Source organism: Carassius gibelio, chromosome B7 (genome assembly GCF_023724105.1).
Source record: "Carassius gibelio isolate Cgi1373 ecotype wild population from Czech Republic chromosome B7, carGib1.2-hapl.c, whole genome shotgun sequence".
In the NCBI taxonomy this organism is placed as follows: Eukaryota; Metazoa; Chordata; class Actinopteri; order Cypriniformes; family Cyprinidae; genus Carassius; species Carassius gibelio.
The window spans coordinates 33,842,175-33,893,424 of record NC_068402.1 but is presented as its reverse complement, the minus strand read 5'-3'; the positions used below and the strand labels follow the sequence as shown (position 1 = coordinate 33,893,424).

The following is a 51,250-nucleotide window of genomic DNA, read 5'->3' as shown; positions in this document are numbered from 1 at the left end:
AAAACATATTTTACATATTTTTTTAAATAAAAATCATAATAAATAACTTTTTTGTTTGTTTGTTTGTTTGTTTGTTTAAAAGCTTTTGATATTTTGTTACATGGGGTTGGTTCTGAATTTTATACCAAATGTTTAATACATTTTAAATAAAAGCAAACCTATTTATATCACAAATACATTAACACACATAAATAAGTGTACAAAAAAATTTGAGTAAAAAAAAAACCTGAACATTAAAAGGAATAGTTTAAAAGTTTAAAAGGATTAGATTTTTGCTTAGCTCTAAATTTTATTCAAAATTCAAAATAAATTGTACATTAATGCAAATGTATTGCATTAACTAGTGAAAAGATAAATTTGAGTAATAAAATGTCTGAAATATTGCTGTTGTCATAAGGTTGCATAAGACTATTTCAACAGCATAGCACATAAAAAAGTATATATATATATATATATATATATATATATATATTTATATATATATATATATATATTTAATATGCCAAAATGCCCAGCAATGACTTAAACAGTCCCAGATCCCCCACCCAATTCATTTAGCCCACTAAATGCTATTCAGCCATTCCATTTTTTGCTGACTGAATGTTAAACATAGTGAGTCCGTGCGCAGATCACAACCTCATTCAAAATCAGAGCTCTAAGGTTTGAGGGTTTCTGTCTTCATCTCCACATACCTTCTTATTGTATTTCTTCTTTATATGTTTGTTTGTTTACATGCACCTGCTCTCATCCATCCATTCATCCATCCATCCATTCAGATGTGATGTCTGGCATCTACTTTTTTGTTTGTCAATTTAGGAAGTAAAAATGTACATTTTAAGGTTAGAAAAGCTAGTTCATGCATTGATGACCTCTAGACTGGACTATTGTAATGCACTTCTAGGTGGTTGTCCTGCATCTTCTATAAACAAACTACAGGTAGTCCAAAATGCAGCTCATGGTTTAAAAAGGCTCAATATAATGATTTAATAGTCTTTCTAAGGAATCACATCGATTAATTACATATCAATTCATGTGGTCAGTCAGATCACTGAATGCTATTTGACCTGATAAGACGTCTGGCAATGACCCTCTTCAAGCATGTCATTATGGAAGCATGTCTTACCTGTAAGTCAATTAAGGTTTATTTTAAACAAAACTAATCCTGCATGAGTAAATATTTAAATCATCTTGAGCAATTAAGTAAAGTGGTGTCAGAGGTTGGATTTCGAGTTATATATGAAGCGTATAGTGAAAAGGAACAGTAGAGCGTAGACGGATAACTGTGTATTTGGAAAAGCTGAGGACATTGCAGTCAGAATGAATTTGTTTTATCACCAGAGATCAGGGACAGGTTTATTTTGGTTCAGCAAGCTAATAGGAATGAATTATTCAAGTCAGCTAACCTTTGTACCAACTCTAATTTATTTTATTCAGGCTGCAGGTTTTCTCAATTATATTTGCATTCTAAGGATTTCTTTCTATCCCTTTTTAGTATGCTTCGCTAATAGATTTGTCTGAGCATTGAATTTAAATCACAACTGCCGAACATCTGCTGTTATCCGTGTGTTTCGTGCGCTTGTGCATACATATGCATGAATGTATAAGTGTGAGTATGTTATTTGAATCATCAGTTAGCAATGTTAGCTTGCAGTTTCGATACCTTACATCCTAATTTGATGAAATCCAGCATGAATTCACTTCAGGTGTATGACGGCCCATTACTGCACAGATAGATGGCCCATTGCTCCCAGGGTATGCTGTCAGTCAGACTGTCCGTCAGTCAGATGTCAGACAGGCACAATCCTGGTTTGAAATGTATTAGTCCCTCCTCGCTCTATCTGGGCTCGCTGGATTCAGCATGGCTCAGTGCACAAAAACATCCTGCAGGTACATACTCACAAGAGATTTGTTTATTTCTGTACGGATAGCTCGCTTGCCTCAATATTTTTTCTTCTTGCATTACTCTTGTATATATTCTCTGGATTTCTCACAGGAAGATTTGACAGGCTTTGGAAAACTGTTGCTTAGGATATCAAACTGTGGTGCACGTGTGCTGTGTGTCATTACACAGAGGATGAAATTAAATGAAATTAAATTGTTATAGCTAATTCGTTTTCTACATCAGTACCTAAGTGACATATAACTTTTTTTTTTAAGAAAAACTGTGAAAGGTTTAATATCTTACAGCAGCTTTGTAGTTCTTGATTGTTTCATTAAACTCTATAAAGCCTACTGTATAATGTTTAATACTTTTATTAATAATTTGTAAGCTCTCTAAATTATAAGCATGATCAAAACTTGATACAAAATGCCTTCTCTTGTTTTACTGACTTTTTTAGGAAGTAAAAAGGCTTTTATACATCTTTGGTACTTTTAAATTGTTAGTAATACTTCAATATGGACACTTATTGGACAAAAGCAGCTTAAGTTTATCACTTTTTAGATAAAGCTCTCGGGCTTTTGGGGAATGTTTATTTGTTTATTTCTCAGTCATCATTGTATTGCGTTGCATTAAATATTTTTCTTCCCATAATAACAACTACAGAGCTTTGATCAAAAAAATATTAGCATATTAATATCATCTTAGTAAAACAGATGGATGATTGGGAGATATAGAGTGGCAAATGATATGCATATGCAAGTAGTCTGTTTTACTGTTATAAGTATCCCAAAGATTTACATTACAAGCTTTCAGAATTCATCTTCATCAGAGTTAAATCAACATTTTGCTCATATATTATCAGAAACTGCACCAAAAAATGTTTTTTCTTTTTTTTCCTCAGCTTAGTTCTCTTAATAAAAGTGTTTTTGTTTCCTTCTCAATCTACATATTCTCACTATAGCTGTTTGAGCCACAAAAGCAAATGTATCAAATGATAAAAAAAACAACAACTTTGATTTATTATTTAAAATTATTTTTTATATTTTCTCTAAAGGTCCAATAACTTTTCCATTTAAAGTAAATAAATAAATAAATAAATATTGTATTTGTTATTTCATATGTCTGGCTTTAAATGTTTATGCATCATCTTTGTCTCAAAATTGTCTTATACAAATTCTTAACAATATGAGAAGGACAATTGTTGACAAATGGTAAGAGTACAGAGTTATGCAATCATTTTGGACAGCAGATAAAATGATTTGGTATAGGGAGAATTTGATGAGAGATGTTTAAGTATTGTAATCTCTGACATTTGATTGCAGAAATCTCAGTTTGATCACCAGAAGGAGACTTTAACAGAATAGTCTCACTTGTAGTCTCACTTACAATTTTTCTTTTCTATATATAGTCTTCCAGTTCACCCATCCTTTTTTTAACCTCTTAAACTAAAGAAGTTAAAGCACTGTTAAGAATAATATTTGACTAAATATAAGAAATCAAAGCTGTGATAGTATAACTGGCTGGAAGGCAATATATGATTGATCATTGTGTGGCACATGAGCAGCAGTTAAATAACCATCAGTCTGGAATATAGAGCTTTAAAGAGCTAAAGTGACATCTTTTGGAAGGAAGATGAAGCTACACCATTTGGGAAAACAGTGTGAGATGTCTTCAACTTACTTTGAGGAAAAGGCTGTTTTATGAGGCTATCAAAGTCACATTTCAAACGCCTGGTTTACTGATCTGGTGTCCTCTCCCACGTTATCAGCCGTCCTGAAATTACCTCTGCAAAGATTCTTATCTTATCTTGACTCACTCTGAGATGAACTATAATTAACATTTTTTATATGTATAATAAAAGCAACTATAATTGTTCATTTGACTTTTCCTCCAAAATGATACATTGTACATATTCACACAAAGATACACTGCTTTTAAAGGAAGTGTTCATCCAAAAATTTGATTAACACACCATCATGCTGTCCAAGATGAGGATATAATTTTTAGTTAAATCCGTATTGATTTGTTTATTACAAACACAGCTTCACTTTAAGCGATATTAACCGATAGATTGGAGTGTTGTGTATTACTTGTGGATTACTGTGGTTTTCACCATTCTGACGGCACCCATTCACTGCACTTTAGTGAGCAAATTATGTAATTCAATGTAAATTCTAATAAATGTAAATTCTCAAATAATGAGAAAATCTGTTCCAGTGAAGAAACAAACTTATCTACATTTTATATTGCTTGATGATAAGTAAAATGAAAGTAAATTTTAATTAAACAATTTCTTTAATATACCATGCAGACCACCGGACAACCCTGGAGATGGTTTAACCTGCAAAACAATTTCTTCTCTTCTAGATGCTCCATAAAAAAATTGAAATTTCCATTAGAACTGCGAGATTAATGGTGTTATCTTGAGTGTGGGAAGGTATTTACACCAGTATGATGTAGTACAACACATAAGGTGCTGATTAAGGAGGCCTGTCACATCAGACTGCAGCATGGAAACTTCACAAGATCTGTGAGGAGGAGTAACCTCACACTCCCTTGTTAACACCCACTCAGTGGCACTCACAGTCTGGGCCGTCAGTATAAGAAGTGTTATATTTATTTTCTTTTTTAGACAAAAGTTAACCTATAAATATCCTGAAATACTTGATTTCTGTTAAAGTGGAAAATGAAAATAAGGAACTAACAGGTTCTGTGGACTGAATGAAGCAATAATATTGATCTAAAGCCCCTTCAGTGTGCGTTTCCTGGTTTGTGACAGAAATCACACTGAATTTGATTAAATGAGCGAATGATGGAACATGCCGTTCTGGTGCCATGGTGATGATTAGGCAGTGATACAAGACAGTCAGGACGCTTTGAGATGCTTGCAAATACTGACACCCCCAGAGAGGAAATTAGAGGTCATGTACTGCACGAAATCTGGTGTTGATTTGCACAAACTGAAGCAGAAACAGCCATTTGAGTTTCCACAGGAGGCTGGGTTCATGTAGGGACAAAGTATTTCTCTGAATTCTTCATTAATATCATCTGTGTGCTTTAATTTAAAGTGTGACAGCAATAAAACTTTAACATTTGGTGACTATGTTTGTTCAGTTTAATCTAATTTAACCTATCAATCAAAATGTCTGGGATATAAAAGCATGCTTGACAGTGAATAAGATCGATTGAAAGACTGAGTGTATACTGTATGTCTATTAAGTTTGAACCACTTAAGACATCTTAAACTTTAACAACTTAAACATTCAGTCCTCCACCTGATGGGAAACCTAACTGGGTTATGAAATGGGAGAAAGCTACTTTTTAAAATCTTGTTTAGAGAGAGTTTATTCTTCATGCATGCTGAAAGGTTTGTTTGAGCTACACCCTTTATAGTACAGACATTCATTTATATTTCCTTCAGCTTCACTTTTGGTGTGAAATGGCTTTTTCAATCTTATTTGCCAAAAACCCTATTATGTATATATACATAAAAAAAAGCAAGCCCAGTAAAAGTAACGCATTACTTTTCATAAAAAGTAACTGTTATAAAATGCAATAAGTTACTTTTTTAAGGAGTAACGTGATAGTGTAATACATTACTAGGGGTCATATGATGCAATTTCAAGTTTTCCTTTCTCTTTGGAGTGTTACAAGCTCTTGGTTCATGAAGAAGATCTGTAAAGTTACAAAGACTAAAGTCTCAAATCCAAAGAGATATTCTTTATCAAAGTTAAGAGTCAACTACACCCTCCTAAAACGTCTCGTTCAAACATGCCCACATATGTCACTATGTGGGAAGATTTGCATAATACCGCCCAAATGTTCACACAAAGAAAGGAGGCGTAACTTTTATTTATGGAGACGCTGGAGGACACAACTAAAAATCAGTGGTTACGTTGTGTTTATAACACTGCTCCAGAACAGTTCAACCCAAATATTCAGATGTGTGCAACACATTTAACGGAGGACGAGAACTGTTTTCTGAACCATAGCCTTCAATGCTTCTGTGCATAAATTTAGTTTCCATAAAGTGGGGCAGTTCCAACTTTGCAAGGACAGTCTGGCACTTCTGACTCAGGGTCTGTAAGTACGTTTTCATATTTAGATAATTTACCATTGATGATTCAAACGTGAGTTTTGAGCTGTGTAGAGTAGCGCTGGTTGTTTGTCATTTGTCATATCACAAAAGCAGATATGGTTTTATGTTTACGCAGCATGATACACACTGCAACATGTAAAAAGACAGTATGAGTCATTATAATCAGTAATTCTGTCCCCACTGGATACAACAAATGCCTTGTTCATAATGGGTTTCATTGGTTATGCATCAACGTGCCGGGACACATGGCATTACAGTGTGGTACGGGGCACAACATTACCGTCACATGCTTGAGGCATTCGGTGGAAAAACTTTTTTTGTTGTTGTTGTTGTTTTTTTTTTTTGTTTTTTTTTTTTTTTACTTTAAACCGCATAAACACATTGCATTACACCAAATACACAAAATAATATTATTTTTAGCAACGTCATATGATCCCTTTAAACAGTAACTTTCCACAATACACTGCTTATGTAGCACAAAATAATATATTTTCATAACAACCCTCTTCTGTGCACCACACAGAAGATAGAAAGTCATACATGATTGGAACAGCATGGAATAGCAGGGTGAGTAAATGATGACAAAATGCTTTATATATATATATATATATATATATATATATATATATATATATATATATATATATATATATATATATATATATATATATATATATATATATATATATATAGCAATGTAATAAAAAAAAAGTGTTTAAAAGTATTCAAACTGTCCCTAGTCTCTCCTACCAGAGATTATCTAATAAATTTAGTCTCCATATTTTCCCTATAATCCATTTAATTTCTGCACGTAGCATCATGGCATTGCACACTACATTAATTGCTCACTGCAGGTTGCCAGGTAATGATCGTCCCATCACCCTAATCTCATATAATGTAAGTGAAAGCAATTCCTCTCTTTAAAGGTTTCCTGCAGGCTAAGAAACATAATGTTTGATGAGTCAGTTTGCTTCTTAATCTCTTTCCAGAATTACTGTCTATAACAATAATAAATTAGCGTCATGCACTGATTCAAACACTCTACCTGTGGCTATGAGGTCCTCATGGAGCTAAATTTATGGGTATAGTTCACTTCATGTGGTCCTTCCATAATGGATTTTATATCTTTTACACTCCACTTAATCTCAAATTCTTTCAACCAACAATCTGGCTCACATAGTTAAAAACATTTTCTGTTACTGTTATTGAATTATAAGAAAACAAGAAGTTAAAAAAAGTTTAGATAATTTATTTTATTTCAGATGTTTCTCCAAAATACTGTACACAAGTTGGAACAAATGTGACAATTGTTGATGTGAATTATATAAATTGGTTCTGTAAGAATCTAATGAGAAATGTTTGAGTTCATATTGAATTCTCTGACTTTTCTATTGGGGTCTTATTATTTCATGAGAAAAAATCTGAAAAGCCGGAGACTTTGATACAAAAGTGTCCACTTAACCTTCTTGCTGTCTAGGAGAAACAAGTGAGATATTTAGAGACCTATGTGATTTTGCTGATAAAATAAGTGAAAATAAGAGCTTAGTGTGATCAAGCATGAATGACATAATTGCTTCAAAGGAATGAAAAGGAAGAGTTTTCCCCACAGTTAAAACCTCTCAACTGTGAAAGCGAATGAAATAGTGGTTTGTTGCTGTCAATGTGGCCACAATATTGGCTCATTACACACACATTCTTTTGTTTCTTTTTTGAGTCACTTTAAATCTAATACAACATAATCTCTTCAAGTGATTACAACCCAAGACCAAAAAATGAAATGCTAATGAGAACTGGTTCTTGGATGATTATACTAATACATGAGTGAATATGGGACTACTGTCAAAGGGCTTGTTATTTTCATTGTAATTAATCGCAGATCTCATCAAATCATAGCGCTGGATTCTTACCGAGGATGTAATTAAGAATAAGACAGCAGGGTATACAAATAGCATGCACACACCAACAAAAACAAGCAGTCTGCACGTGAAAAATGAGCATTAACAGAACGAAAAACACTGCGAACAGCTGTAATGAATAGACGGGAGCTCTGTCTAATTGGTAATGTATATGTATGACCTGTGTCTAATATACAAGGGACATGAGTTTTTTTCTCTCCCTTCATTATAGCTGCTCTGTCTTGATATGAGTGGCAGCGTTGAATATAATCCAATTACAGTGGCCACGAATCACATTTTTTAAGTAAAAAGGCATGCGTCAGTTGCTCATTATGTGAAATCCAGGCATTAAGTTGCAGGCTTTGATAGAGTGTAGACTGGATTAGCAGACTTGGTGTCAGAGTGCTTCTCTACTGCCTCAGGAATCTGTTTAATACCCTATGCATGGACACAGCCCAGCTCTGTGGAGCAGAACAGGTCATGCTCACTCGCCGGAAAAATGCAACTGGAAGACTTTGTGATACAGAGTCTGACAGAATTCTGGGAAGAAAGTGGACTTAAATTTTTGACTTGACCCTTTGTCTGTCACTCTATTCAAAACAGGCATACGTTCAAATAATGCTAAAATAAAATAAAACCATAGCTAAATTGTATCCTTGTGAAAAAGTACAAGTTATTATATTTCAGCATACCAAATAATAATATATTACATACATTAAAACAGATTAAGTGTGAACTGAATGTAAATAGTTTCAGACACTTAATTGCATGTTAATAGCAATTAAATGGAAATGTATCAATGTATAATTAATTAATTAACTGCATCAAATATAAATGTAAATATTTTGTATAAACAAAATATATATGTACTGTATGAGTGTGTATTTATATATGCATAATAGATATACATAGTAAACATATATAATGTAAATAAAAACTTAACTTAGATTAATCACTAATATTAAATACAATTATCTGGACTTACTTGAGTACATCCCTACATTAAGTAACACATTTCATAATGACTTTGACTACCTTTGAGATATAGATAAAGTGTATCATGAATGTCCTGACAAGCATTTGTGTTAACTTAAATATGACTTTAATAGTTATAAAATGATGATTTCAATAGTTTATGTTTGCTGTAGTTAATCAAGACATAATTGTTTAAAGCAAAACAAAAGATTATCAGCATACAATGACTTAAAGTTCACTTTAAAGTTAAACTTGTAATTAAATTATAAAGCACAATTTTTTAAAGTGTACTTAAGTATGTTAACATATACATTAAAATGTACTTTTATGGTAAATTATCTGCAAGTACAGTTTTTAAAAATATACCTTTTAGATTTGAAGTACGCTAATGCACATTCAATACAATTAAGCACACTTCTGTTCCACATAGACATCACTAGAACACTAGAAAAAAAAGATTATCACTTCATTGCTTACATCAGCACTGCATTCATTGGAATACATATGACTAATTGTTAACAGCTTGACTTGTTTCTCTAATCCATTAATTAATATGTGGCATTCTTTTGAGGATTAGTATTTTAACATATAATCATATACTGACACCTTGTGGACATTTTGAATGTCATTTATTTTTAGCAAGGCATCTTAATATATTCTGAAATAGTGTGGCATAAAAGTAAAAACAAAAGGTTTCACTTATATTTGCAGTATAGATGCAGTTATACATGACCAATCCGTGAAAAAAAATAAAATAAAATTTAAACCTTAACCATTATGCCAATATAAATGCTTACCATAATAGTCAGTGTGGTAAGTGACGCAGAACAGTGAATTGATATCAAAATGCATTTTGTGATCATTGTAACATTTGCCATTCAAGGTAGGGTTATAGTTTTTGTAGGAGGTGGAACAAGCGTTATATACCAGTAGCTTGTGTTAAAGTCGTTTTTGAGTAAAATTTCATTTGAATACATACACACATTCGTTATCTATGATTTATTTATTCTATGTTTACAGTCCAAGGATATTTTTGTCATATGCAATTCTATTCAGTTAATAATTACAATTGCCTTTGTGGACTTGTACTTTTTTATGTTTTTTTTTTTCTTTTTAGGTTTTTTTTAGTTTAGTTTAGTTTTGTAATTGTTTTCTTTTTTGATTGTTAGTTTTTTTTTTCTTTTTTCACCTTTTTACTGTAAAAAAAAAGAAAAAAGAAAAGAAAAAAAAAACGTTCTTGTTTAAGAATTCCAAATACATTCTTTTTGGTTTGTTAGTTTTTTTCCCTTTTTTGTTTGTTTGTTTGTATGTTTGTTTGTTTCAGTTCCACCTTTTTACTGTAAATTTTTTTTTAAAAAAAATTAAAAAAATTAAAACAAAGAAAAGAAAAGAAAAGAGAAAAAAAACATTCTTGTTTAAGAATTCCAAATACAGATTTACTGGAAGTCAGGTTTTGTCTTCTTCTTCTAATCTTTAAATAGTATTTCCACATAATAATAATAATAATAATAATAATAATAATAATAATAATAATAATAATAATAATAATAATAATAATACAAATCTTTGTTTATTTCCCCCAAACTGGTGTCCAAAGACAGGCTTCCATTATGACAACATATCCTTAAGTATGCATCAACATGCCCTGCTATTGAGACATGCACAACAAATTAAAATATCCTCATTGCACTGCACATTTATTTACTTTGACTTAAGTGTGATACATTCTGTACAGGACATACATACTGAACAGCAAGCCCTCAAAAAAAAAAAAAAAAAACATTATATATATATATATATATATATATATATATATATATATATATATATATATATATATATATATATATATATTGAAAAAAAAAGGCACAAGAAGGGGGCAAATTTATCACACCAATTTAATCAACAACAACATATCTAAACATCCTCAGTCTTCTAAAAATGTCTTACAAAGAAATACATGCAGGGTTGCACATTCATAATTTCAATTTCTCACAAATGCCCAGCTAAAAATAACTTGTCAGTTATTGACAGGCTCCTACAAAGGACTGGCTTCAGCCAAAGGTTAAAAAGCTCTATGTCTAAAGCCCATTTTAAAGAAGACCTGCGTGATTTTCATGTGGCATTTCTGACATTGTTACATGGGGGTGACCCCTGTAAATGGTTTGTAAGCAATTCTTCACCTTAATCCTAAGCGGTTCCCCCACACACTACTGCTGCTAAATGCCATTAGTGAGATGACAAACATTGTGACCGCATGAGGTAATGAGAACAGCTTGCTTGGGTTGACTCAACATGTGCAGCGCTGTACTCTATACCAAACCCTTCTCAGGTGCACAAACACATATAAGTTATTAATGTATGTCATGAGGTAAGTTGTCTATGCTTGTTGCAACTTTAATTGGAGCATATGCATTTACATATGCATTATGCCTAATTAGCATTAAGGAAGTAGAAATAGTATGCTTGTTAATATATGTGCTGCTGATATTTCTTATTTATTTATTTATTATTATAATTTTATTTTTTATTTAATTTTTTATTATTGTTTTTTATGTAAAATCTGGCAACAACATATATTTGTGTTTATTTTTGTAACTCAACATGGCTTACATATATTTTATTTGTTGGACTGCACATCCAAAAAATATCATGGGAGTCTGTGTGTGATATATTGCACTCAACCTCCTCGGCTCATCTGACACTGCAATAACTACAATACTTCATGACACTCATCACACCCTTTAAAAGAGATCCTGGACCTTGTCTGAGCAGTGCCTGGCTTCAACAACAACATGTGGTTTTGTGGGAAACGTCATGACTTATCCCAAATCTGTAATTTTGTATGCAATAAAAGACTCATTATTAATTATTGAATATTTAACAAATATTGAAGAGTAAGTGCAAAATAATAGATATTTATAAAAATCACAGTGGTATTAACCGAAGAGATATGTACTGTATCTGTACTGTGAACTGTTTCACCAGTCACTTGTGGTGTTCCTCAAGGCTCTGTGTTAGGATCAGTATTGTTTTCTATACAACCACTACGTGATTCAGCACCATGATGTAAATTTTCATCACTATAATTATTACTTACATTTGTATCTGTCTTTTTTTTTTGTCTTTAAAAATAAAGTCTTGCATTTATTTTAGTAGTTGTTGGGGGAAAAAAATCAGTTTGCATTGTTTTATTATATAATTTACCATGAGTTTATAATATATCTAGATATCTTTCTACATTTCTGTACATCTTTATGTTTAGTGAAGCAGTTTATGCTGTAAGTTATGTTAAATATTATTTACTATTCTAAAGAATTTATTAACATTGGCATCTTAATGATCAATTTAAAATCAGATTATGAGTAGTGCTGACAAGTGTCAATTTTGATATAATAGACATTTGTTTTGGTTCTTTCAGTTTGGTTGTTTGCTAGGACTTACTGCATGTGTCATGACACAGTCATTCCTCTTCCACATTTAGAAAACTTCTCTCATGGTTACCTAATGTGTCCCATGAGAGTATTACAAGGTTATACACCTCCCATATATCACTTAAACTTCAGGTGGACCTCACTTGCACAATGATGTCTGACACAAAACTGTTGTTTTATTTTATCAAGTCTGACCTAGTAAACCGCAAGAAAAAAATAAAAATAAAAATAAAACAATAATCATATGCTCCAATCCAAAATGTGTTATGAACAACACAAAAAATTAGTTACAGAATTTACTCTGCATTCTAAATAAAACAGGGAATCATGCTGAAAAAATAAGTATCTGGGTAAAAATTTTTACTATATAAACAAAAATATCATCCTTGCCAAAGTAATTTTTTATTTGTATATTTTTATTTGTCGTTTCTCAATAGTGCCACTTATACATTTGTTTCAATGTGTGAATTTCTAAAAGTAACGTTTGCAGTCACCATTAATAATAATACAGAAAACAATTAAATCAGATTCAATCCTTTATTGTCAATGCAGCATTCTATTCAAAAATAAAAACTAACAAATAAAATAATTATATAAAACATGTATTTGGCCTGATAATTAAGAATACTCAATTCAAATAAGTAAAAATTATCACTTTTTATTTTTTAAGAGTGTTTGAGACTGTTTTTTGAGTCTCTCAACATAATATAATAAAATATGTACTTACTTGTGGAAGGTGGCACCCTGCCTGACCATCATAGCCGTACATGGCACTAGTTCTCCAGCACTGTGGTCACGGGGGTCTTGACCAAGGTGTTGAAAACAGAATTAGTGGGGGTGTTGGTAGCCATGTGTCGTCATGTGCATGCCAGTCTCCATCAAAGCATGGATGACATCACCATCAATAATGGAGATAGCTCATCAATGACCAACAGGAGGGGGCTTGTATGTATAAAAAGAGGAAGAGTAGCCCCAACGCACAAATACGACAGCGAACAACAGATGGACCCTCTCAACACAGTAGCTACAAAATACAGAAGCAGTCGAATAAAAGAAAACAAGACTTGGTAAGTTTAGAGGCCAATGTCTCTTTATCATGGACACTTTATCTCGTAAGTCAAAAAACATATCCCTAACTTTTTTTTTTCTTTTTTTTTTTTACAGGTATCATTATGCTACCCAAACGTTCTTTGGAGAAAATCATGCTTTTTATTGTGCTGTGGAGTCTTTGCGGTTTGCCATATCTGGAGGGATTACCACTCAGGTAAGAGAGAATAGCATACAACATATTGGTCCAAAATGTTGTTGTTGTTTTTTTTTTTCTTTTTTTTTTTTTTTGTGATTTCAATTCAAATCTGATCAATCCGTATTTCCATATGCAACAGCAAGAGGTCAATCAGTGAAGTTCAACTCATGCACAATGTTCGGGAGCACAAGGAAATGATAGAAAGGCAGGACTGGCTTCAGTTGAAGCTCAACAATATCATCATCCCCTCAATAAATGACTCGCAAAAGGAGCAGAAAGGGAAAACCAACGGACCATCTATCAGACGTTTAAGAAAGGGAGAAGGTGCAGCGTGGATCTTGAACTGACATTGTCAAAACTGATGTTTCTGAAAAGCTAATGAACTCTAAATAATAAAAAGTGTTTTCTCAGTAATGTCAGTGCAGGAGGAGAACAGAGTAAGAGTCAATTAAAATATACTATTGTACTCGGAGAAAGAATGTGCACTGCTTTACTTATGTCTTTTTAAATTTATTTTCAGATATTTGTATTTATTTATTTGTAAACAAATGTTGTTGTTTAGATTTTTAGGCATATTTTTCAGAAACTGTGTAGGACATACAAAGGACAATGTCTTAACCTTGTAGTAGGCCTCTGTGTTTTCACTAGTGTGTTTTCATAGTACCATTCTGACTTTTTAAATGTACTTTCAACAAATATTTGTACTATTTTTTAGACATCCAACAATTGCACTAAAATGTGGACCAACTGGATGTGTTTAATTATACATTACATTACATAAAACAAACTAAGCAAGACTTATTTTGTGTTTCTTTCTTTCTTTCTTTCTTTCTTTCTTTCTTTCTTTCTTTCTTTCTTTCTTTCTTTCTTTCTTTCTTTCGTGTTTAATTTCTTGTAATCTGATACATTTTATAAATACATTTTATAAAGCCCATTGACTTTATGACGCAATTCTCGCGATACTTCAGCGAAGTCGCGTTTCCTGTCAGCCGTTGTTGGAGATCAAATTCGCTTTTTCAGAAAAAGCTGATGGTCCTCTCCAAATTTTGGTTATTCTTTTCTGTTTGCCTCACGGAAGAACAACAGTAATTAGCTGCTTTTCAAACTATGCTCACGACACCGTAAAAAGGTAAGAATTTATTTAATTCATAATCCAAACGTATGTTGTTTTGTAGATTAGCTTCCGTGGCTAACGTTAGCTAATAGATCTGTATCGTCCGCTGAGGTTTGTGTGAAGATGAGTCCGCTGCTTAACAATGCATCAGACATATAATCACACATTTAATTACAAATCCCTGTTTAATGAACGAGTATAGCTTGTCGAATAGCGTTTGTTTTTTATGTTCTTTCTTTATTGTCCTATATCGACTCTGGCAGGATGACACACCAACAGTCATTGATCAGTAGGACGGATGTCAGTCCTGTTGCTTTTGACTCCGCTCGGATCACAAGAGCTTTAAAAATATTTGAGATGAAATGGTGAATGTTATGAAATCTCAGTATTTACATATTTTCTCATCTGGCTTTAAAATTGTATGTACAATTTCCCATCTGATGCATGAACTAAGTTTAACGTTACATAGAACAACATCGTTTCTTTTTACTTCAAAACAACTATGTATAAACTTTTTTATATATATATAAACATTATATATTACATTTACATTTCATGTTATGTGGTAAGGCACATTTTATTTAATAAGGTTATCATGTTTTTAACTGTATGTATATATTCATGTCAAAATTACTAAACCTCTACAGTAAATAATATTAAAATTTTCCATTCTCTTTGCACTAAATGGTGTGTTTGTAATATAATATATTGTTCTATATATTACTTGGGGAACTTTCATCAGAAATGCTGAATTTGTAGTTAATTAAAGGTCATAAAGAGTACAGCTATGTGAAAATTTTGGGAATGGGTCAAAAGGAAGTCATGTCATGTCGGTTTGGTTGTAACATCAGATGCTGAATGGATAAAAAGTTGCTTTTTCTTGAATGAGTTTGACCACATGTATCGAGGATTAAGCCACACTTTAAAATTCTGAAAATATTTAAATATTAAACTTGATGTATTACATTTATAAATGTTAAATTGTGACTTAATTTGAATGCCCAAACATTTCAGTAAGCAAATGAACAAAGCGATTGCTCTGATAAAAGCAGCACATTGGTTGTTAATTAGTGACATTATCTTGAATGAATGGTCTGCTTGTACTTTTGAGGCTCAGCCATTATCTCGTGAATCACGTAAAAGTGTGTAAACACTGAAGATTACTCACTACATGATGATAAATGTAGCAGTTCACTTCCTTGTAAGTGGTAACCAAAACTACTGGTTTATCTACTTGTGAGTCACTTAACCTACTGACTTCAAAGGTTAACAGTTTGTGGTTATAGAGACTTTATAAGACCTTTGATTTATAATTTTGTGCAGCAACAATGTTTTTTTTATTTACTTAAGTGACTCTTTTGTTATATAGAGTGGATTATATGGTATTTGGCACTGTATGTAGTAGTAGGAGTGAGAAACTAGCCAAGGGTTTATCAGAAGCCTCAGCTATGTTTTTGCTCACTGCATTGGTGAGGATTGGACGAAAGGGGTGGTCTCTGCCTCTCTCTATTCGTTGTTTTATTTTAAGGGACTGGCTTAAATGGACAACTATCTTTGGAATTTCCTGAACTTTCAAAAAAAAAAAAACAGAAGCTCTGTGCACAAGGGAGTGGTGCTGTACACAAATGTCTGATTCATATCCCATCTTAATGGTTATTTTTCCAATAAGTTTTAGGATTAGATATGTTTGGATTTTCAAAGTGTCCTTACCATGGTACAGTGATGTATCAGATGGTAATACAATGTCACTTTGATATTTACCATGGTACTGTATGATTACTTGGACAACCAAAATGGACAACCAAAAGCCGTGGTAGTACAATAGTGCTGTTTTGTTCATTTATATGGTACAGGTGTGAATGCACACGTTGATTCAATAGTGTGACTAACACCCGGGCCCAGGCCCCATTTCTCCTGTGTGTTACACTCAAGTTCACCCCAGGCACTTCCTGATCAACTGGAACAGAAGCCATTCAAACACACCCTTTCTCAATCCTGTGTGACTGCTCTCATCTGTTGCCTTATTCACTTTGTTTATTTGCATATTAGTAGTCACTGTAAATATGCTACATTTCTATCTAAGCATCTGGCATAAACAAGTATCATAAGTGGTGTTGTGAATTACATTAAAGGGTGTTGTTTTTTTCCTCCTCTTCAGTGAATATGTTCTTGTTGTACAGCACGCTTGGATAGGCCTAGTTGTTGTATATGGCAAAGGGTGGTATTTATGGTTACAATGCTTCCAGTTCTGAACTGTCTTATGTGAAAGGTTACGGCAGTACTGTTTTAGTACTGTTTTGTTTTTCTGGATTCTGTGTTGTATGATTTATTACACATTTATAAACTAAAACCATGATAATGAAAACCAATGCAGCAGCATTTTACTGAAATGAAAAATATTTTGATGGTGACTAGATTAATAGATTATCATATTTTGTCATCGTGAAATATTTTGACTGGACATTCTCAAATGAAATGGTGAAATGAGAAGCTCTGGAGATGGAGTTTTATGTTTTTGTTCAAATGCAAGATGATTTTGCCCCTACACTACAATGTCACAATCTTAGTAAGATTTTTAATGTTTTTAAAAAAGTATCTTCTGCTCACCAAGCAAAAAAAAAAAAAAAAGCTCTGTGGTGTTGTGGGAGCCATTTCACCTTAAATTACTCTGGGAGCTTGTTCCTCTTGAGAGTCGCTGAATTATGTCTCTGGATCTTGTCTTCAGAGGTGTTTTCTAAGGTCTCTCGCTCTTTTTCGCTTCCCGCAGTGTCCAGATGTGTTAGACTATCCAGGTGAAAATGAACATGCATGGTGCCAGTGGAGGCTGTGACCGATCCAGAGATCGACGTCGCTCCAGCGATCGCTCTCGGGACTCCTCACACGAGCGTGGCGAAGGCCAGCTCACACCCTGTATTCGCAACGTGACCTCACCCACACGCCAACACAACAGCGGTGAGAAAAGGCTATTTGTTGTTTGGATCCGATGTGGCTCTTCATTTAAGTTCCATGGTTTGTCATCATGTCATGTCATATGTGTCACGTGAGCAGATCGCGAGGGCGGCTCCTCGCGGCCCAGCAGCCCCAGGCCTCAGAGGATCTCTCCCAGCAGCAGCAGCAGCAGTGGGGTGGCCAGCAGCCGCAACAGCAGCTTGTCCAGCTCGGAGGGCACATACAAGAGCATGGTTCCCAGTGAGATGGTCTTCGTCTATGAGAATGTCAAAGATGGAGCCCGCAGCGTCCGCACATCAGAGAAGGTCACGCTTATTGTGGACAACACTCGCTTCGTGGTGGACCCCTCGATCTTCACAGCACAGCCCAACACCATGCTGGGCAGGTTAGGAGCAGACCGATCGTCTGTCTTGACCTTCACATCAATTAAAAAGTGTGACCACATTTACACCTAATATGAAGATTAATTTTGTCTGATCTGAGTGACGTTTCAAAGATGGCTGCTGAATTAAATGGCTCGCCTCAAAGTATCTTTAGAATAACTGTTTGAATAAGGATTCTAGGCAAGATAATATTTGGGGCAGTTACATACACGGTGGCACCAAATAAAAAAATATCTTGACTTGTGTTTTGAATATTAAGTCTAAGAACATGATGGTGAAAAATTGTTAGAATTTTCCTTTATGGCTGTACTATCCCTTTCTCAATATGATACTTTTTTTTTTTTTGGTAGAATGTTTGGCTCTGGACGGGAACACAATTTCACCCGGCCCAATGAGAAAGGAGAATATGATGTGGCAGAGGGCATCAGCTCCACTGTGTTTAGAGCCATTCTGGTAGGTCTCTCAACATCTCACCTTTACTTTCTCACTGCACACATGAAAGCTTGTCAATGCTGCAGGCAGACAGAATACATTTACAGAATGATTCATTTTATGTATGATACCTGTTCTTTGTCCTATCTGTGGTGGGGCACAGCATGGTGGTTCCTGTCCGATATGCGACCAACTTAAGCTCCAGTCTGTCACAAATCCTTAGCTTTGGTTTCAGAAAGAAATATTTTATTAAGGTAATCCCTAATAGACGCTTGTGTTTAGGTAGCAGGACAAATGACAACATTTTAAATGTATTAATTTGGAGACCGTGCACTGATAAAGTCTAGTTGTTGATTTGAATGGGTAAGTTAGTTTTTGAGACAGATCTGTGGTTTAGTCACAGGCTTTTACTGTGGGCTGTTTCGGCTCTGGGAACATCTCCTAATGAGCTTCCTGCAACAGCTTTTAAATAATGACTTTAAGCGCTGCATAAGCCTGTCATCAGCTTTGCTGTGTATCCTGCTGTACTGATCTTTCACTGCAGTGTCTGTTACGTGTGTCAGGACACCATGTTGGATATTCATCATGATATTTGCTAAATATTATATTTAATTTTTTAATTATTGGCGTTTTTAAATATACATTTTAAGAGAGTTTATTGCTTGAAGTGAGTGATTAAGAAAATATAAGTGTAAAAATGAGCATGAACGATTACAATACATTTTCTGTCAAATTAAAACATCTGTGAAGCCAACCAATAACTGATAGAGTATTGACATATTGTGCACCCGTAGTGTTTGGTTAAAAATGATTAGCTCCAGTTAGCAGCAGTCCATGTTTGTCTTTAAGCGGTGCAGCTTCTGTAATGGCATCTTTCGTATTGTCTGTCCTTTCTGTAACTTGCAGGATTTCTATAAATCTGGGATAATCCGTTGTCCTGATGGAATCTCCATTCCCGAGCTGAGGGAAGCATGCGACTATCTGTGCATCTCTTTTGACTACAGTACTATCAAGTGCCGAGACCTGAGTGAGTTATTCTTGAAATACTCCTCCTGATAATGCGAGACTCACATTGAGGGAATAGTTCCCCCAAAAATAAAAACGAGCTGAAAATGTACACATCCTTAGGCCATCCAAGATGTAGCATTTGGTTCTTCATCGGAACAGATTTGAAGAAAAATAGCATTACATCACTTGCTCACCAATGGATCCTCTGCAGTGAATGGGTGCCGTCGGAATAAGACTCCAAACGGCTGATTAAAAAAACATTGCAGTTTCATAAGTAATCCATGTGATTCTAGTCTATCAATTAATGTATTGTGCAAACTTTGTGTTTGTCCATCATTAAGGAATTTTAGAGAATCGAGGACTATTTTTCAGTTTCAGATGAACTATTCCTTTAATCTTCTTTAAGCTCTGTGATCTGACAGCTGTGGTATTTTAACAATGTTTTCTTCCTCATATTTCACAAGATGCCAGATTTGATTGCTTTGGTTTTCCTCAGGTTTTTGTTTATTGACCATGTTTGTCTGTTCAGGTGCCCTGATGCATGAACTGTCCAATGACGGCGCTCGGCGGCAGTTTGAGTTTTATCTGGAGGAGATGGTGCTTCCTCTGATGGTGGCAAGCGCTCAGAGCGGAGAGAGGGAGTGTCACATAGTTGTGCTCACAGACGATGACGTGGTGGACTGGGACGAGGAGTACCCCCCTCAGATGGGAGAGGAGTATTCACAAAGTAATCACACACTTCTTTGTGTTATCTTGAAAACATTTCAGAAGTGCCTAGTGATGCATCAAAATGATTATTTTTATTTTTTTTTACCGAAACTGAAAGGTTTTTTTTTTATTTAGCCAAAAACTGTAAATTTAGTTCATTTAGTAATCAAATAAGTAATAAAATGTATTTCAATTTCAGGACTATTTTAATGATATAGTTATGTACTCCAATTCATGGTTGAAATCTACACTTATAAATAAAAAAAATATATTAAAAGATTTATTTGAACATACATTAATGAAGACAACATGTTAAGTAAAACATGATGAATATAAAGTATAGTACCGTATTTTTCGGACTATAAGTTGCATCAGTCCAAAAAATACGTCATGATGAGGAAAAAAACATATATGTCGCACTGGACTAGAAGTCGCATTTATTTAGACCCAAGAACCAAGAGAAAACATTACCATCTACAGCCGCGAGAGGGCGCTCTGTGCTGCTTAGTGTAGACTACAGGAGAACTGAGGCGGCATAGAGCGCCCTCTCGCGGCTGGAGACGGTAATGTTTTCTCTTGGTTCATGTCAAATTAATTTAGATAAATAAGTCGCACCTGACTATAAGTCGCGGGACCAGCCAAACTATGAAAAAAGTGCGACTTATAGTCAGGAAAATACGGTACATCTGTTTAGCAAAATACTCCTTTTTAGAGTAATTTGAGGAATGGCATTCCTTTATTTAAATGTAACATTACATGACATTGTTTTCCAACTGTTTTAGTGACATCTCGTGGTTGAAAACTTATTGTGGTTATAGACCTCAGCCAGGTTGGCAGCTTATTTAATTTTTTATATGCATAAAACCAAGGTTGTGAGGGACAGAAGTACAGTGTTCAATAAACTGTACTGCCGTTTAACAGCAGACTGAAATATCTTTACGAAAAATACTTTGTTGACAAAAACAGTTTAGCAAAGTGTGAGTTGGCAAAAAGAATGTGATCTATTTTTGGTTGCCAAAATTGTATTATTTCTTTTCTCTCTTTTTAGTTATCTACAGTACAAAACTGTATCGTTTCTTCAAGTACATTGAAAACCGTGATGTAGCCAAATCAGTTTTAAAAGATAGAGGACTGAAGAAAATCCGACTTGGTATCGAAGGTAAGAATCATTTATTATTTTTACAACGTTATACATTCGAATGAATAGCTACAATCTAATTTTAACGGGATGTTTTACCCTCCAAAAATATTCTCTGAAGTAGCAATGAATCAAATATGGCAACAGTTATCAGGTTTGACATTTGGTCATGACAAATCTGAGAACCAAGATTTTTGTTATAGCATTCAAATCTAATATTATATTGACATATATTTAAAAACATATTATTTGTATATGTACAAAGCAGGATAGCTGATGGCCGAAATTTACTAATAGCCAATATAAGATGCACACAAATTTGATAAAAAGAAATTATCACTATTTACACAATATTTATTTTAAATGCCCTACAAATTTGAAGTCAGAAATGCTCTGCTATACATTAACAAAGCAGAGTCAGTAGAACTGGGTCTAGATGTTATGGCCAAGTATTTGCAGATCAGTCTTCCTCTAGACAAAAGCTGCCATATTGAATTAAAAGCTACAAGTAAGGGCGAGGTTTAGCATGAGGGTAAATATAATGACAGAATTTGAATCAACTTTTATGTGATGGTTATGACCCACATCAGAGGATCACAACTTTTGAATATCAAATCTCTATCTGTAGGTTATCCAACATACAAAGAGAAAGTGAAAAAGCGCCCCGGCGGCCGACCTGAAGTCATTTACAACTACGTGCAGAGACCCTTCATCCGCATGTCCTGGGAGAAGGAGGAAGGCAAGAGTAGACACGTGGACTTCCAGTGCGTGAAGAGCAAGTCCATCACGAACCTGGCAGCGGCCGCGGCAGACATTCCCCAGGACCAGCTTGTGGTGATGAACCCTGGACCACAAGTAGATGAACTGGACATTCTTCCCAACCGACCTCCTCCCGGCCACCACTACAGCAACAACTTCAACAACGAGCCTGACCCCGACGCCCCCTCGCCTGCCGTCTGAGAGCAGACGCCCCTTCACAGCATGCTGGAGCATGAACCAGAGTGACACTATAACCAGATTGCCTTCTGCACCTCCTCCACAGCCTTAGAGCCTCAACTGTCTAGTTACTGTTTTTAAAAAGAAAAAAAAACATCATCATGGACTTGGGATACTGGCGTGGGCAGTGCTCTCCTGTTCCATCTTCGCGGTTTTTTTTTGTGTTTTTTTTTTACTTGACCAAAGGAAATTTATTTTTGTTTGTTTGAAGTTAGCAACCCTGCTTATTTTGTAATTGGGCCTGTGATTATAATTATAACTATTGTTCTTTTCCATTTCACTGTATTATTACTACAGTGAGTTTAATTATTGTAATTTTGATGCATTTGGGTTTGGTGCCACTTCTTTTAAAAAAAAAGCTCTCCCCTTGATCTCAAACTCCTGTGTCTCCTCAGGAGGTCCATTTGCCTGGTGAATGAATGCGTTTTTTCTTTGAAAAACATTTATTCATCTGCTCAAGATCTGTCTGTTCAAGCGCTTGAAAATCATTGTATTAATAAAGATATATATAATGTAATGTACAGTGTTTGACATGAGAAGTTTGAGTTTTGGTGTTTCACCGATGCCAAAGATTATAATAGAAACTCTTTATGATTGTGTAACACATGGGGCAAATTTTTTTTACAGAATAGATGCAGAGGATTTGATAACTAAAATACAGAGCCTGTACACTTTTGCACAACACTTCAAAATTAAGTTTGGGAATACTTGGTATTCAGCTTAAACCGATTTTAGATGTTTGTAGAGAACAATGTGAAAACCAGTTCATTGGTGGTTGGTGCCAGACCGCCTGGTCTGAGTATTACAGAAACTCCTGATCTACTGGGATTTTCATGCACAGCCATCTTTAAGGCTTACAGAGTATAATCCAAAAAAGTGAACACATCCAATAACCTGCAGTTCTGTGCCTTGTTGATGCCAGACATCATGTCAAACTGGCTTCTTGAACACGACAATGAGTTCATTGTTCTCAAATGGCTTCACCAGTCACCAGACCTCAATCCAGTAGAGCACCCGAATGGGAGATCCACATGATCGATGTGCAGGCAACAAATCTGCATCAACTGTGTGATGATATCATGTCAATAGAAATCTAAAATCTTAGTGGAACGTTTGTGGCACCTTAAATCTATGCCAGGACGAATGGAGGCATAGGTGTAGGTGTACCTTATAAAGTAGCCAGTGAGTGTAATTTCATGCTTTACCAATGGAGACAATGGGGGAATCAGTACCTGTATGGCCAAACACAAAAAAAAACAATAGCATACACAAGGTGAAATGTTTTATGTTGGAGAAAATCCTTAGTAATCATCCCCAGTGTGTCTGTTTTGGTTGGACAGGTAAAGGAATTAATTATTGTGCAGATATAACTCACTAAAAGTCATTGAAACACAAAAACATAAATAAATGGTAAAATACCTGTTACATAAAACTCGAGACAATTAGGCTGAGCCAAGTTACTGTAATGTGCCAGTGCAGTGTAGCACCTGACACCATGGTGCACTTAGTACACAACAAACAGTGATCGAACACTATAGTTAAAATACTTGCTAAACCTTAAATGTAGCATTTACTATATACTGTACTGAAGTTCATTTAATAATCAACTGCTAGATCAGCATTTTTTTAAAGTTATGCAAATATGATAAGCTGGGCCTCAACTTCAAACCTTTTCAGTTGGAAGGACTAAAAAAACTTCAATTTCTACGCGAATCATGGGTACGAAGAAAAAAACAACGTAAAGTGAAAGAAATGTGTGTATATATATATATATATATATATATATATATATATATATATATATATATACTTTTTTTTTTTTTTTAAGTATATTGTCTCCTTTTCGGTTCAGTCCAATCATTCAGATAAAATACTTGTACATGTTAGAATACACATATCTATGATACACATTTGATTTTTATTAAGCAAACATGCAGAAACACAATAAAGATTAGAAATGCTGAGGTGGATATATCTAAAAATAAAAATAAGCCCAACAGGGTTTGTGGTATTTAGTTGACATTCTGTGAACTGAAACAATGCCCTTATACACCATACCAGTACTAATAATGACTAATGTTGACGGATCTAATATTGTGTCCCGACCAGGTGCTATAAAATCTTTTGTCCTCAATGAAACTGAAACTGGACACGGTTGTAGAATGAGGCTGTGGACCAATGAGATTATGCTGTGGGTGGAGCTACCTGAGGCACCGGGTCAAAAACAAATGTAATGTCACCAACAAATAATAAAAAAAAAAAATGTCCACATGCGTTGACTGTCAGGGTCATGGCTGGTTTGAACAGGACTGAGATGGATTGATGTTGTACTCTGATAGGACTGGGTGAAGGTTTCCTTCAAGGCCCTCACAGCGGCCAGGGCAGGTCACTGAAGTCCACGGGACCTCCCAGACCTGCGTCCGCCTCCAGCAGACTCATGACGATGGCCATGGCAGCCTCATCGCTGCTGGAGCCCGGCTCGTCCATGATGTCACCAATGCAGATGTGTGATTGATCACCTGCAGATCAGAGAAGAAAAGTGTTGTGAACTGCTCAAAAGCAACACTGACCAATCGGTGATCAGACCACCTTTAAAACTTACTTAAAATCGAGCTGTTAGAGTAAGGATATCCTATGCTGTCCTGACCCGACACCATCCCTGCTGAAGGAATGTCTAGACTTCCACCATTTGAAATCTGAGCAGTTCGGGGGGAAAATCAGATGCTGTGAGATTAATAGATTATCACATTAATGTAACGTTATATGAACAAACGTTACCTTCCTGCCCGCCGGTGAGGATGTGTCAGGAGGGGGTGTGCTGTTGGAGATGCTGAGGGGACTTGAGCCAAAACTAGAGGGAGATGAGCCTCTCATCCTGTCAATCATATCAATAACGGATAAAACCAACTGCAATGTCACCAAGATCATGACTCGATTTCAGATTATTCCGACTTGAACTGTGTAAACCGATCAGCTCACCTTTGTATCTCCATCACTTCCTCAGCGATCATGCGGCCGATCTTTCCTGCCCCGGGTCTTGTGCCTCCAGGGATTCCAGGGACAGTTTTCCCTGAGCCTGTAGAAGAACATTTAAAAAGGACACCAAAATAGTATTAAAGGATTGTTAATGTTATTGAAAGCGGTCTCTTATGCTCTACAAGGCTGCATTCATTCTATCAAGAATACAGTAAATACTGCCAAACAGTATTGTTTTTGGTAACACTTGCCTATTATTAACATATTGGCTGTTTATTAATATTATAAAGCACATATTCTGCATGACCATATTGCACATGCCTAATCCTACTCAACACCTAAACTTAACAACTACCTTACTTACTATTAATAAGCAGCAAATTAAAGCATAGTTCACCCAAAAATGAAAATGTTATGTTTATCTGATTACCCACTAGGGCATGCAATATGTAGGTGACTTTGTTCCTTCAGTAGAAAACAAACAGAGATTTTTAAATCAAAACGTAGCAGTCTGTCAGTCATATAATGTAAGTGGATTGGAAACACGGGTTTGAGAGTCATAAAACATATACAAACAAAACCAAATTAAACCCTGTGGCTCGTGACTATACACTGATGTGTAAAGACACAAAACAGTCGGTTTGTGCAAGAAACTGAACAGTATTTGTATCGTTTTTTACCTCTGATTCACCTCAATGTCCGAACTGTCCTGAGTGCATTCTCAACAGCCAGCGCATGACAACTCTTCTACTTCTTCTTGCTTTATGGCAGATTGCAGACTTATAAGTGCATTAGGGATGCAACAATAATTATTCTGATAATCGATTAATCTAAAGATTATTAGAAAGATTAATCGACTAATTGATTATTTTGCTGATTAATAAGTAGAGATTCATTGAAAATTAAATTATTTGCGGGACTCCTGCAAAGTGGAAATATCTAACAAAATAAATTAACTAGAAACAAATAAACCTTTATTTATAATAAAATAAAATAGTCTTTGAGGAATGGGAGGATGTGGATGATACCATAGACAGCGATGTATAATTCGATTCCGAAATAGTGAGATATTTAAAGGTCAAGTTGGATGGATTAGAAGCACAAAAGCACACACGCCATGTACTTTGCATTCCAGCTAGCACACCATCGGAGAGGGCTTTCAGTATTTGCGGTCACATACTGGAGCAGAGACAGATTAAACTGAAGCTCTCAACAGTGAATGACATGCTATTCCTGCATGGGCACATTAAAGGGTTTGTTCACCCAAAATCAAAATTATGTCATTAATAACTCACCCTCATGTCGTTCCAAACCTTTGAGACCTACGTTTATCTTCGGAACACAGTTTAAGATATTTTAGAGGGTCAGTTAGAATTTTTTTAAGCATCGAAAATACATTTTGGTCCAAAAATAGCAAAAACTACGACTTTATACAAGTAAATTGTCTTCTCTTCCATGTCTGTTGTGAGTTCAAAACACAGCAGTTTGTGATATCCGGTTCGCGAATGAATAACTCGATGTAACTGGATCTTTTTAACCAGTTCACCAAATCGAACTGAATCGTTTTAAACGGTTTGTGTCTCCAATACGCATTAATCTACAAATGACTGAGGGGCCGTTCACATATTGCGTCTTTTGCGTGCTCAAGTATGTTATTTCCAATCTAGGCACGCGGTATGCGCCCTCATAATGGAAGCAACGCAGTGCGACGCGGTCGTTTTTTTCCAAGCGTCCGCGCCGCATCGAGTTAAAAAGATCTCAACTTTTCAGAGAGCCTCAAGCGTACCGCAGGTCATGTGATGAGGACTAACCAATCAGTTTCATCCTTTCCCGTAACAACGTTGAAAGCTCAGCCAAGATGAAGGAACAGCTGATCATAGCTGTATATGGATTGTAATTTTGAAATAAATTTACTGCAAGTGATTCTTAAAAATCTGCCAAAAAAAAATACTTATACGTTTACCCGCGGGATTTTGCAGGTGGGAGCAGGACGATACTTGATTGTTTACGGGTGGGAGTGGGTGAAAATCTTTTGGGAGCGGGTGGGATCAAACTTTGTCTCTAGATCAAACTTTGATCTCTGCGAACCAAACTATAACTATAAAGAAATATTTTTTTTCCCCCACTAATATAAATATTTTATTTCCACACTTGAGAGCTGCTTTATAACAGAAAATCAAGTTATAGTTCTAACTGAAAGTGACACTGACTCTGGTTTTTCAAGTTTAATAATACTGTAAAGCTGCTTGATTTAAAGCTTTCTATTGCATAAAGTACTAAATAAATAAACATGGTGTGATTGAAGTCCACTAGAGTACTGAACTTATGTTACAGAGCTTGTGCAAACATCCACATCTCTTTAATCAGATGCGTTTCAAACTGCTGCCTTCTCACCGCTGTCAGTTTTTGATGTGTTTATTTTGTTATTAAGAGGAAAGCATGCAGTATACTTTTACATATTCATCCAAACGCCGCTCAGCACCATCAGATTTGGCTGCCTTTGCTCTGAAGGGCTGCCACTGCGTCTTCTTCTCTTGAATTGCATTAGGAGAGCTGAATTACAGTCTTGCCATACAGTGCCACACTGGTCAAACCGCGTTATTGCAAGCTCTTACATTAGGTCATATGACATAAAACGACTACTCGACAACAAAAATATTTGTCGACAATTATTTATTGTCGCGTTGTCGATAATGTTGACTAATCGTTTCAGCCCTAAAGTGCATTACCACCACCTATCTCTCAAATGGACCATCCATTTAAGAGATACCTGGCGGTTTCTTGCACAGACCTATCGTTTCGTGTCTTTACAAATCAATGTATCATCATGAGCCTAATGAGTTTAATTTGGTTTGTTTGTGTAAGGTTTTTTGACTCTCAAACCCGTGATTCCCATCCACTTCCATTATATGACTGACAGACTGCAACAGTTTGAGATAAAAATCTTTGTGTTCTACTGAAGAAACAAAGTCACCTACATCTTACCGCGCTTTTCCACTGCATGGTAGTACTCGGCTCAGTACGGCACAGTTTGCATTTCCACTGAAGTTTAGTACTGCTTTAGAGTGGGGGCAGGATTATTCACATGTCGTTATTGTTGCGCCGCCTCTAGTGCCGCGACTTTTTCAATCTGTGTCGCCCCATCAAGCTCTCGCTGGATCTGCTCCTCTGCTATACGAGAGGAATGTCTGTACTTCCGCAACAGACAAAAAAACTTTTGGGTTGTCACAAGTTCAGTGACGAAGGTATTGACGATTCCTTCCAGTCAATCAGCAGAGTTTACAAGTCACGTTTTGGTAATGGTACCGTCCTGTGCAGTACCATGCAGAGGAAAAATGCCACTGGATGCCCTTGGGGTAAGCAGATAAACACTAAATTTTCAACTATCCCTTTAAAAGTTTATTTAGGTAAAAGTTTTAGTAAATGTATATTATATATTCTTTTCAAGAATCGTTTATGATTATTATTGTTGAACAAAAAAATAAATTTTACGTTGCAGAAATTGTGATACATATATCATTCAAATGTTTGGGGTGAGAAAGAAATTAATAATATTTAAATTCGAATTTAAAGCAATAATATTACGATTATAATTTAATTTTGTGCTTAACTGTGCCCCGTAGTTCCATATGGTGCTTAATTTTGTACTTAATAGTGCCCCATATTTCCAAAGGCTGTTTTTGCAATTTTCCTTCACTTCATGTAAACATACATGAAGGTAGTATTTGCTGAACCAGTGAATCAAAAACTCAAATGTATGATGAAAACATGAATTTCTTCAATATATATATTTTTTAAGAATTAAGAATTTAGAGGAAATATGTGCTTTAAATGTCATAAACATAATGACACCCCGTTTAGGCAATTTCTTTATGCTTAATATAATTTTTAATAATGCCAAAAAAAAAAAAAGTGGGGTTTTAGGGAAAAAATGTCATTCTTTTTATTATTTTGTCCTGTATTATCTGGGTAAACCCAAACAGTGAAATCCTATTGGTTCAAAATCCCAAAATCCCAAAATCTACAATTAAATAGGTCTTCTGATTGGCTGTGATGTTGAACTGAAAAATTACTTGTCACAGGTAATTTCTTGTGTCTGGTTAGGACATGCATTAACAGTCACTAGTTTATCTGTTGTTTTAGGATGTGAAGAGTAAATGAGATCTGCCTACCGTCACCAGCTGTAAGGACACTGTCCATGCTATGAGGGGAGGCAGTGAGCTGAGGATAACCAGGCTCTGCTCCATCAAGAGAACTGCCTCTGATAACACAGCCATTCAAGTTACTAAACCAAACCAACAACGCATTGTATCACTAGAGATTTTGTGCACTTACGAGACAACTGTATTAGTTGAAACAATGTATTCTACTTCTTTGGTCCAAGGGTTCATGAAACTGAACCAGCGACTTCTTAAAGTTATAACAGAGCCATCTTTAATCTTGAACTTGTAACAGTTGGTGTTGATCTTCTCTCTCATCTGCAGCACTGTAAACGGAGAAATACAGATTGTGAGGTCAGCCACAGAAATCTGGCCATGCATGCTACACTTTATGGAGAGCATTTCTCTAAAGTACCTTGTCTGTGGCATTCAGCAAGATGTCCGATGTCATCCTGATGGAAATACTCATAGAATGACGTGCCCAGCAGCTCTTGAGGTAGATAAGCAAGAATGGCTGTGGCCCTAAAAAAAATAAAAAATAAAAAATAAAAAATAAGTATTTAAATTACAGCTACTGCAAGATCACATTAAAGGATTAGTTCACCCAAAAATAAAAATTATGTCATTAATTACTCACCCTCATGTCGTTCCAAACCCATGAGACCTCCGTTTATCTTCGGAACACAGTTTAAGATATTTTAGATTTAGTCCCAGAGCTCTCAGTCCCTCCATTTTCTCTTCACAGCAGTTCAGTCACAGTGCACTGTTTGAGTACATGAATTACTCCGGGATATTGGTTTGTTTGAACTCAGAGGGAGTGTCAGCCACATTAAAAAAGTTAACCGCTTAAGTCATTTGTGGATTAATGCGTATTGGAGACGCAAACCGTTTCAAACGATTCAGTTCGATTTGTTGAACTGGTTCAAGAAGATCCGGTTACATCAAATGATTTGTTCGTGAACCGGATATCACTACACTGCAGTGAACACGCTCACAACAGACCCGGAAGACAAGACAATGCTGAATAAAGTCGTAGTTTTTGCTATTTTTGGACCAAAATGTATTTGGGATGCTTCAAAATTTTTAAATGACCCTCTGATGTCACATGGACTACTTTGATGATGTTTTTCTTACCTTTCTGGACATGGACAGTATACCGTACACACAGCTTCAATGGAGGGACTGAGAGCTCTCGGACTAAATCTAAAATATCTTAAACTGTGTTCCGAAGATGAACGGAGGTCTCACGGGTTTGGAACAACATGAGGGTGAGTAATTAATGACATAATTTTTATTTTTGGGTGAACTAACCCTTAAGATCTGCTTCTACTTTTGAGTGCAACATTTCTCAACAGATGGATAACAAGTCACTGTCCTACATGCTTTCTTTTCGGATAAGCAAAAACTGTGTGTTTAAACAGGTCATACAATGCAATTTCAAGATTTTCTTTTTTTCTTTGAGTGTTATAAGCTGTTTGTGCATGTATAACATCCGTAAAGTTGCAAAAACTATCCCAAAGAGATATACTTTTTAGAAGTTAAGACTCATCCATGCCTCGCTTAAATGCCTAATTTAAACACAGTCCCTCATATCTACGACACTGTGTTGGCATTTGTGTAACGCCGCCTAAATGTATTTGCAAGAAGGCATACTTTTATTCTCGCTGTAGTATTGTTGCCACCACCACAGTGTTGGGGAAAGGCTGTGTGTTTCCAAATATGGAAAGGGGCGTAACATATCCTTTACATGCTTGAGGTATTCAGCCAATCACAGCGCACTGGACAGATGGCCAATCAGAGCACACCGCGCTTTTCAGAGCGATGAGCTTTATAAAAAGTGATGGTTTTCAGAAAGGCAAGGCACAGAGAAGAAACAAAAGTTTGTGGAAAATAATATATATATTTTTTAACCTTAAGCCTCAAATAAACCGGGACGAATATCCTGTGTGCTTATCGCCAACATTTTTCAGCGCGTCTTTTGTGCTCATACCAAGCGGCAACCTCCTGCTCTCTCTCATGAAGCCTATACAGAAGTGACTTAAACTGTAATTCGTAAACTGGCCACTAGAAGCTGGCCACAAAAGGGAGTCAATAGCTCCTAGCTCCCACTTTTTTGCCCATTTTCGATTATCCGGGAGTGACGCGTGGTGACACATTGCCAAGATGGCGATGGCTGCCTCCACCCACTCTTCAGAAACATATGGGTGATGTCATGGACACTATGTCCATGTTTTTTACAGTCCATGGTTCATACCTAAGGGATTTTCACTGGCGATGAGCTGAGTGAACGTGTAAATTCACTCCCTGACATTAGATATAACTAAAAACAGAAACATCCTGGTATATATCAAATACTATTTGATCTGCAATTCCTCTCCCTTACAGCTCTCTCTTATCGAGATTTCTGTAGCATTTGTTATAAAGCCCTTTGTGTTCAGACACCAATGAGACCAGCAGCTCTACATTCATCTTGCCTCGATCTTCTTGGTCTGCTTACTTCCTCTTCATCGCTTGGTATCAAGTTTGCTTGGTAAGACCATTTTGTACTTGATCGTCACCAAGTAGTGTTTTAATGTAACTTCAGCAGCTCCAGTCACATGAACAAAAGCAGCAATTTAATTGGTTGGACAGTTTTTAATGCAGCACGTCAAACCAAACAAAACGAGCCAGAGTCGTTAAACTCAGATTGTGTGCACACTCAGATTGGCACCCTTTGTTTAGTCCCAAGGCGTTAAACGTTGGTGATAATAGTACACGATATCCATCCTGATGTGAACATGCGTTTAACACATTGGATTACACCAAACACACAAAATAATATTCTTTTTAGCAACGTCATTTGACCCCTTTAACAGTACATCACTATACGGAAGGTGTCTCTGTCGGTATTTGGTTTCATCATGACTTTAAGACCACATTCACAAAAATCAAGACTCCAGAGAAAGCTGACATATAATAGCCAAGCAGTGCCTTTGTCACAGTGTATTTTTAGGTGCATTGTGTGCCCTATATTTCCACTTCTAGCCAGGCCGTGACTTTATGTAAATCTGAACCATTTATCCATGGCTATATTTGGATATTGATCTGCATTGTGCTCACGAAACTAAATAAGCTGTCACGCTAACATGAAGATTGGTCATGAGGCCAGCATGGATACCAAGCATTTGATCCCAGATCAGTAGACAAGACAAACATATCCCAACCAATTATCAATTTTACTTAACATGTTTGCTTACAATAATTATATAATTCTGAATCTGGAAAATTATATCATACTATACAAGCATGTCGTATGTTATAGTGCACTGGCGTTGTTTAAGCAAGTTAAGGTGTGGTCACATTTTCCGTTAACGTTCTTGCCAGCTAGCAAAATTAACCAACCATAAAATAACTACTTTCCAAACCACCTATTACTGGAAAATGTTATAATTTTAATCTGTGGAGAGTAAACACTCTCAGAATGAGTGTCTCATCCATCGCGGATCTTTCGTTTTGCTTGTTAAATTATGAATCTGACCAAAATTGAATTTTTTCAGGCAAAATACTGTACTTTGTTGTGTTGATTTTCACTGACATTGCCTGGATTTTGCTTAATAAATTGTAAATGTTCTGCACCTTCAAACTGCAACTGCATTTCAGGGCACCCAGTGGTCACTGCTTACCTTTGGTCCACAAAGACAAACTTCCCATCAATGGCATGGCGCGAGACATACTCTGTGGGCTTCACCCGGATTTGTCCGTTCATGGGTTGTGGAACAATATGAGGATGTAATCGGCCAATGGCCACTAAGCAGCTGAGATTACAGCCTTCATTATCAGGCTCATTGTCTTCATCCAAGCCCATCTTTGTGGGCGGCCAGCTCTTCAGATAGCCCGTGCTGTGGATGGTGCAGAAGCTCTTGCGATCGGCTGCAGAGAGTAATAGAGAGCAACAGTTATGGCGATAAAACTTTTTTTAATATATACATATATTTTACAATACGCAAAGTGGCTGATTTACCTTTCTTTTTGGAGCAAGTTGAGGAATAATCGTTGTCCTCCATTTTGACAAGGGGCCTGTTGCACTTCATTCTGCAGAAGAAGGAGCGTCGGGCTCCCGAGCACAGTCTGGAGGGACAAGGGGCGATGTCTGTCCTGACTGGCAGCCCAGCTGAGAAATGTCAGATAAGTCAGATAAGCTCAAAAAACAATGCAACGTATGTGATTAAAGGCTGGTATACACTACTTTTTGCCCCAAGATTTTTGTCCCAATGTGCAGTCTGGAGTAGTCGATGTTAACTGCTGAAAGTCAGAGTCAGTCTGCAGATTTTAGTCAATCGGAGTCAAAAGATTTCACATAAAATTTTGTAGTGTGTATGATGGCCACAGACTGAGTCAGAGGATATCAAACATGTTTGATATTTTGAGCTGATTTTAGAGCCCAAGCTGTTTTTCTTTGTCATGCAACATGGTGCATGTTTCTGTGTGAGTTTTTTGTGTTTGGAATGACGTGTAAGTCTGGTAGACATCATCTTTACTTTATAAGGGCCAGTATTTAACCATTTACAAAGTTGGAAATTGGTATAATGCCAAAAAAGGACAATACTAAATGTTACAGTTTCAAAAGTCATGCATGGTATTTCAGCCTTTAAAGGAACACTCCACCTTTTTTGAAAATAGGCTAATTTTCCAACTCCCCTAGAGTTTAACAGTTGAGTTTTACCATTTCCGAATCCATTCAGCCGATCTCCAGGTCTGGCAGTAGCACTTTTAGCTTAGCTTAGCATAGATCATTGAATCTGATTAGACCGTTAGCATCTCGCTCAAAAATGATCAAAGAGTTTCCATATTTTTCCTATTTAAAACTTTACTCTTCTGTAGTTACATTGTGTACTAAGACTGACGAAAAATTAAAAGTTGTGATTTTCTAGGCCGATATGGCTAGGAACTATACTCTCATTCTGGCGTAATAATCAAGGAACTTTGCTGCTGTACCATGGGTGCAGAAGTTGCAGTGATATTACGCAGAAAATAGTCCCTACCAACTCTGCTATTGCTGCAACTACACAAACTAGCTGGGGACTATTTTCAGCCGCTGCATAATATCACTGTGCCTGCTACACTCCTGGGTACAGCAGCAATGTTCCTTGATTATTACACCAGAATGAGAGTATAGTATAGATGTTAATGTAAAAGTGCTACCACCAGACCTGGAGGTAGGCTAAATGGATTTGAAAATGGTAAAACTCAACTGTTTAACTCTAAGGGAGTTGGAAAATGAGCCTCTTTTCAAAAAAAGTAGGTGTTCCTTTAATGGTTGTCTGCATAATGGTGTTTTTTTAAGCAGTTGCTAACTTACTTTTAGCATCGATGAGTCTTTCGCGTGGGGCTGTGTCAGATGACGAGAGCTGCTCTTTGACTTTTGCAATGTCTTTAGGATGCAAATAATCAAACAAACTCTGACCAATCAGGTCATTCTGTAAGATGGAGAGAAAGCAGTCAATATAGTGAGTCACTTCACAGTCTGATGATCCGTATAGGCAGAGTGGTGAATCATAGTAGCTTTAGAAGGCCTTACCTGACTGTAATTTAAAATTTTGTAGACAGACTCTGACACAAAAAGGATCTTTCCCCGATCACAGCCCACAACGAACAGAAATCCATCAGCAGCCTGAGATGCAGAGTGAATCACCAGTGAGTCACGGCCAGGGTTTGTAACTCAGCATAGCACAAAAGGACGTTTCTTAAGCTCACCTACCCTTAATATTAAATGCTTCAGCTCATCATCTGATAAAAAGGCTGGCTTGTAGTTAGCTTCAGTGTAAGGGTTTGCAGCACCTAAAAAGACAGTATAATATAATATAAACATATACATATCAAATAAAAAATAAGCATATGTACAAGTATTTTTGTTTTGAGTATTTGTACACCAGATAATAAAACCATAATTTGAGGTATATGAATTAAGGTGACAGAACAAAATGATGGGAGGAAAAACTATATTATATGCTTTTGCATTAATCAACAAAATGTTTGCTTTCCACCAAGAAACGTTTCTTTATCTTGATAATCTTTTGCGTTCACCAGGGAACTCGCTTACAAAAGCATTGGAATATAGTTAATATTACCACTCTATTCATATGATTTCCATAACAAGTTTAAAAAAAAATGGAAACTTTTTTACCTTCACCATGGCTCCTTAAAAGATTCACCAACCAATACTGATTGTTTTTGTAAATTATATTATGTTTTTTTAACTGATATTTGTTTTATATAATTTTACACAATGGAACTATATATTCACTGGACTACAGTACCTCAGTAAACCAATATATTCATTAAGAATAACACATAAATACATTTACATAAATATAATGATCTATTCCAAATATTTATTTAATGCATATGCTTATTTAAGCTTTTCAAAAGGAATGCACAGATTGATCAATTAGTCTGTTTAGAAACCAATATTGGAAGTACAATGTTTGTGAATAAAATAAAAAAGCAATGTAGATGTCATATTTTAGGAAAACTCAGCTATAAAATCACTTGAAATACAAAAAGAAGTATAAAGATTACATATAAATAGCCAGCTGAATGTCACCTCGAAGTGTTTTCATGTGCTGGACCGCCATGCGCAGCACCGTGTGTTTGTCCAGCTTGCGTGACATGGCATTGCAGGTAGGCAATAATGAAGCCAACTCATCAATAAATCCATTCAACTTGTCTCTGCGTCTCTTCTCAATCTGACTGTGAGCTTCCCTGTTGACAACCAAGAGTCCAAAATAATGTTACAATTGGAAGAAAAGGCATAGGATCTACAGCAGAATATGATCTATCCACTAATTAAAAAAATAGAAAACACTGCACCTTGAATTCTTGATCTGCTGATCGGCCCTGTTGAGAGAAAATTTAGAAAAAAGAACATCTGAGAAATAATAAATAATGTAGGCTAAGTATAAACACCAGAACCTACATAAACAGATCCAGTTACAGGAGGAATAATCATATTATTAATCTCTGAAAATATGGGATTTAAAATCTAAAATGAACAAGGTTTAAAGATTTTGAAAGACTTCAAACAAAGAAACGTCAAAATGAACAGGAAATGTTTAAATTTCTCGGTTGCACTTTATTTTAAAGTACGTGTACTTACATGTACTTATAGTGTACTTATAGTGTATTTATCTAAGAAAGTTCTGGTAATACAAGGTAACTACATGGGGTAGGGTTAGGTTTAGGGGTAGGTTCAGGGTTAGTACCTAGTTATTACATAGTTATTGTAATTACTATCAGTAGTACGTAGTATGTACATGGGGAACAGGACTGTAAAATAAAGTGCTACCAAATTCTCCTTAAAGCAAAATGCCACAAACTACATAGTACATAAACTACAAACTGGATTTTTAAATACCGTATTTTTCGGACTATAAGTCGCACCTGAGTATAAGTCGCATCAGTCCAAAAATATGTCATGACGAGGAAAAAAACATATATTAGTCGCAGTGGACTATTAAGTCGCATTTATTTAGAACCAAGAACCAAGAGAAAACATTACCATCTACAGCCGCGAGAGGGTGCTCTATGCTGCTCAGTGCTCCTGTAGCCTACACTGAAAACAACTGAAAACTGTTAACTGAAATATTAATTTATTCACCAAGCTCCCGTGATCTTATTCCACTTCACTGAATCCCTGAATCACTGAATCTTCAGTGTAGACTACAGGAGCACTGAGCAGCATAGAGCGCCCTCTCGCGGCTGGAGACGGTAATGTTTTCTCTTGGTTCATTTCTCTTGGTTCATGTCAAATTAATTTTGATGAATAAGTCGCACCTGACTATACGTCGCAGGACCAGCCAAACTATGAAAAAAAGTGTGACTTATAGTCTGGAAAATACGGAAAGTCTGAAAGAGAAGCATTTTCAGTAGTCATTTATGCTGTATTTTCATGATAGATAAAATAATTTACCTTCCAAGTTGTTTGTCCGTGTCTATGTCCATACTGTCCCTTAGAAATCAACAGTAACAATACATTAGCTTAAATAGTTCACTAATCATAAAGTCATTTGAATGGGACAATACCCTGCACAAGTGAATAGTAAATATACTAAAACGTATTTGAAATTAATTTACTTCATGCTAAGTATACTACAAATGCATTTACATATTTATGTACTTAATAAAAATACCCTGCAATTGTTCTTTTTCTATTCTAATCTGGAATACTTAAAGTCTGCTAATTTGCAACAACTAGTTTTGTACTTTAGGTGCACTTTAAATATCTTGCATTTAAAGACCAAAAATATTCCGATCATACACTCTTCATCAATAGTGACATTAAAACACATTGGGGGCTTGATAATAAGAAATGTGCATTGTGCACAAGTAATACTCCAAAGAAAGCTGAATTATAATTTTATGTAAGTAAGTCTCAAGCGATACGTCAGTAAATATGTTAATAGATTTGAACTAGAACTTGAAAATATGAAATAAATGTATTTTAAATATACAGTTTTTTTACTAAGGTGATTTGCAAATAAAAAGGGAAAAAAATTCTCAAAACCAGATGATTAATACTCTTTACAAAAAAAATCCTTAATTTTCATTATAGTCCATTAAATGTTTAGGTTAAGAGCACATCTGATTCATTTATCCTCATTAAATGTCATTGCAGGATTAGGATCTCATAATATGCTACCAGTTAGCAGTATACTATGACTTGATATGATGTAACTCCCATTTAACGCACCACCAGCTCCAGCTTGCCTCTTTCATAATGGCTTGTTTCATAACTGACCAGAATAAAAGAAACTGTACACGTTGTTTATCTGAGGGCTTGACACTGATAGCATCTACCACAGATTTTTTCCTCCCTGTTTGTTAAATAACTGTTATGTGTTTTCTATTAGAGCAGACTTTAGTTTTAAGTCATCCTGAACCCCTATGATCAAAAACATTTACTTGATGGATGATACTTTTTGTTTGTTTACAAACCCTTGTATGGGAAACCCTGCATTACAAGTGATTGTTAAAAATAAACCACAAAACAAAAAAGCTGCATATAACACAATACCTGCTATTATCCACAAAAGAGTTATAAACTTCTAAAAGGGGTGAATTCACCCAGAATGAACCATAACTAAATTGTGCAGATATTGATTATTTGCACAAGCTGTTTGCATATTTTTAGCACCTGATTCACCAAAGTATATCATGCAAATATTTGTAAACAATATTTGCCCTTGCACTCCTTCTGTTTGCATGGAGTGAGAATTTAATATTCAGATAACAAAGGTGCTAGATTACATTTGTGTTAAAACAAGAACAGACTGGACTGTCTGACCATTGCACAAGACTTCATCTATACTCCATACTCACTGACCATTCACTCTCAGTGGACTGTGTGAGCTGTGAGCTTTGGATGAGGAATCTCATCCATGAAGCCTCAGATCTAAGAGGATAAAATTGGTATTTTTCTCAAAAACAAGGGGTAAGTTCATATATTTCTTTTATTTTTTAAACAGATAAATAATGTGCCTGTCCTCAAACAAAGGCACACTTATAATTAGGTACAGTTGTGACAGTTTAGTGATGTTTCAGTGGTGATGATAAGATGTTATACTCTTCATGCACCATGGTACTGTATGCCATGGGTATATATTTTTTTGTAAAAGAAATGGAATATTAGTTTTGGAATACTGGAGTATTGTAATGTGAAAGTAATAGAAATGTTTGGATACTTACTCAAAAGAAAATCCATCAATTCTGTGAAAATAGAGATATTGACAAATTCAATTTCAGGTCATCTCATATTAAAGGGACAGTCCACCCAAAAAATAATTATGTCACCATTTACTTACTTTCTGTGGAACATAGAAGATATTTTGAAGAATGTGGGTAACTAAACAGTTTCGGTTTCCATTGATACAATTGCATTTTTAGTCATTTTAATGGAAGTCAATGGGAACCGAAACTGGTTACTAGCATTCTTCAAAATGTCTTCTTTTATGTTCTACAGAAGAAACAAAAAAGTCATACAGGCTTCATGAAGGTGAGTAAATGACAACCGGATTTAAATTGTTGGGTTGACTGACTTTTTAAAACTACAAAATATGCAAACTCATGATAACATAGTAAATGTCTATGGTTTATAGCTGATCAGCAATAAACTTGGTGACAGATAAACAGGAAATGTGAGTGGAACTGTTTCTTCCCCATCCAAAGCATTCTGTAATTAGTGTGTTTGTTTTGGAGTGATGTCAGAGGGATACAAGAGAACACGGATGAAAAAAAAAAGATGCTTACAAGCAAAATGATGCAAGTCTGTTTACATATTTTTGGACAATATACACTAACATTCATACATTTGGGGTCTGTAAGACTTTTTAACATTTTTACAAGTATTCTCTTCTGCTCACCAAAGCTGCATTTTATATATCAAAAATACAGTTTACATTGAATTTTTATTATTATTATGTTTCTAATATATTTAAAATGTAATAGCAAATGTGATTTTCAGCGTCACATGATCCTTCAGAAATCACTCTAATATGAAGATTTGGTTTTTAAAGATACATTTCGCATTATTATCAATGTTGATAAAACATTGCTTCATAATTCTGCGGAAAATACTATATATATATATATATATATATATATATATATATATATATATATATATATATATATATATATATATATACATACATACATACATACATATGTATATATATATATATATATATATATATATTTTTTTTTTTTTTTTTTTTTTTAACTTGAAGAATCCTAAAAATATATATATATATATATATATATATATATATATATATATATATATATATATATATATATATATATATATATATATATATATATATATATATATATAATATTTTTCTTTTTTTCAGGATTCTTCAAGTTAAAAGAAGCATTTGTAATTGAAATCTTGTGTAACACTATAAATGTCTTTACTGTCACATTTAATAAATGTAATGCATTGTTGCTAAATAAAATAATTTGTTTCTTTTAAATAAACAACAACGAAAAAAACCTTAATGACCCCCCAATTTTTTGAAAGGTAGTGTAATTCCAGACATTGGGCCTTGAACCTCATCATAAATCCTGCTTGAGGTTCAGTATGAGCGCACACATGTGAATGAACAGCGTTAGAGGATCTGTTAGGACTCTTACTGATAGTCTGCGACGCTGCCCTTCCTCTTGCGGGTGTAGTCCATGCCCTGCGCAGACATGGAGCTGCTGATCAGATCAGTGGAACTGGGAGACAAGAACTCATTCATCGTGGAGGAGATGTCCATTCTTTGGTCTGCCATTAGACCGTCTGCAAAACACAAACATACATTTAACCCCTTCGTTTACTGTATTCTGTTATGGTGTAAAAAAGAAAGAAAAAAAAGTCAATTTCACAAACACAAACAGTGGAAAAACAATGGCAGAATAAAAAATAATAATAATACTTTTCAGCTCTGTGTACAATCCCTTTTTTTTCTCATTTTGAAATATAATATCAATATGGCCTGGACAGTGTATAATACCATGATATGAATTTTTGTTAATTTCACCCACCCCTATACTGCATTAATTGAAAAGTAATATAAAAATATATATTTATAATATATATATATATATATATATATATATATATATATATATATATATATATATATATATATATATTCAATGGGAAGAAATGATATTACAAAAATTACAAAAATATTATAGAACTAAAATATGTTACATTGACTATACTGGTGGGAAAAGGTCAAATTTTAGGTGTCTGGTCACTTTTGATCCTGAAGATCACAAATGTGACTGCCAAATGAGGAACAAAAGAGGGTTAAACTCACCACAGAGAGAGATGAGGGCTGTTCTTCCTTCACCATCTCCTGAAGCTGCCTGACGAGATCCTCCTCTGCAAGAGAAGAAAGTTGTGCTCAAGCAGGATCTACTGTATAATCTCCACCCTACAGAGCTTAAGCATTTCATAACCCAGACACAAGACACAAGAGAGGGGTTTAGATGATGCAAGCGAGCAGAAACACACTCTGATTGACTCTGACTGATAGTTTACACTTTTGAGGAAGTAAAACACCTTTTAGTTAAATTCTAAAACTGTCCACCTTTAGGTCATGGTGTCTTTTTGCACTGAAATACTTTTAATCAAGTAAACACATGGAAACATGTTAAATATGATACATCAGGCTTTTTAAGAACATTTGTTTGTTCATCTCTCGATCATTGTATTGCACTATATGCTTTTCTCCCACAATAAAAACTACAGCTTTGATCATAAACCTAAGCATTTAAATGTGTAATCTTACTAAGACATACTGTATTATTGTGAGACAACGAGTGACAAATGATATGCATATGCACTTTATGTGAGTAGTCTGTTATAATGTTATAAAGATCTCATTGATTTACATTACATATAATAATAATAATTATTATAAAAATAACAATAATGCAATTGAATTGTATCTTACTTTAATCTTTAATTTCATTGTACTATTTGGCTTACTTTTATATAAATGCCAGCAACTGCACCAAACTGCATATTTTTGCTAATTTTGGGCCTCTGAATAAAACTGAAGTGTTTTGTTCTTCCTTACGTATGAGCTCCATATTCTCCTATATAATACTATCATGTATCAAATATGATTCTCAACAAAACACATACACATTAAATGAATTAATAAAAATTACAAAGAAACTCTGTGTGAAAAGTATCACATTTGTAGTTGAGCTCAATTACATAGACGCCTCTTAAATTGCTGTTTTTCACCACAACACAGTCTGTTTTCCAGGGAACAACACATCTTGAAATATGCAGTCTTTTTTATTACATATCATTGTCTTAAGGTCGTGTCTCTTCTCTTTTCCCCTTTGACTTCATCATTATCTTTGACCTATTTTTCACCAGCTGACACTTGATCCAGGGTGCCATGACACCCAATTAAACCTGCTATGTAACACCCTGATCGCCCCACGCCATCAGCAGCCCACATTCGATTATGTTCTGGCACAATCTGTTCTCTTTACAGTTATAGGTCAGACTGACACCTGCTCCTATTCAAGCCAGCCATTTGCATTGTGAAACGTGAAGCTTACAGACAAGTATAGAAGGACACTGATAATGTGACCAGTCTGTGACAGATGGATTATGGAAACTGAATAGTTTACAACGGTAATAAGAAGAACTGGAGTCTGACCTTGAAGAATGCTGGACATTTACAAGTCATGCACCTCAATGACATTTCTGTCAGGAAACTGGGGCCCAATGAAATCCATTTTATTTTTATTTTTTTCCAAATTATTTTTTTTATATTTGATTGATTTTTCTTTTAATGGTTTTAATGGTCAAATTAAACTTTATTAATCAAAAAGCATGTATACTTAATCATGAAATGAAAATATTTCACAGCAATTTATTTAAAAAAAAAAAAAGATAGATACATAAAAAATCTATTTATTAACAAAATAGAATTTTTTAATGAACTATTATATATATATATATATATATATATATATATATATATATATATATATATATATATATATATATATATAATTTATTTTTTCTCTCTCTCTCTCTTTCTCTCTCTCTCTCTCTCTTAAAATTCAGCTGTATTTTCACCGAATTCAGTTTTTCGTTAATATTCTGGTTTGGGGCTGACATAAAATGAAATTTAGCGGAATGTCCAAGCTTCTATTTTTTATACGTTCAAGGTGAATGAATATTATTTTTATTTAAAATATTATTATTGTTTTTTAATTATGGAAAACTTTAAAGGGTCCATTTCTGAAACTATTGTCACACTCACAGTATAAAATAATCTTATTTTACAAAAAAAACAAACAAACATAAAAGTAGTTTAACACTTAATAAATACTTAATACTTCTTAAAAGTATGATATGCACAATGTGCTCTGTTTCAGCTCATATGATGCCATGCAACAGATCGATGCATGATGAAACACAAACTGACATTTAATTCATCAAAAATCATTCAGTGACTTGAGGGTGAGTAAGTAATGACAGACTTATATTGTTGGATGAAGTATGCCTTTAATAAATCTGGTGGAGACATGAATTCCACACACTGCTTCAAATTTTCCAAATATAACACATACCTCAGAAAACAGCTGTCTCCTCACAGCGCTGGCTTCTGCGGAAATACACAAAACAGGCACTGGACCTGAGAGAGCACAGGCCATAGACAGATGCAGGGGCAGGGAAAACAAAAAGAAAGAGCATATGAGCATTAGGAAAGCAGCGTTGCTCCACACACTGCTGTGCTGTTTGAATGAGGAGTCATTGGTAGTATCAGCTGTGGTGATGAGTATGTCTGTGACTGCAGGGACAGCAGATGGGTTCTGTGCACATGCTGTAAAGTTAGCAGAGGATCATGGGAGGACAGAAACTGCACTGCAAGCTGCTTAACCATAACATCGACACCCAAAGCAACAGATGCAGTGAGCAGGTGTCACAGCACTGCCTTGCAAATAATCAGGTGTCTCACAGCACGAGAGGCTATACCATTTATCAGTTAAGATCAGGGGCAAGACGTTTCACTGTCTTTCTATCTTTACCCAGATCTTTCTCACAGAGCCATTAACTGCTGAGACTTCCTGTTGTACTGTTACTGTACACGACTCCTCAAACGATTAGACATAACTGAACTGATGTTTCCCATGATCTTTAAATCTTAAAATGAATACATTTGCAATTCATAAAATCGTTGCAATTTTGATCTAAAGGCTTAATGTTAAAATATTTTTAATTAATTTTGTTGAAGACAAATACCAATTGTGTCTATGTATGAATAAATAAATAGTTTAACATTTCTGCTTTTAGTCACCAAAGTTTCCCCATACACTTTATTTAAACAAAAAGTTTTGTTGTTGTTGTTGTTGTTGTTGTTGTTGTTGTTGCTGCTGCTGTATTTAACTCGGCAAGGATGCATTAAATAAAATAAACAGAAAACCATTTTATTATATAATATAAAAATGATATTCTATTTCAAATAATTACTTTTCTTTTCATTTTAATCATTAAAGAATTCTAGTATTTTTTTGTTTTTCACTGATCATCCTAATAAATGTCTTGAGCAGCAAATCAGCAACTTTAATTATTTCTATGAATGATGCAGAAAATTCAGATTTGGAATAAATAATATAGGAAAATATATTGAAATAGAAACATCTGAAAAGAATATTTCTGAATATTACAGTTTTATATATTTTTTAATAAAACAAATGCAGCCTTGACGATCATAACAGACTTCTTTTAGAAACATTTACAAACCTTACTGACCCCAAACTTTTGAATAGTAGTGTAACAAATTGTGTTATTTCATACTTTTCAACAATTATGCTATTTTCTAAGATGTTTTAATAACAAAGAATAAAATAGTACATGTTATAGTGTCTGATTTTAACATTCAGGCTCAAGCTTCACAAAGAAGATTTTACAACAAAAAGCTTGAAAGCATACAGTACCACAGGGTTTTGGACATTGAAGTATCTGTGAGTACCATGTAAAAACCATGGAACATAATGCAGCTTTGCTTTAAACATCCTCATGTCTGCTCTGAACTCGATAAGAAAAAATATATATCATGTACTTCTGGAAAACACGTTTATTATGTTTTTGTTTTTTTCCCCCAGTTAGTTCCTTGTTATACAATAGCAGTAATAAAAGCATAATAAAATAGTCATACACAATACAAACACACCTATATGTAAAAGGAAACATCTTTACTGCACACATAATCACACTCTCAATGTAAGTTTTGTTGACATACAGAAATAAACAAAATGTCTTTAAGATTAAAAGGGGGTAGGTAAGAAAAAAAAAATTATTTACTCAGAAAGACTGCAAGTGTCACAAGAATTCAATAGAAAAACAAATCACGATTTAAAAAAAAATCTTGCACCACAACTGTATTCAACATAAGAAATGAAAAGCTTAAAAATGCTAAACTTAAAAATGTTAAACGCAATGGCAGCCCACTGAGTTCTTAATTCAATGATTCTCTATTGAGTTTGCTTTATATGTTTTACATCGGACATTAAGAAGTGACCTAACTCAGTTCTAAAATTTAAAAATCCCCAGAAACTGCGCTTGCCTGAAGCTCAAAAATGCTTAGTGTAATACCTTAAAATGCTAGTTACCTGGTATAAACTACCTTGAAAAGCATTGTTCCTGTCAGTGATGCCCAGGTAAAAAATTGCCCAAACAGTTCTTGATGATGAATGATGAAAAATGATGCTGAAAGCGCCAATAAGGCTATAAAATGTCCCCTAGGTAGCCACATAATGTTGGATTTGAGATACAGCTTCAGTGTTTACTTGAGGAAAAGGTCACGAGAGCTTACAGTGTCCTGCCACAACACACCGGGACATATTTGTGACCCTGGAGCACAAAACCAGTCTAAAGTCGCTGGAGTATATTTGTAGCATTAGCCAAAAATACATTGTGTAGGTCAAAATTATTGATTTTCCTTTTAAGCCAAAAATCATTAGGATATTAAGATCATGCTCCATGAAGATATTTTGTAAACTTCCTTCTGTAAATATATTCAATCTTAGTTATTGATTATTAATATGCACATCAATGAACTGCATTTGCACTGCTTCAAAGGCAATATTTTCTCAATGTTTTGATTTTGTTGCACCCTCAGATTCCAGATTTTCGAATAGTTGTATCTCAGCCAAATATCCTCTCCTAACAAACCACACATCAGTGGAAAGCTTATTTATTCAGCTTTCAGATGATGTATACATCTGAATTTAGAAAACTGACCCTTATGACTGGTTTTGAGGTCCATGGTCACATTTGTGCTTCACGCAGCAAAACTCAAGCACGTGCATCGTAATGTGTTTACTTGTAAAGATGCCCTAAAGGTTTTATTTAAACCATTATATTTTCATCAGAAATATAACGCACTCACTGCACTCAGCGTTATGATTCAGAATAAACACATTAACCTCTCCGAGACATATGACCTCATTTAACCTTACATGCAATTAAAAGTGCGATTATCAAGCAAATTTGATGTTTTTGTCGTGCTAATATTGCAAGCACCGTGACAGAATGTTGTACTTTAAAAATAAGGTCAATTGTATCATAAATTTTATTAGACCTTCAAAAACTTAAATGTATCTGGCGGTGACTAGCGAATTAATTAACAAGACGTGTTTACATATAAACAACAAACAGCACAGTTCAGCGTGTTTATTAATCAAATATGTCTTACTTACATGAAGAAGGCAGTAAAGCACATGTACAGTCAGGAGAATATGGACGGCTCTGGGCAGTTCAGTATACATTCTCTATGACCTACTTTACTCTCGCTCTAATAAGTAAAGAACCACTAATATACTCATTGAACCAATGGTATTGAAGTGTGGACTAAGCGACGACTCCTTTGTCCAATCAGAAAGCGCTTGACATATCTAAGAGCCAATAGGAATACACGGGGAAAAAGCGTAGCCAATAGAAATTGACAAAATATTACAGCTTTATAACAAGAGTAAACAAAGGGCTAGTGGTGGATTCCGAGACGACGCTGCGTCGTTTGTTTGTGTTTTTGTGTCAGGCTAATTATTAGTAATTGTGTTAAGCAAACACTAAGGGATCCGAGGTTCAGACGTGTGGTTATCGTTTTACAGTTCACACGTGAAATTTAGATTTAGGAGATTAAGTGGGTCATTCCACAAAAAATAGTTAACGTTACTCTGGCATGAACTATCCATTCATGAATGAAACTCTGTCACTAACCTTTTATATCTAATATTATGTAGGCATTTTTCTTCATATGATATATGAACAAAATCTTATTTATTTATTCAAATTGTTATTTATAAAAAAATAATGATGAAATGTGCGTATTTTTGCTAGAAATAAATGAATAATATTTGTGAATAAATAATATAATAGCTATATTAAATAAATATATATTTTGTATAAGTTCCATTTATTAGATTTGTGTGCACGTAATATACGTATGACTATTATTAAAAATACGTCTGTGCTCTTCTGTGGCGTCATAATTCCTATAATTAATGTAATAAAATTACTGCTACTACTAATAATACTACATCTATAATTATATAGTAATCTAAACTGTTCAAGATCAAGTAAATGTCACTGAAAAATATACAATTTCCTAACTTATTAAAGGCAGATGAGAAGTAATGGTTATTATGTCTAATTACTGTTTTTTTTTTTTCATGTTGGATATGATATATGAGTAATTGTCATTTTATTATCATTTTATACTGTTGCACATGACGCTCGTTTTACAGCAGCACAAACAATCACTTACACATGTTGACCACTGGAGGGCGATAAAACATAACAATGGAATTTTGGTGCCATTACGGAGCCTAGGCTGTGAGGACACTGGGGATTCAGTTTGTAGTAATTCGGTGTGAAAGGAAAGGAAAAATATATTTTTTACATTTTGTAAGTAAGTAATTATTGGTTTTGATTTTGTCCTGAGATGGTGGCTGTTATACAAGTTATGCCTGTGCAAATAGTGAAAGCCCTCAGCAGGAACAAAGCTTCTCAACAAGCATTCATTAAACTGACTTTCAGTCGGATTAGTGTCATCTTATGAACACAGTATTACTGTACAGTATGTCACACACTATGACACATACAAACATGTGTTCAGGATTACTGAGGAAACTGAGCGTTGACAGCAAAGACAGTGTAAACGCATCTAATTAATTTACACTTTTAAAGCTAAATGAACGTAGTGTAATTAAAGCATGAGAAAATGACCGGACTCCTCCATTCTAGGCTACTTTAGGTGCTAAATATTATAGTAGGATAAATGGCAAGTTGCAAAAATTGCAGATGGTTTTTGTCCACCTTTTGGGACATTTCAAATATGTCTAGGGGCAGACTGAACCATTAGGATGGCTGACTCCTCTTGGGATTTCTGTTTTCCCACTGGACTTTCAGTATATAAGGGTGTTGCCCACAGGGGTCAGTGGCATAAAATGCTTAGTCTTACACTTAAAAGGCCTTTTTCTTGCTACAAAAGCATAAACTACCAATCAGGAGACTGTTTTTTTTTTTTTTTTTTTTTTTTTTTGCTTTGTATGCTGTGTTGCAACTGGCCCCTGGCATGAGAGATTCACGTAATGAATTACAAGACCCTGGGCATCACATTCTGGTGCTTTGAGACCATTCATGTGCTTTAAATAAAGAAACATCTATGCACACTGTAATACTGACTTCAAATAAATATTTGAATAAAGTGTTACAGACATATTGTAGGTAATTTGCACAAAGCCTACAAATTACTTACAGTTTAAGTTAAGGTTCAGAAGAGAGAAAAACAAAACTGACATACAGTATTGTATCAGCTGCAACCTGTACAAAGCATTTCACAAAACCCATCAAGATTACACATTACTAAATTGTTGCACTGCTTTCACGGCTGAAGGAAAATGATTGAAATGGCTCTCTTGTTTCTGGCCGTTCTGCGAGGTGTTGTTTGCCTGGCCACGGCGTGTGATGGGTTGGTGACAGCTCCTTTTCAAGAGACAGAAAAGAAAAGTGATTGGTGAGCAAACATGGGCTGTCTTGCCAGACATGAAGACCGTATAAAGAGAGGCAGGAAATCCACTCACATAGCTGTGTCCGAATGAACACTTTTCCCTGAAAAATGTGTGACTTAACAAACATGTGAAGTTCAAATGATTCACACATCACATGCGAACAGTGAAATGCATAGTTGCTAAACTGCATTAAAACAAAGCAATTGTCAGCTAATAAGTCAAGGTTTCTTTTGTGAATGCTTCTCTCGTATGTTAAAGTCGAAGGCCACTGCTGATGCAGACAAACAAACATGCTAGGGAAGTGGATGAGGAATGAGCCACAGGTTTGTACTCTGGATGGCAAACATCCCAGCCTTGTTGAATTTAAGCTTTTTTCCAAGAAAGCCCTCCTGATATTACTCATAGAGCATTTTGCCTCTTCTGTGAGTGAAACCAAAGTGAAGCTATTTCAGAAACCAGCATGAACAATTTGAATGACACATTTTGATTGAGATTTTCATCAAGATTATTAGCTAAATGCAATCACATTTTATTTTAAGCTCCTTTATTTTAACAAACCATTAACTACGACTTTTGCCTCAACTCCTTATTTGCTGCATATTAATAGTTCGTAAGATAGTTGGTAAAATTAGGTACTGGGTAGGATAAGAGATGTATAATATGGTCTACAGAATATGTGTTTTATATGTACAAATAAACAGCAAATATGTTAATAATACGCAGGATAATAATAAGCAACTAGTGAATTAGTCCCTATACTAAAGTTTTACTTTGTATTTTAAATACAGTTTGCATTCATTTAAATGGTATTTTATTTTATTTTATTTTATTTTGCTAGGACATCTGTGTAATATAGTATTTACACTATAAACAACTGACACCAGAAGTTTAATTTTTAATGCAAAAAATAACACTGAAAAAGTGAAAAAAGTTTAGAGAAAATCTCTAGCATTTATGAATTTATTTATTTTAATACAATTATGTTTATGTAATAGGCATTTTAAATGTGAGAATAGTGTATAAACATCTTTTTTTCTTTTTTCTTTTTTTTTCTGCCAAAGCATATAAATACATTTTAATGAAACTTAAATAAATGTAATTGAAATAAAGAAGAAAGAAAAGATACATAACCAACAAGGCTCAATAAAGCTTTAAAATGAAGACATTTTATATACTGTGGTACTTTCCGGTAAACATATTCTGTGAGATCTGACATCAATTCCAGACTAAATTCCTGAAGATACACAGCATTCAATTATATAATCTATTGTAAAAAATAAAAAATAAAAATCTGTATTATAATATTTTCACTTGAGGTAATATTTCCTTGTTTTTTTTACTACTTTGTCATCTCCCTACAGGCGTTTGTTTAACAAAAGAAAGTTGCACATCCTATATTGCAAAAGTATGAAAAGATGAAAGTTTTTTATTGCTGCATGTAACTGACATATGATAGATATAGAGCTCATGATATCTTATTTTCAAACACACTTCAGAAGAAACACAATCCCTACAAATTGGGATGTACAGTAATAGGAATTACTGAGACGAGTATCATTTCTGCTGAGGAGGAAGAAGAGTATCACATTCTGTGACCTTGTTAGGAGATACATGCATAAAGTGTTTCTACTGGCACATTTTAAACAAAGCAGATAGAATAAAGAAACCAGCTGAGAACTAGCTTTGAGAAACCAGCTCTGAGAAAAAGAAACAATAAAGCAAAACTGGGTGTAACACACACACACACACACACACACACACACACACATACATTTGATGCTGTGGTTTGTCCTTTAGCTATTTTATGCCTCTTCTATACCAACTTTCCCATGCACGTAAGGCAGTTTGTACTCCAGATGAAGCTGTTGTGTTCTCCATGCCATTTCTTAAGATGTCCAATCTCGTCCATGAATCAGTGAGATCAGCTGGAATCTCGAGGGCCCTCTCTGAGAAATTCCCCATTGGTTTCTTTAATGAGTGCATCTCTAGGCAGTAATGAGAGAGGCGCATACGTACCATCTGAGAAGGTTACCAACTAATTATTTCCCTGCCACAAACCCTGTGGGAAAAAATTAAACAGTATATGTAATCTGAGTTCACTTCTGTAAGTTTAATTGAGTGGCTGTGTTAAGTGTACATATATTACAGCTGAATTAACACTGCCAAGCCTGCTAAGTACTTATAATAATTAATATATATATATATATATATATATATATATATATATATATATATATATATATATATATATATATATATATATTGCTTTTATACAAC

General features: G+C 34.8%; 3 protein-coding genes across 7 annotated transcripts; 2 read left to right on the top strand and 1 right to left on the bottom strand.

Annotated features, from left to right (window-relative positions):
- The first annotated feature begins 13,457 nt into the window (after positions 1-13,457).
- pth1b (parathyroid hormone 1b) lies at positions 13,458-14,145 on the top strand. The gene is made up of 2 exons (XM_052560639.1): positions 13,458-13,549; positions 13,671-14,145. The coding sequence occupies exons 1-2, from the start codon at positions 13,458-13,460 to the stop codon at positions 13,876-13,878; spliced, it is 300 nt and encodes a 99-aa protein (XP_052416599.1). The 3' UTR covers positions 13,879-14,145.
- Positions 14,146-14,481: 336 nt separating this feature from the next.
- Positions 14,482-22,780, top strand: btbd10b (BTB (POZ) domain containing 10b). Of its 2 annotated transcripts, none has more exons than XM_052561212.1 (8): positions 14,482-14,660; positions 17,413-17,597; positions 17,694-17,979; positions 18,328-18,430; positions 19,316-19,436; positions 19,947-20,144; positions 21,174-21,284; positions 21,892-22,780. In XM_052561212.1, the coding sequence occupies exons 2-8, from the start codon at positions 17,444-17,446 to the stop codon at positions 22,221-22,223; spliced, it is 1,305 nt and encodes a 434-aa protein (XP_052417172.1). In that variant the 5' UTR covers positions 14,482-14,660; positions 17,413-17,443; the 3' UTR covers positions 22,224-22,780. The 2 variants fall into 2 exon arrangements, with proteins under 2 accessions (XP_052417172.1, XP_052417171.1); XM_052561211.1 differs by having other exon boundaries at positions 14,494-14,660; positions 17,694-18,027.
- A 1,378-nt stretch (positions 22,781-24,158) lies between these two features.
- On the bottom strand, positions 24,159-46,793 carry bmal1b (basic helix-loop-helix ARNT like 1b). Of its 4 annotated transcripts, none has more exons than XM_052561208.1 (21): positions 46,661-46,793; positions 43,529-43,593; positions 41,242-41,366; positions 40,568-40,715; positions 39,119-39,139; positions 38,757-38,825; positions 37,344-37,382; positions 36,245-36,271; positions 35,979-36,136; positions 35,133-35,212; positions 34,953-35,045; positions 34,734-34,851; positions 33,396-33,545; positions 33,058-33,304; positions 29,811-29,917; positions 29,571-29,721; positions 29,408-29,496; positions 25,239-25,335; positions 25,038-25,134; positions 24,862-24,955; positions 24,159-24,778 (listed from the first exon to the last, which is right to left on the bottom strand). In XM_052561208.1, exons 4-21 carry the CDS (start codon positions 40,705-40,707, stop codon positions 24,627-24,629), a joined length of 1,929 nt encoding a protein of 642 aa, XP_052417168.1. In that variant the 5' UTR covers positions 40,708-40,715; positions 41,242-41,366; positions 43,529-43,593; positions 46,661-46,793; the 3' UTR covers positions 24,159-24,626. The 4 variants fall into 4 exon arrangements, with proteins under 4 accessions (XP_052417168.1, XP_052417167.1, XP_052417169.1 ...); XM_052561207.1 differs by having other exon boundaries at positions 41,242-41,306; XM_052561209.1 differs by lacking the exon at positions 38,757-38,825 and having other exon boundaries at positions 41,242-41,306.
- Positions 46,794-51,250: the final 4,457 nt, after the last annotated feature.

Bases quoted from the DNA above. Each gene is read 5' to 3' on its own strand.
- bmal1b (XM_052561208.1), bottom strand. From the start codon at position 40,707: ATGGCAGACCAAAGAATGGACATCTCCTCCACGATGAATGAGTTCTTG. The intron at 36,272-37,343 runs GTAAATTATTTT...TTCTCTCAACAG, and splicing joins ACGGACAAACAACTTGGAAG to GGCCGATCAGCAGATCAAGA. The intron at 29,497-29,570 runs GTAAGTGCACAA...CTGTGTTATCAG, and splicing joins TCAACTAATACAGTTGTCTC to AGGCAGTTCTCTTGATGGAG.
- btbd10b (XM_052561211.1), top strand. From the start codon at position 17,444: ATGAACATGCATGGTGCCAGTGGAGGCTGTGACCGATCCAGAGATCGA. The intron at 17,598-17,693 runs GTGAGAAAAGGC...TCACGTGAGCAG, and splicing joins CACACGCCAACACAACAGCG to ATCGCGAGGGCGGCTCCTCG. The intron at 19,437-19,946 runs GTGAGTTATTCT...TTGTCTGTTCAG, and splicing joins TATCAAGTGCCGAGACCTGA to GTGCCCTGATGCATGAACTG.
- pth1b (XM_052560639.1), top strand. From the start codon at position 13,458: ATGCTACCCAAACGTTCTTTGGAGAAAATCATGCTTTTTATTGTGCTG. The intron at 13,550-13,670 runs GTAAGAGAGAAT...CATATGCAACAG, and splicing joins CTGGAGGGATTACCACTCAG to CAAGAGGTCAATCAGTGAAG.